The sequence below is a fragment of the Lygodium microphyllum genome, chromosome 8 (genome assembly GCF_053477565.2).
Source record: "Lygodium microphyllum isolate KBCC chromosome 8, Lygodium_microphyllum_v1.1.10, whole genome shotgun sequence".
Taxonomy (NCBI): domain Eukaryota; kingdom Viridiplantae; phylum Streptophyta; class Polypodiopsida; order Schizaeales; family Lygodiaceae; genus Lygodium; species Lygodium microphyllum.
In genome coordinates, this window is record NC_141142.1 from 101,718,410 (window position 1) to 101,790,498 (window position 72,089).

At 43.0% G+C, this 72,089-nt stretch overlaps 1 protein-coding gene across 1 annotated transcript; it reads right to left on the reverse strand.

The window, feature by feature from the left end:
- Nucleotides 1–3,163: 3,163 nt before the first annotated feature.
- Nucleotides 3,164–46,679, reverse strand: LOC148032672 (protein kinase family protein / C-type lectin domain-containing protein). The gene is made up of 4 exons (XM_087683292.1): nt 46,435–46,679; nt 39,622–40,038; nt 38,849–39,458; nt 3,164–3,978 (listed from the first exon to the last, which is right to left on the reverse strand). Exons 1-4 carry the CDS (start codon nt 46,514–46,516, stop codon nt 3,411–3,413), a joined length of 1,677 nt encoding a protein of 558 aa, XP_087539418.1. The 5' UTR covers nt 46,517–46,679; the 3' UTR covers nt 3,164–3,410.
- Between the last annotated feature and the right edge of the window lie 25,410 nt (nt 46,680–72,089).

The following is a 72,089-nucleotide window of genomic DNA, read 5'->3' on the forward strand; positions in this document are numbered from 1 at the left end:
AGAACTTATGAGAATTTATACCTATGAAAGATGCATCATAATGTTTAATAATGAACCATAAGTAACATGGATGTAATTTGGGCAAGCTTTTTCACCCTTGATATGGTAACTTCACCAATAAAATTAATTGGTGACACCTCAAAAACTACCCATAACTCCAAAATGGTAGCTTGGATATTGAGGAGCGTCTATCTATCATAGAGGTCTCTTAAAGGCATCTAAATGGGGATGTGCAACTATGTCGAAGAAAGAAATTTGTGCTTTCTATTTCATCTACATATGCAACATCACTTTTTTCTAGCCATTCCTCCCCAAAGTGCAATGAACTTCCTCAGTATCCCTATGAAAGTTTTTCTTAAAAGTAATGCTCCTTATGAAATATATCTAGCTAGATAGACATGGAAAGAGGGAAGGAATCTCCTACAATGACTACATGTACCACCACTATTGGCAAGGTTTGTGCTCTTTGGATTCTTACCTTGAGGAGAGGACTCAAAAAGGGATGATAATAGGGTTCAACAAGGAATTGATTTCCTTATAGAAGAAAGCGATTTGCTACCTCCTACCTGCATTCTGCTTACCATATCACGTTCTTTTGCAATGATATAGAACACAAGAAAAGATCTCTCTTTATACCGCTCATAACTATAGCCCAAGTTCCAATTGTTAGGCAATCAATCACCTTTGGGAATTTAGTCAACTTGACTTCACTAGATTGTGATACTTGAAGTGTGTTCTACTAATAAGTAAGCCAATATTTCTTACTTGAACCATCAAATGGCAAATATTCAAGAACATATTTATGTCTTTATTTCAAAGGTAAATAGCAATGAGGAGTTGGCAATGTAAGGTCAAGAATCATGAGAATGAAGTGACCTCAAAGTGAAGGCACGAATGATATGCATATAAACAATAATGGAGTGGGCATTTTTGTTTCTTGGTCTACTTTTGGACACAAAGATTGGGGAGATGGACATATCCAAAATCAAACTTCATTTTAGATCTATAAGCATATTTTACACTTGAAACTCTTAGTAGCTCATCATATATGCATTAGGTTTTCTTCAAATATTGAAGGGCAAAGCTCTCAACATGTATTTGCACCTTTTATAATGAACAAATGCACATTGACATGTACTAGAAAATTGCCCTTTTATTCCAAGAAGAGCTCCTAGCACAATTTTCATTCCCAAAGCAAAGCCTAGCTTTTCTTTCTCAAGATTTTTCTTTGTAAATAAGAAAGAGTTAGCAAGTCTTACCTTGAACGCAATCAATTCCAATTCAATTTGTTCTTTATGAAGTCCCCAATATGAGTTGGACTTGATTCTATTGGCATAAGAGTTGGAGACCAATATAAGGGGTTGTGCTTGCTTGTTAAGGATGCAATAATCATATAAATCTAGCTATCATCATCGTGTCAAGCAATGCAATTTTTAAACCAAGAAGAGAACTATTGTTGCTCCTCTACCTAGGAGAAATAAATATATTGATGCTCCTCTACCAAAGCCATGGAAACAATTGTATCAACAATATTATTGGTACACACATGTAACTACTCCTAACTAGCCCCTATCTTTCAATCAATGTGAAGCTCTTTGCAAATAAAGTGGTGTCACGAGCATTTGGTGTGCAACTTATCTCCACATGCTAATTTTACACTATTGCCATTTATATCATTGAGATGGATAGCATTTCTTTATTTGCAAGAATTTTCTTTTCAATTTCATTTAGTTACTTATGTGCATGTTATTCAAATGCTTCACTAGCTAACTCTAAGGTCTAGCCTTTTCAAGGACATCGAAAATGCATTCCCATTACTAGAGCATAGCTCTTATAGGGCAATACCAACAAAGACAAGCCCGTAGGTCAAGTAGCATTGATTACACAAATGTTTCCACATGGAACTTTATATATTAGCAGTGCCAACAATTAGGATAAAAACTACTAAGGCAGCACTACTAAGCATTTTGTAAGCAGAAAAGTTACTAAGTCATTGGCAACCCTAATAGTGATAATATTTAAAGATTTCATTTTCCGAACATTCTAACATGGAGCTTTCCTTGTAAGCATCACTTGTAAAGGGCATATACTTTCCTGTGGCATGGTAAAAGTTATTTTAAAAGATTACTACTAGTAAACTCGAATGTGAAAGTAGAGCATGAAGTGATCCTCCTAAGTTAAGAAGCTCCATCTAGTATGTGTTCCTTGACTACCAATCATGCAGGAATGGTCCTGTCGTACATCGTGTGTTGGCGCATTACCCTATGCTGGTTTTTCAAAATATGCACGAGTGCGTATCGTATCCACTAAGCTAATCACTGAAAAAGTGGGAAAGAAAGTTAAATCAAACTGGTATTAAATAATGATCATAGTGAGCAGTTATCAGTGTTTAAGTAAGAGTCTGGAAGCTCACAGCTGGATGACACAAGCAAATGCCTGTGGCTGATCAAACCTTTGGCAGAAGCTGGGTTCTCACACCACATTCGAAAGGTCCACATTCAGGGGCTGGAGGTCACTTTGGGAAATGACTATCAGCATCAAATTACATCAATCTTATCCTCCCAAGGAGGATAAGATTGCTGGAGGTCACTTTGGGAAATGACTATCAGCATCAAATTACATCAATCTTATCCTCCCAAGGAGGATAAGATTGAAGTAATTTGATGCTCGTAGTCCTATCTATGCACAAATTTGAATTAGGTAATAAAATCAACCTAGGTGATTATCAGGGTTGAAATATCAATTGTAAGGACATGCTGTTTACACGTCTGCTATTTGATGATATGACATTTTCCTATTAAGTGATTCACGATAGCATATGTATAAAGGAAAATGACTCAAAGAAGCTGGTACATCATACTGTAATGTATATTACTGGGAGGTGCATGAACAAGAGTAGCTGTCATTCTATGACATAACATACGCAGGATAGTTTTTAACATTGCTATCTAAGGGCTATGTTTGTAGTGATGGTGGCTGGTCCCCCAACCATGCAGGAATAATAAGAGTCATGTTGTGCCAACTTTAGTTAACTTGGATAATATTAAAAACTGTGAACAGCTAGAAAACCAGTGTTCAGTACGAGACTTGTTAGCAAACCAAGAAACAAACCAACCCATAAGGCAATGCTCCAGCAGACGCTCATGCGCACTTGCACCCAAAGTTGAAAAAGAACAACAATATATAATCCATAGCAGATAGATTCTATGCTTCTCAAAAACATCAGGTTAAACAGAATATACAAATTGCAGCACCAAAATGTGATAAATTTCAGGGCTCCTCAAGAAAATAATGTAGAATGAAAGATACAAAACATGGAACCAGAGTGCGACTACTTGTCAGCTGTTAGTTGACCACCATTTTGGACCATAGCAGGCAAGGTCATATTTATATAACTTGGCAGAAGCATATCAAACTGCAGTGTCAGAGGCTTCAGAGGAGACACTGTTTGCAGAGCTGGTTCCCCCATGTTGCTCTGCCAAGGAATGGTGCAGCTGCTGTAGCTGATGCACAACATATGACATGCGGGGCCTCATGGAAGGGACATGTTGAGTGCAGGCATAAACCAAGTCCACAACTTTTTGGATTTCACCTGCCTCTGGGATGGTGGTGATTGCTGGGTCCAAGATCTGAGTATAGTTGTGGGACTGCACTAATGGTGTGGCCCATTCAAAGATGCTCTGCCAGTCAGCAGACTCCACAGCCTGTGCGGGCATGCGACCACTGATAAGCTCCAGGAGCAGCACCCCAAATGAATACACATCGCTCTTTGTCGTCAGCTCATTGTGGTACACAAACTCAGGGGCTAGATAGCCATATGCACCAGCCATCACCGTTCTCTCATGCATCGCTTCCCATGGCACAAACTTTGCTAGACCTACCCCAAGAATGTGTGCCCTGAACTCTTCATCTAACAGGACATTGCTGGCTCGGATATCTCGATGCACCACATGTGGCTTTACTTTGTCATGAAGAAACCTGGAAATAGGACAAGATTAATATATATATACTCTCTCTCTCTCTCTCTCTCTCTCTCTCTCTCTCTCTCTCTCAAAGGAAGTTTGAATTAAGGTATAGAAATATATACATCGGGCCTTCTGGCCAACCAAGCACAATCATAGGCTTTTCGAAATTCAAGCCAACCAGACATAAATGGCAAGAGCTGTCGCAAAGCAAAGGGCTAACAAAAGAGCACAATGCATGAACAAAAACCCTCTAAAAAGCTATCAAGCAACAACCCACAAGAACAAAGGAGACCATCAAGAAGGTACAACAAGGGTGGAGCAAACAATGTCCATGCTCGGAGCAACTACCTCTTCAATAATGAGACTAGCTGAAATCATAGAAGAAATCTGCCATAATAGCAAGCATTGCACTCATCCTACATGGCCACAGATACCTCCGGCCAAATCAAATATAAAGGCATTTCAAGTCCACTAGATGTGCCAAAGAACAGTCAATCACATGAAGTGAAAGAGGCAAGGATGATGAGATTGCAACCTGGCTGAGGAAGGTATCTTGCCAAGGACCCAATTGGTAATAACGGACCGGCATTCTTTGACATGTCAGCTCTCTCTCTCTCTCTCTCTCTCTCTCTCTCTCTCTCTCTCTCTCTCTCTCATGAAGATAATTGAATTAGATAGTGAATATTTACATCAGACCATCAGGTCGACATTCTCTCCGTATCTCTTACTTTCTATTACATCAGACCATCAGTTCAGCATACTGTCTCTCTCACTCTCTGTGTAACTAATATTTACATGAGGCCTGCAGGCTCTCAGAACAACCAGAACAACCTATTACATGAACAATACTAATAGATCACACAGAAGGAACAGCTGGAGTAGAGCGAACAATCGCCAGAGCCAGGGAGCAGCAATATCTGGCGGAACTAGGTCCACTGACATCATAGAGGAGATTTGCCATAACACTATTCCACGCACACGGGCCACATGCCCATGGATGCCCGATGTTGAATCGAAAATAAAGGCATTGCGAGTATGCCATATATGCCACAGGGCTGCCCATATAAGGAAATGAAATATGCAGGAACAATCTGAACTCAAAGAGGGCATAGAGTACATATTTCCCATAATCCACGAACGAACTAATAGGTGGTGCTAAGTCACCGAGGACCACACACGGGAAATGAAATTCCAGATCTGTCACGCAACAGGGCAAGAGACAAAGAGGTGAAGCAATGTCTCATCGCACATAGTGCAAAAAACAACACGCTCAACAGAGATCTTTCGAACACGAAGCACTTCTCCCGTTGAAAGACCCCCAATGAGCAACCGCCACATGAACACTTTTCCCTGATATGGAACCTTAGACTTCCAAAGCTGGATAAATCTTTCCCGCAACTTCTTTTTACTATCCTTACAATGCCATAACCTAATCACTTTCCCTATGACCCATCTCTTGGCTTCCACCATCTAATGATATATCTAATTAGCTGACCTTTTCCCAAAATCGTCAAGAAAAACATACAGTCACGCCAAGGATCCAATGGCTGTAACGCAAGCAAAGGAAAGAACCTCTAAAGATTGTCATGTATGAATGACCAAATTTCCCTGTATCCACGAGGCACCCTAAAGTACTGACAAATACACCTAAAGGAATAAAGACGGGGCTGCCCAGGAATAACACCATCACAAACTGTCTTCAACCCCAACCTAGCCATCCGATTGAACTTGTCTCGCTGCAAATCTTTTTGTGGTCAATCCAACAACCTTGAGGAAGCCAGTATTTCTCCTTGCAGTGAATTTTCCTCTTTACCAATATCCGAGGGACGCCAAACTGCAAAACAAAGCATCTCTTGATAGGAAGCTATCAAATGAGAAAGGAGAAAAGACTGGGAGACCTTTAAAGGTCTTGTAGAATTAAACTCATGCCACCGGGAAGCATGAATAATCGTGCTACCATGAGAGATGCCAGTCTTTTCTATGAAGAATTTGGCAATGTCTGACCAAGGATGACACTGAATACATAGACTCTGCAACAAGGATAGCCTCAAAGCGACCATATGTAAATTGACACCTAGCAAAGTTGCATCCCCCATCCTTTTCGAAGTGGTCACATGCTGCCAGAAGATCCATACCTGCCCCAAACGATTGCCTTTCTATTTCCAGAGCATAAATCTCATAGGCTGAACCAAATCCAAAATGAACTTATTAGTCCAAGGAAGCAATGGCAGAAAGAATGAAATCATACTAATCATAATGCATTGAGCCACTTTTAGTCTAACATGTAGTGGCCAACTCTGAAATTTCTAGTATATGAACCTATCATGAATTCGGGAGGCCATCCAATCCAACAAGGCTTGAGGAGCAACCTTCAAACCAATAGGATATCCCAAGCGTCTGGTTATATTACCCCTTGTGATCACAATTCCATTCCAACCCAAGGCCTACAGATCATTCTCCATACAGGAGAGAAGGGTGGATTTCTAAGTATTAATGTGAAGACCCGATGCCAAAGCAAAAAGATTCCAAGCCACCATTGCCCGATTAACATTAATACGATCCGCCTTAAGAAACATAAAAAAATCATCTGCCAAAGATTGACCCACAAGCTGGTCACCGTCGAGAAGAGTTAAGCCAACTATCTCACCTTGAGCTACCAACTTATCCAATAATGAGAGCATGGGGTGAGTTACCAAAGCAAACAGCAAAGGGCTGAGAGGACAACCTTGCTGAAGGAACCAAGATAAGGCAATTTCCTCCGTAATCCCTCCATTAAGAGCAATGCACGCCTCAGCACCCTGATTGATGGTATCAACCAATGAAATCGTACGGGGCCCAAAACCCATTGTAGACATTAATTGCCACAAGAAAGACTAGCTAACATGATCAAATGCCTTCTCAATATCCAGTTGAAGCATAACAACCTACTGGCTAGAAGCTTTGGCATAGTCAATTCCGAGCTGAACATTCAAAATATTGTACATTATATTCCGACCTTTAACAAAACCATATTGACGTGGACGAATGAGGTGCAAAAAAACTTTCTGCAATCTGTTGGCAATAAATTTGGATAAGATTTTATATAACAATCCCATAACAAAAATGGATCTTCATTGTTTCAAAGAGGTCGAAGAGGGGACCTTAGGCAACAACCTAATGACAACAATCTTGCAATCCGAAGGCATCATACCAAAGTTCCACACCTGCTGACACAAGCGAGTTAATGGGTCCTTAAGCAATTGCACATGGGCTGAAAACAGCTCATTAGGAAGCCCATCCCAGCCTGGACTTTTCCTTCGAGGCAAGTGAGACAACACTTCTTCCACTTCATCTTTAGAAATATCAGCCTCCATTAGATTCACCCATTCTGGTTTGACCTGATTACTAACCAGGTCACAAATATATGTTCGAGCAGAGAGAACAACATCAAAAAGTGGGAGTGGGATCAAAAACTCAAATCAAGGAGCACGATAAATCAAGGTCTACATGAAATTGAAAGCTTGTTGTCCACCATTAAATCAAGTACTAATCTTCAACTAATCCACCCAAAATAGGTACATCAAATTGTAGAGCCATTAGAGCTCAGATTTTGGGAATTTATGCTCGTTTTGAATGTATTTTGGAAGCCAAAGGAAGCTGGAATTGATGTATAACAACAAGGTTTTTTTGGTCTTTGGATTTGGATCAGACTATGTATCGGTTGTCGAAAGCTCGCGGGCTACTTAAGCTCAACTAGGGGCCTGCTTGTGAAGGAGAAGCTCATGTATAGCTTATGTAAAAGTACATGGCCTACTTCATCGATAACCAAGGGGTTTATGTCTGATAGTCTCAGAGAAGAGAGAGAAGAGTTCTTCAATGCAATTGGTTATGAGCAATGAAGATTAAGCTCCATACTTTATCGACTAGTAAACGAGTATGCTAGAGCCACAATCGATCCTATCAATCCACATAGAAGGGCTATGAAGATTGAAGATGTTCAAAATGGCTGATTGTTGTAGAATGTCCATGACTAAACTTTTTATTTAAAAAACTTAGTTAAAGTCTTTAATTAACTCTCCACAATAATCATGTTCACACTGCAAACTAGTGAACTAGTTATATTGAAGAAAACTACTTTCACATTGCAAAGAGGATTGAACTAGATATTCTGAAACTAGTTCATTGTTGGTCTGTTCACATTACAAAGGTTGAACTAGTTTGATTTTAAGGCTACATGGCAAGTTTTATGCCATTTTCAAGTACCGATTCAGAAGGGATAAAGTGTTAGAAATATTCCAAAAATTTTCTATGGGTTGAACTTATTTGAAACTTTATTTTTGGCATGAAAATTTATACAAAAATAGTACGAAAATTAACCAATTTTAGATCTGTGTTTTGAGGCTTTTTGTATCATACATGCATCATTTGAGGCTCATTTTCATTATTTCTTACTAGACAACCAATGTTTAACATACAAGTATGATGTATGGATATATGTGATAGTAGCTAGACACATGTATGATAGTCATAGCAATGGAATTCAATTTATATGCATTTTCTTGGTGCCAACGCTCTTGCGAGCACACCGTCAAGACCCACAAACCGCTCATGCTTCAAGTGTTTCAAGCCAAGAGCTATGGCTACCTCTCACATAGTTGTGGGCACTCTCACACACAAGTGTAGTGAGTTTACCTTTGAATCCAATAGAGTTGCCTCCTCCCACAAATCTGCTAGTAACTCCATGATCCAAGTTGCACTTTCAAGAAAACTCCATCTCCAATCTCCAAGCTTCAAGCTCCATAGACAAGCGTGTGAGAAAAGAGAAGAGAAGAAGATGAAGATGAAGAGAGAAGAAAAAAGAGCTTCTCCACAGTCCCTCACTCTCTCACGCACACACACACACTCTCTCTCTCTCCCTTTCTCCCTTTCTTATCCACAAGAATGAAGCTAGAAGCAAGAAACAAGAAGAGAGCAAGTTTGGTCACACACCAAGAATGAGCTTCTTCATTTACTTTTTGACTTTTATACATGTCCTATCTCCTCCTTGGGCGGCCATTCCCTTTTTGATCCCAATCTTTGTCAATTCCTCCACTCTTTTTTCTTCTCCTTTCCTATTAGCATGGCCTTAACCCATGCCTCTTATTCTTTACAACTTGCATTGCCCATTCTTTAAGCGCACAATATTTTCCCGAGCATATTTCTAATGCAAACGAGTAAAAAATTAATGAATTTGACAATTGTTATCATGTAAAGCTTCAGCTCTGGCCAACAGTTTATATTTTGCATATTCCTCTTCCTGAAGAGATTGGACCCTGCCTTTCAGCCATTCAATCATGTGAGCAAGTCATCATTGGAATCCCCAGTCTGACACAAAGACAAGGAATAAGCTAATAAGGATTCATCATGCTGCAATTCAGCTCGAAACGAGGAAGCATGCTGAATACCATATTGTTGGGATAACACTCACGCATTATCCCTAAAAACCGCCCATGCTTCCATCCCTATAGATAGGACCCTCCAGCTAAAAGAGGCTATCACCTTCCAAAATTTGATTTTGCTGCAAAAATTTTGATTAAACCGAAGAGGCAAACAGGCAAGGAGATCCTTAAATGAATGAACAGGTTTGTGACTCATTTCCAAGACCAAATGGTAATGATTTGACAAAACATGCTGTTTTTCCACGTGCATATCAATAACTGCAAAAAGAAAAGAGTCACTTTGGCAGATGTAAATCCTATTCACTCTGGCCCAAGTGTTTGGATGTCGAAAAGAACGATAAGTGTATCCGACTTGTGACGGATACATCCAAGACCACATGTCCTGTTTCAAAGATGCCGTTGCAAGAGAGTCCCAAGCCTATCTCTTAGGACCATCCATAACTGAATGCACAGAGGTCGCCTGATCTGCAATAACACAGGTATTAAAATCACCCATAACAAAGCCTTGACGAGCCATGGCAAGGCAATGCAAGTTTTCCCAAAGCTGACAATGTTCCCTTGCATTAGAAGGAGCATACACGCCTACAATCCACAAAACCTCACCCTCGTAAATTATTTCAAGAATCAAAAATTGGCCACGAGGGTCTTGAGAGACCAACGATGGTTGTAGGGAGGATTTGACAGCCAACATAACCCTCAATCTGTGCGGGAGACGCTGACTAAAGAAAAATGCATAATCCTTATATACATATGAAGATCCAGTCAAAGTGTTCTGTTTATGCTCCACAGCACAAAAAACATCCCATTTTCCAACTAGCACCACTTTCCACAACAGATACTGCTTTTTGCCCGAAGAAATACCTTTCACATTTCACAAAGCAATTTTCATAATGAAGCACAAATGAGAAGAACTATTGAACTGCCACTTTTCCTTTCCCTTTTACATCAATAGCCTTGGCAGCTTGGAATCTCTCCATTTCACCTCGAATAACATCAACAAGATCGTCCCTCTGCAAGCCTACAATGGAAGCACGGAAAGGGAAGTGTTGTTGTTGGGAGCGGAAAACATCCCAAGGAGGCACAAGCCTCCCACGCGCATCGAAGCGCAAAGCAAAATCAGAAGGCCTTTTATCTTCTACTACCGGAGCAACGCGCGAAGATTGGGGTTTCATATAAAACCCCCTTCCTCTACGTTGAAAGGTTTGAGTGATAGGGGGCGGCGGAGGATAGGCAAGAGTGGAGCGAGAATCTTGTCTTGCATTAAGACGAACCACTGTAACCTAGGACTCCTCCTGAAGAGGCAAATTCTGCCCACCCACAAGCGAAGCACGCTCCCCATCACCATGGGAAACATCCTTTATTGCCTTCATTACGAGCATGTTGGGAAAGCTGCTCAAGATCAGCCATGGCTTTTGAATCGTCTGCTAAGGGAGGTGGTCTTGTATTTCCATATCTGGATCCATAGGGCATTGCCCTACTTCCATATTTTTGTCACATTCCGAAATGAAATGACCCAACTGGCCACATCTGAAACAGTGTCCTGCAAAAGTACCCCATTTCAACTCATACACCAACGTTTGTAACCCTAGAACCTCAAAACGAATCTTTGTCGTGCGAGATTTCCCTGTATTCCAAAGCATACATGCCCTATTCCGATTGCGGGAAGCTAGTCAAGGTTACACCAAAACCTCCCCAATGGTTCTCAAAACCAGAGGGAGGAGTCTCCAGAGATGCGCAAGGAAATTCACCACCTCTACCCAAATTGGGCATGCCTGTCTCAGCACCTCCTAAAACTCAGCCATGGGTCTCCAAGGGACCACATGAACTAGTTGCCCATCCATAAACAAAGGAATGTGTTGAATAATAAGAGCCCGTACTTCTGCAGAACGAAAAAGAACCTCAAAGAACCCGTTTGAGCCATCATAAATCTCTTCCACCAGGGGGACCTGCATACACCTTGAAACATCTTCAGAGCATTGTTCAAAATTGGCAAGCATAGACTACAGCCAATCACAAATTCTAGTGATCAAAGGAGTCATTCCAGTAAAATAAAATATGGCTGTCCTCTCATGGAAAGCAACTATCTGTTGTAAAACCAAGACAGTTCCCATGACTGCAACTTGATCCCCATCTGGTAGTGATAGCTTTATCCTCATTACAATGGGCATAATCTAACATAAGATGATTGGCAGTGGCTAGCATGAACTGTAAAGATCCATCAGGCTGTGAACACAAAACATGAACCTCTGGCTAAGACAAATTCGGGCCCAAGAACGTTTGCCCATCTCTTTACTATATTGCAACGACCCGAGTTCATCAGCCGAGGAATCACCATCTAGATTAGCGAAGTCTTTGTCATTCCCTTGCCCAATCTGCTGATCGAGAAAGGCCATATCAATGCCATTAGATTGCAGAGCTAGAGTGTTGCTTTCCATTTCGTCACTGGTAGGAGAGGTCATCCTTACAGAATCAAATCAAGGGTGCAGGCAATGTCAGGGCGATGTAGGCAGTGTCAGAAATGGTGCAGCCCGGATTAGGGCCGGACGTCACACCACCGCTGTCAGACACAAAACAAAGAATGCCAAAATAGGTCAAGTCGATGTTGATTACCAGGCAGACGTTAGAAGGGACAGGAGACGAATCGGCAGGCTGGACGAAACGAGCAGGGCGAAACAAATCCTACACTAGAGACCTCGCTCTCTGTCTCAGTCGTCGCAGAGCAAGGCGACGCAAGCAAGAAGGTCGCATGCTAGATAGCACAGCAGGTCGGCAAGGGCAAGGCGTGATGTCATGGGCAAGGCAGAACGGACCCTATGTGAGAGAACTCAAGCAACGCACGGAGGTTGTAAGCACGTCTGCATGTCAAGGGGGATCAAATCCGCCATTGCCCTCTCTCTTTTTTTTCGTTTAAAAAAAATATTTTTTTTTTAAAAGAGAGAGGGCATATATATATATATATACCACTAGAGGTGTGATTCAACTATAAATGTATAAACTACAAGAGTGAGAACCCCAAGAATAGGATGCAAGCACAAGCACATAGGTACTTCATGAAGTCTCATGGTTTGTTAAGTTTCCCACAAGCATTGCTCTCACCACTCTCGCCTAGATAGGAAGAGAAGAGAGAAGAAACACTCAACCTGAAAACGGAGATTCTGATTTTGAGAGTGTAGCAGACTGAATTGATGCCCTGCAATGCTAAAAGTTAGAGCCAGCCAGAAAAGACCATAGGTGGAGCACGAGGGACTCCAATGAAGAAATTCAAACCTGTATGGAAACACAAACAAGGAATTCTATAATTTCCCACATGCTTGGAACCCACCATTACAGTTTCAACAATGTGGCCAAAAAGGACACAATCAGATACGAAGGCAATAATGACTTCTGGTGCCAATTTTCTCACAATTTGGAGAGAGATTCTAGAAGACCCACTTTCACAAGTCAATCATGATTGGATCATGTCCATGTTACTTGTTCAAGCATAGATGCTTGTAATATATGCATGAATAAAGCAATTGGTGCTAGTTTCCTTACTTTGTCTTCCAATTTGGGAGAATTGTCAGCCAAATTAGTTCCAATCCCTCTAAAATTGAACACAATATGTTGTAGTCCCTATCAAAATCAAGTTCATCAATAGATAGTGAGAGGTGAAAATGCAGCAGGTACCCAAGAATAAGAATACAAGGTACAACACTAAGTTTATATAGACCTACACACTAAAGTGTGTTCACACAAGGTAAAAACCCTTCCTACACGAGGGTAAAAAGTGTCCATGGATAGGATGCATCCACACTAGAATGACTGAACAGGAAAATACAAGGCATACTTAACAAACTCCCCTGGAGAGTGATGTGGAAGAAATAGGGATGTCACAAATCAATCCCCATATGGAAGTAAGCCTAAAGCTTTGCGAAAAGCTTAAAAGTTTTCTCTAAATAGATCCTTGGTGAATATGTCCACTATGTTGTCCTTGTAGATACATATGCAGAATCAATCTCCCTTGCATGGAGCCTCTCTCTAACATAGTGATAATGTACCTCAATGTGCTTTGTTGGTGCATGAAATATGGATTTCATGCAACTACCAATGCGCTTTGACTATCAGTGTAGATACATATAGCTCATGGAAGTGCAATATGTAGATCTAATAAAAGGCATCTAAGCCAAGCACACTCAAGTGTAGTTGTAAAAGTTGCCCTATTTTCAGCTTCACAACTCGAAGTGGCCACTGTAGGTTGCTTCTTGCTAAGCCAAGAGATACAAGCATCATCAAGTAAGAAATAGTTTCCACTAGTGGACACTTGTATCAAAACATCTTGCCTAGTCACTATTTGTAAAAGCATGTCACGAAATAGAGGTGTTGCAAGGGTATAATAGCCCCAAAGCTTGTGTAGCTTTCCAAGTATCAAAAGACACACTTAATTGCTTGCTAATGCCATGAGCCTCAACTATGCATAAATCTACTCAATTGGAATACAACATACTTAATTTCTGGCCACGTATTGCACAAATAGTTAAGACATCCAACTGCTTGCTGATAAAGAGAAGTGTCATAAGGATCACCAACATCCTCAAGAGGAAAACATAAAACTAACTTGACTAGAGAGAGACAAGTTTGCAGTCCTCAAACTAAAAACACTACAATAATTGTCCAATGTACTTGGATTGCCTCAAAACAATACCCCTCTCAACAATACTAAACTAGATACCAAGACAGTAGTGCAAGTGACCAAGATCTATCATAAAAAATGCTTGTTGTAAATCAACCTTCAACACTGTATTTTCTGCTCATCACCCCTAATCAAGAGCATATCATCAACATACAAAATGAAAATGAGGAGAGCATGCCCCTCTTGTCTATTGTAAGGGATGCTCTCAATTGGGCTGTTCTAAAAGCCTAGGCCAATCAAGTAAGAATGAATCTTCTCGTACCATGCCCACGGTGCCTACTTCAACCCATACAAGGCTTTCTGCAAACAGTAGACTTTCTTTTCCATACAAACACTGATGGCTGGTTAACATAGACGTCCTCATTCAAGTGACCATGTAAGGAAGCAATCCTAATGTCAAATTGATGTACATTCCAACCATGATGTACAACCAAAGCAATGATTGTATGGCTGGTCATCATACGTAACATGGGTGCCAAGGTCTCTTCATAATCAATGCCCCATCTGTAAGCATAACCCATAACCACAAGTCTAGCTTTATAGCGATCAATGCTACTATTTGCATGGCGTTTAAGCTTAAAGACCCACTTAGTGCCAATGGCATGCTTGCCTTTAGGCAAGTCACATAACCCCAAAGTACTATTATCTTCAATGCTCTACAACTCTGATCACATAGCGCCCAATCAATGTATATCCTCCAAAGCATCCTCAATACAAAGAAGCTCTCCACCACAAGCAGTAGCCAATAAAGCACAATTTGTAAAGTTTACAAATGCCTGATAAGAAACTGCTCCAGTATGTCCGGGAAGAGGGGCAGCCTATTTGCTGTGTTGTAAGGTATTCAACAGCCATCTAGGAATTGTCTTTGCTTCCTAAACAGCAGCCCTTTCTACAGTCTCAGCATCATCGTGATCTGCTACCTCAATGGAGGGAACATTAGGTTGAAAATCATCATGGGTAGGTTGCTCAATTTGCTATGATGGTGCATGAGACTGAGCAGGTGCATGCTCAACAATCTCTAGCAATGATCTGAATAACGACGTACGCAAATCAAGCATATCTTCAAGGCCAACAATTAGCTGGTTTTTGCAATCATACGAAGGCATTTCTGAATTTTCAGCAAAGACACCATTTCTATTGAGAAGTGCTTTGAGTGTAACCAATTGATAGCCTTTCTACCATCCATGCCTCATAAGGTGTGATAGTATTTAATGCCTAAATAGGTAAATGATTCAGCACATAGCAAGCTGTATGAATCATTTCCAACCAAAACTTATCTGGCAAAGACTTTCCTTTAAGCATATATGTAGCCATCTCCATAAGAGATCTATTCTTGTGCTCAGCAAGACCATTCTGTTGCAATGTACAAGGTGTAGTGCACTAATGAATAATGCCCCTAGAAGAAAGAAATGCTACAAATTCCTTGACATGTACTTCCCTTCTCTGTCAATGCGGAGAGTAACCAATTTGCAGCCACTAGAGTTTTCAGCCATGGCAATAAAATGCTAAAAGCATGAGAATACCTCTGACTTGGCCTTCAAGCCAACCACCCAAGTGTGACTTGCGCGGTCATCAATAAAGATAACAAAGTAGATATATCCACTAAGAGAGAGAGTACGCATAGGACCACATACATCACTATGCACAAGCTACAATTTCCATGTGGCATCCACACTCCCATCTTTGGGAAAGCTGAATATATGCATTTTTCCTAGCAAACAACCCTTGCGTATGTGCTTACGAGGCACATGCATTTTGGGCAAATCATCCACTATATCATCTCCATACAAGCATAAAAAGCTATTAAAATCCAAGTACCCAAACCAGACATGCCATAACTTACAACAAATAAGGCAAAAGCATCCATAACCATAGTATCTGAACAAGGATACCTATCATAAACATCATGTATGTACAAGCCACAACATAAAGTACCAATGGTGACAATCACATCATCATCATGTGTGTCCTTAACCACACATCATGGCCCAACAAAACGAACTTCAAAGCTGCTCATGGCAATGACTGAAACTGATAAACATGTTCTTCTAAATGCCAAGTACATACAAAACATCCTTTAAGGTGATAACATCTTCATTCATTGCAGTGATAAGGGCTTTTCCAATGCCTTTGACTATATAAGTCCATTGTTGGCACATGTGACAACGCCCCCCTGTGTAGCATCAACCAAAGAAATAAAAAGATGCCTATGTGAGGTAATGTGCTTGCTAGCACCACTATCAAAATACCAATACTACTTGTTATTTGCTCAAAGGCCTACATCATGTATGGTGGGGTCATAAGAACAAGACATTACAAAAGCATATGAACTAAGAGTTTCCACAAGATGAGTTGTCTCATCCTTCCAACCACTAGAAGCACTAGACCTAGTAGTTCTAAGAGCCAATGATGCTTGTTTCTTCTCCTCCTCCCAACCCTTGCACTTGCGACACTCAAAGATCTCATGCCTTGGCTTACAGCACTAGTCACATCTCTTCTTTTTTTGGTTTTCTTTGTGCGAAGAAGAATACAATGAGTTCTTCTTGCCCTTCTGTTGGTTGGATGAAAAACCCGATGATTTTCTGTTGTCTATATTATGAGAGGAGGCAAAGGCCTAATCACGCAAGGCACTAGCACAGCAGTTGAGACAACTCTACTCCTCCTACAATAGAAGTGCAATCAACTCATCAAGAGAGTATTGGTGACCATTGGCTTAAGAAACTTGTCGCAAGATGGTAGCAAACATCAAATAGAACTATGGAAGCCTACTAAGCACAGTAGAGACAAGATAGCTCTAACATATCTCCTTGTCAATGTTCGCCAACTACTCATGTCAATTTGTAATCCATGTGAGATTTATTTTTTTTGCAAGTAAAATGTGGCTGATTATATTACTCAAAAAAGCTGATTACAATGGAATGTTCATGCTCAACAGACAAGCTGGAGCTGATGCAAGGTCACAAATACATCATGTATACAAGCCTCTCAAGGCGGCCTAGGGGGGATGGGGGCAAGAAGCCATGGGGGGGGGGGGGGGGTATATCGCCAACCGGGGCTGCCTGCCTGCATCACGAAAAACAGGTCCTGGCAGCCCCAAGTGCACATGAAATGACCACGGAGCTCCTGATGAGCCCTGGACTCGCCCTGCACCTGATCCCATCAGCCGTGGAGGGAGTGGATGATGGAGGTCCAAAGCTCTGCTAAGGTCACCTGTACTGATAATCTCTCTCCGCCGAAAGCCTCCTAACACCGGGCCTTCCAGATATGCCATCCAGTAAGTCCCTATGATCTCCCATACCTCCAAGCGGTCTGCGAGGGCTCCAGTATCTATCAGATGGGTAGAGCCTCCAAACCGACCACTGTGCACGACCCTGCCTCGATAATGAATATCGTGTCTTGCATCTCGGCCTCGTGCAGAAGGTGACGGCCCTGGCTGACTGCCTGCCAACAGAAGGCTCCCCATGAGCCACATCCAAGGCTCGGTGCTGTACAACGAAGGATTTCGGCAAGCTCCTCTCCACACGAGCTGCCCCTCCTAACATGACCAAAGGCAGTGCTTTGGGGTTTCCAGAGGCTGCTGTGTGCAGCACTTACAACCTCCCTCCTGCATCTGGGCAAGCCAACTTCCCACCACCAAGCCTCCATGTGCCATCAACCATAAGAAATACGACACCCTCCTCGGCCTCCGACTATCCCATAGGCGGCGTCAGAAGGACCGTCGAAAAGGCTCCACTCCGTGCTATGAGTGATGTTCCTGGAAGAAACTGCTAGAGTCCGGGTCTATGAGAAAACCAACCGACTTTCGCCAGTTGATTTTCGCTCCTGCTATTGAACAAAACACGTCAAGAGCCAGTCTCACTCTCTCCAGCATCAACTCATCGTCCTCTATGTAGAGTGATGTGTCATTTGCATACTCTGAGTCTAACAACTCAGTCTTCTCTCTCACTGGAAATCGAAGGCCACGTAGTCCGCTCACACGTGACCTGAGGAAGTGAGACATCGCCTCTGCAAAGAGTAGAAACAGGTATAGGGCCAGGGGGCAGCCCTGTTGAACCGATGTCTCCAGCCAAAACTCCTCCCCTCGCCTTCCGCCTATGAGAACCCTACTAGTGGCAAATCTGTAAAGGGCGGAGATCCCATGGATCCAAACCTGAGGGAATCCTAACCTCACCATGGTGCCCTCTAGGAAGTCCCAATCCACCTTGTCATAAGCTTTCTCGAAATCCAAGAATAGTACGGTCAATCTCTGCCCACTATGCTGAGCCCACTCAGTCGCCTCAAAGAAGGTAAATACATTGTCTAGGATGCTCCTATCCTAGACGAAGCCTGTCTGTGTGTCGTGGATGATGTCTGGAAGCACGGGGCGTAGTCGTCTACCAATCATCTTTACCAGTGCCTTATAGGCCACTGACAACAAGGTGATCGGTCTCCACTAGGAAAGCTCCAGCCGGTCTTCCCCTTTGGAAAGAAGGCTAATAAGGCCTGCCGAGAGACTCTCAAGCATCTATCCTGAAGTGAAAATCTCCTGGAAAGCCAACAATAGGGGGTCCTTCACCACTTCCCAGTAGGTAGTGAAGAAGGCCTTAGATAGGCCATCCTCCCCCGGGCATTTCTGCCCATCCTGTGTGTGGAAAGCCTCCTCTAGTTCCTTCTCTGTGAAGGGGGCTAGGAGGAAGCATCCCATCTCCTATGTGGCAAGGGACGGGATGTGATCCCAGACCTGCTGTCTACACCTCTGTCCTCTAGCTGAGGCTCTCTCCTGCTGAAGAGGCACGTGTAGTAGTCGATGGCAATCTCCATCGCCTCGTCTCGGCTAGAACGAGTCCTCCCATGCTGATCCCGAAGGCTACGTATCTGCTCTCCTGTGGTGCGAAACTGGTGCACCTGGAAGAACTCCCTGCACATCAAGTCCCCCTTCCGCGCCCAGAAAGCTGCTGAGGTTCGGAAAGAGAACTCTGAGCTCCTGTCCTCTAGGCCAACAATGGCTGCTCGCGCGCGCACCTCTTGCACATGGAGGATGGGATCCCCTCGTGCCTCCTGTAACAGTCTCTGTGTGGCTGCAAGGTCTCGCTGAAGTGCTCTCTCTTCCTCCCAGCTCTGCTGCCTAGCCTGTATGGCTGCCTCTTGGCAGATTCTACTTGACTCGGCTGGGACCTCTGCTATCCAGTCCCTCCCGCCCCACTCTCTAGTCCAAATCTGCTCTATCTGTCTCGTCACCTTCTCCCTCCTATAGATCGAGTCAAGGATCCAACAGGAGCGTGCGTCTAAGGTGGATGCTGGGGGATCAAGTGTCAGGAGTACCGACAACGTGGTGTCTGCCAACTGCTCAAACTGGCCTCCACGAGAGCCTCCCTACTCTCCCACATAGAACCTATCCAACCGCTCCAGCAAGACTCCTCCAAGCCTGCTGTATCCCCAAGAGAAATCCAACGACCTCTCCCTCCTGTGGAAAGCAGGATCTCTCCAGGCCTCACGTGCTCCTACTGCCAACAGAAAAACCTCCCATGCCTCCTGCTCCTCCCCAGCCATGCCGTGGTAGTTTCTGCCTCTGCCTCTGCCCTACTGCTCCTCCAAAGCCTCCAGGTTGTTGAAGTCTCCTCCAACAATCCAGAAGTCCACCTCTGGAAGTCCATCCGCGATCTCCACCCAAAACCTGCTGCATGCCCTAACCTCCGTAGGGGCATAGACATTGAGGACTCCAAGGCATGAGTCCCCATTATCCAGTCTGATCCAAAGAACCCTCCCTACCACTATCGTCCCGTGGTCTCGTACACAGGCAGTGAGACTCGGGCCAATAGAGGTGCATACGCCTCCACTCCAGCCGTGGGCACCTATAGCGTGCTCCCAGTAAGTGTGTGAGCTACCAGGAAGTACCTTCCCTACCCACTAGGTCTGGGTGGGGGTGAGCTTGTGCTCCTGTAGAAGTAAGATGTCAATCCGTCCGGCAAGGGCAAGCTGCAGCTCCTACCGAACAATCAACTTCCTGGAACCACGTGCCCCACTGTAGTAAAGACTATTCACATTCCAAGATGCAAGGTGTAGGCTCATGGAAAAACCTGTGACTGACCGAATAAGCATCTATTCGGTGTGGAAGCAGCTGATGAGGAGGAGAAACTATGAGGCATGCAAGTACGCTTTGCCACCGGTCTGGACGGTGAGCTCCAATCCCCCCATGGTGACCCTCGGCCGGACCGTAGGGATGATAGATGCTCCAAGTGGTACTATCAATGCATCTATCAGCCATGCTGAGAGTCATGACTCTGTACACTAGTAGAATCGGGCCGCCTATGCCAGGGGCCACTCAATCACATCCTTCGGAGCTCTCCACTGAGAAGGAGCTCGAAAGATGATGCTCAAGTAAGGGACCTCGACACCAGCCCACCAGTTAATGTCCATCATGCAACTAGGTCACTGTTGTGCAAACAATGCTAGTCCTTCTCCCATCCACTGGGAGATGTGGTCCACCGCCTGACTCTTTAACTCCTCCTCTACCTGTGTAGTCGTCCACTCCCTTGAATGAGAGGACTACAGAAAAAAGGCATAGTTTGGTCCATCCGGTGGTGCTAGTAGATGGACCTTGCCCTTCCTTGACTTACGAACCACGAAGATCCCCACCTCTAGCGGCAGTGAGAACTCTCCGCGCTCCGCAACTCTCAAGTAGGACCATGGCCCATTGCGGAAGAACTCCTGTGGCAACAACTGTGCCTGTCTCGGGAAAGTGTGATGGGCGGCAGGGGCGGATGAGCTGGTAGCTGTATGGGAGGGGGAAAACTACTAGTGCGAGGAGGATGTAGGCGTGTGTGGCTCATCACCACCTGTGGGAGGAAGGAGAGTGGGTCTGGGAAAGGTCACCTGAACTGGGTGTCGGTCAGGGGGAGTGCTCGGTAGGGCAAACTTCACATCAAGCTAATAAACCAGCCATCTCCTATGGTTGGCTAAGGCAAGAACGGCTCTAATGGTAGCCATCCAAGCTATGGGTGCCAAGGTGTCATGAAAATCCGCACTTCGCCACTATGCGAAGCCCTTTGCAACAAGCTGTGTCGTGTGCTTATCCAAAGCACCATCATTGTGATATTTGGTCTTGAATACCCATTTTACACCAATCGCCTTCCTATGAACGGGCCGTGACACAAGATCCCAAGTGTCATTCCGCTCAATAGCATCCAACTTCTACTCTATAGTTTTCTTCCAATTCAATGGTTGCAAAGCCTCCTTCACGAAGGTGGGCTCTCTATCTTGTATGGCACTAGTTATTAAACAATAGTTAGTACAAACAAGTTGAGTAGTATGTGTCTGGTTCCTTCGAGACCTCCGCAGTCCATCATGTGGTTGCAACTCCGCAAGGACTCCCTCAATCCCTAAATCACGAAGTGTGTCTCATGTCCAATGAGGAGACGGCCAAATCTCTTCTCTACGTGCACCATCTACTGAAGTTTGGTACATCCATCTGCAATGATACAAGTGGGAAAGCCAATGGAAAAGTAGTATCCTCATCCAAAGATGAAGCATCTCCACAAGGCACGGTCTCCAAAGGTACAGTCATTGACACCCAACTATCTCTTGAATCTACAAGCACGGGGTGTATCTCAAACCCCCCCCCCCCCCAAGGCTGAAACTTCCACGAATCGAACATCTCGACTCGTGTAGACATCTCACTTAACAAGATCATACAAACGGTAACCCTAGGACTACTAGTTGTAGCCCACAAACACCTAACTTCGAGAAGTTGCTTCAAATTTATCATGCTCTATCTTTGAAATATAAACATGGGCATCGAGCCCAAAAACCCTAAAATAAGAAACATCAAACTTAGACCCAAAATACGCCTCATAGGGTGTCATACTAACAACAGCCGAAGTGGGGGAGCAATTAAGGATGTAAACTGCAGTAGCCACAGCCTTGGCCCAAAGACACTAAGGCTTCTAGTGATGCTCCATCATGGTGCGAGCACTCTCAATCACACTTCGGATCTTCCGCTCCAATATGCCATTCTCTTGAGGTGTGTTTGTATTTGCAAACTCTTGGTAGATACCATGATCTCCACAAAATCTAGCAAGCTCATTAGAAAGAAATTCTCCACCCTTATCCAATCGTAATGTCTTCATTTTCCAGCCTAATCGGTTCTCCTCAAAAAGTAACCAATCCTTGAAGTGGGAGAGTGCCTCTGACTTTAACTGCAAAAAAAAGCCCATGTCATCCTACTAAAATCGTCCACAATCAGCATGAAATACAAGCTCCGCTTAAGGGACTCCGTTCTCATAGATCAACACAGATGTGTAGATACAAGCTCTTAGGGTGCTAAAGACCGCCTTGAAGCCTTGCTGGAAATGACTTCATTCTCCGTATAATCAAAAGTAAACACTTGTCTCGATCCACGATCAAAAATGCAAAAGGAATCCTCGTCAAACTCAACCAAGAGACCGAGGATACAAATCTTGTGTATTGAAAGCAAATGATAACCTAAGCTTGGCACATAAAGCACCTCTAAAGTATGAGCACCACCCTGCCCATTTGGAATAAGCTACATATTATCCATCCATTGAATAGGGACAAAAGAGCTATCACAGATGAGAATCTATACATGCAAAGACTGCAAATGTATAACATCTATTGCAAAAGGATTCATGTACCGAGAGACACCATTGTCAACAATCCACTCACAAGGTCCTTCCCCTTCTTCTAAGAGGAATGACCTCTCAATGCCTCCAATGTGAAAGCATTCTATACTTTTAGTTGCTCCTCCTAGTCCAAAACCATAGGAACCAACTCTTCCCAACAAAGAGTCTCTGTCCACCCTGAAGCAATCAAGGGGATGTAAAACGCACTAAAACAAAGTAATAACTGAGAAAGAAGAGTTATAACGATGTCCTCCGAGGTAATCGCCTTCCCTACGTTTTGGGCCTGCATCTGCAATTGTTGAAGCTTATAACATACTCCCGCATAGAAGAAGACTTGTTTGGACTCAAAGTCCTCATTTGAACCTCTAGGGGTACCCGCTTCATTACGATCATCCAATTGTATATCTGATCACACTCCAACCAAATGTCCCGAGCCATAGTCAAGTGCTCGATGTGCATAATGACAGCTAGAGTATAGGAGAGAAAGAGAAAAGAGCAAATGCAGACGTTCAATTTGTCCCAATGCGCGCCTGTACCTTCAACAACTCAACTTTCTCATCTAAAGAAAGCTTGGAGGTATCACAAGCTGTAAGACGATCTATAGCCTCGATCATAAGCTCCGTCATCCAAGATGGCAAGCATCATTACACACCAACAGCGGTAATTCTCCCCATCAAGCTTTTGATCTGAAAGAAGAGCTAGCAACATAGGAACCTTACGGTCCATAATATCCTAAAACTCCCCATCAATTTTGGTCGACATTGTAAATAGAATAGCCCGCACAAAAACAAAGGTAGTCCCCCTCTAAATCCGTGCATTGTGTTGCTTCTTGCTAGGGCTTCCTCTGCTTGTCCTCAAAGAGTTTTGCCTGCCAGAGGCAATGAAAACTCCGAATTTGCAACAAAAGATTGAAGATGCAGACTTTCCTCCTTCACGAACAACAAGGACCTGCAAAAAACAACACTCCTTCTCCACGCACAACCTGTTCACCATGGCCTCCTAAGATTCAAAACTCAAACTTTTGTCACAAAGAATCCTCCCGATCAAGTTTGCCCACGATCAATCAGCCCTTCTATGCTACTTTGATACCATGTTAGAGTGCAGCAAATGTGGAAGCATATTGACAAGACTAAAAGAAAATGAACTCAAGAGAAAGGGAGAGAGAAAAGAGACAGAAGAGCGCAAAAATCTGCGGTCAATGAATGCAAAAATAAAGAGGACAGATATACAAGGGCTGTACTTGTATCTCCTCAAACCGAATCTCTCTCACATGGGACAAGCTGCCGAGTGTGCCTAAATAGGAGAAAATAATGCAATAAATAATGTAGTTGGCTAGCAAAAACTAGCCAACCTGATCAAAAAGCTGCCAACTACAACATAAATGAATAAAATAATCAGTGATCAGTCCTCTAACTACCACGTGGCATCATCGCCTACCTAACAAACTGCATGTACACAGAAAAAAAATGCCCACTAATTGATAGGTGTAATGAATAATGCCCTCCCAAAGTACCTTCGAGAGAACTGGCTGCACCAATGGTAACCTAAGAAATGCTAGTCCAAGGGATGAATAATCTTTGGCAGTGTCATCATTGGGCATGCTAAAGACACAAATACAATTGAGGCCATTGCTCAAATTTGTCCAAAAATGGACAAGAAATTGTTGTCCCAACACCTGTGTGAAAAAATGGCCAAAAAGTAAAATGAGATGAGAAAGAACTTACAAAAAAAGCAAATGTCAAGTAGATGTTATTCGGGGATTTACACACAAAAATAGTGGGGCAACAAGCCATTGGAAAAAAATCCCTAAGTTTTGTGCGCGAATGTTCAAATAAATGCTGAATTTATTAAAATTCAATGAAGGTCCACACAATGGAAGATGAAACCAACAAAAGCCCTAAATTTTTTATAAAAATTTTAAGAAAGTATATAAATTGAGCGGATCAGTCAAAACCCCCAAACTTCTAAAGACCCCCAAATTCGAAAATTAGGGTTTTTACACTTTTAGGGTTTCTCAAATTTTGTGCATGACTGAAAATGACAATGATGGGCAAAGACAAGCAAGACAAATGAGAAATTGCACAAATTTCAAAAAAAAAAAAAAAAACAAATTCAAAAGCACAATTGAGAGAGGTAGTGGATCGGGCTATGAGAGGCTGTGTGCAAGGCTAGACATGGGACTATGCATAGAACTACATGCAAGCTACATAGAGGGAGGTTGTGTGCAGCTTGCGCAATGAGAGAGGGCATAGCAAAAAGTGGGCTGAGATGACTAGAGTCACAACAACTGCAAGCAGCAATGTCCGGAGTGACACCACGTATCGGAGCTAGCGATAGAACCAATGCAACAGTGCCAACAAGGCCAGCAACACAATGACTGTAATACCACTACTAGATCAAATGAACAGCTCGGTAGGCAAGAAATGGAGTAAAAATGAGAGCAAGAGTAAACACAAGGAAGCGTGCAAGGGTACCTTCACTAAAATGAATCGCAAGAATGAGAATACAAGGCATGACCCTAAGATTATATAAACCTACACACACAAGTGTGTTTGTTGGAAATGGAGAAAGAGAGAGACAGACAGAGACAGAGAGTGAACACAAGCCAGTGAGCAAGAGTGGGTAACAATTCCACACCCAAAAATGCAAGTGCTAGAATGATAGAATGAAAGTATTATACATCTTAAGTTAGAACCATCCCTAACACAATAGAGTTAATTTAACTCTAGAACTAACTCTAAAAGTGGTAACACAACTTATTAATGTAATTGTGTTCACATTACAAACCAACTAACTAAAACATTGGGCATTGCCCATATAATTGACAAATTCTAACACCCCCCTGCAATGCCAATGTGATAGTAGAAGTACAAGAAGATCAATCACCAAAGGGTAGAAAGTTTAAGAACTTTCAAAAAGCCTCAAACTTGTCACGAGGAAGTGCTTTAGTGAAAATGTCTACAACATTCTCCTGTGTAGGGACATACATCAAACTGAACTCTCTTGCATAGCATCTCTCTCTAACATAATGGTAATGTACCTCAATGTGTTTCGTGTAATCATGAAACACAAGATTCCATGCCACTGCAATAGCACTCTGACTATCAAAAAGAATGGGTGTAGGACCCTCCAAAGAAATCTACACATCAACAAACAATCTATGCAGCCATACACATTCAACTATTGCAATGAAGGCTGCCTTGTACTCAACCTCACAAGAAAAGGTAGCCATTGTAAGTTGCTTCTTACTTAGCCATGAAATGCTTGAACGGCCCAAAAAGAAACAATATCCACTACTAGACTACCTACTATCTACACTAGCCCAATCTGAATCGTTGTAAGCCTGTAAGTGCAAGTCTCCCCCCTTGGAAAATAAAGCATATGACTGAGTACCTTGCAAATATCTAAAGATCTGCTTAACAACTTACCAATGTATGGTCCGTGGATTGTGCATATATCAACTCATCTAAGATATTGTATACTAAATGTCAAAGCGTGTGTTGCAAAGATAAATAAGACAACCAACAGCTTGGCTGTAAATTGCAACATCAAATATCTCTTCACCATCATGTTGAACAGCCTTAAGCACGGCTCCATGAGAGTGTACATAAGTTTGCAATCTTGCATGTTAAACCTATATAAAAGCTTGTCCACATGCTATAACTACAACATGATGATGCCATGCTGATTTTGGGTAAATTGAATCCCCAAACAGTAGTCTAGACAACCCATATCTGACCAATGACATAGCAAATGCATGTTTCAATTCAACCTTGAAATCTACAATTTTATCCTCTTTAGGTCCAAAGAGTAGCATATCATCCACATAAAGAATGATAATCAACAAGTCTCCCCCTTCATTCTTAATGTAGAGAGTCTAAGCAATTGTGCTATTTTTGAGCCCTTTGCTTGCCAAATATGCATCAATTTTAGAGTGTCATGCACAAGGAGCCGATTTAAGACCATAAAGAGCCTTATGCAACTTGCAAACCATGTGCTTATTTTCCTTAATCACAAACCTTAAACCTTGGAGGTTGTGACACAAAATCAAGTGGATCCTCTTCTACTCCACACCCTCCTCGCACAAGATTGTTGGGCCTTCAAACACTCGCCAAGATCTAAGAGGGGATGTTAGCATTCCATGCATTTCATGCCAATCATCTCCTAGTTGTGGGCTCTGTTAGAGTTTTACAGAGATATTAAAGCTCTAAAAACCAATGCATTTCAGTTTCCAGCATTGCATTTCTTTTTCCATGTCTGAGTGTTCATACTGCCAAACAGTGATCCTGTTCCACTGCATTTCATTTTTGTGGCTGACAGGTTGCATTCACACTGCCATGGACTGTTTGATCAAGTGGCAACAGTTTTGACCAGTCAGCAGCATTAAAGACTGGGCAGGTTGGCCTGTTTTAGGCTGGCTGCAATTTAGAGCAGACCCCCTTCTTGCAGCAGCACACATTCTATCAGCTGCCACACTTGCACTATCTATTGTAGTCTCTCTCTCTCTCTCTCATCAGCCTAATCCAGTGCCCTCATTGACACCTTGGGCTGCATGCCAGGACTGATCAGTCCATCTTGTATTCAGCATTCATTTTCAGATCAGTGTGTTTTATTTGTTCTTTCTCTACATTCATTCGAGTCTCTATCTTCCCTTAACTCTCCATATCCATGTTTCTCTTCTGTTGCACACTCTCATGGCATCTCCCTTGTTACCAAGGAAGGACACGGTTGGATGCTATTCTCATGGTTACTACTGCATACACACTCACAATTTCTTTCACATACACACGTAAAAGAATGCTAGGACAAACACAAAGACACGCAGATGTGCGACAACATGATAAACACAACCTAATGCATGCTCAATGAAAATAAGAGCATATAGACATGAAGATGGTAAGGATGGATGCCCACAACATGTCCTTTTGTAGGGGACTTTTGGGCATTTGCCCTACTCTCCCAAATAAATGCCTTTTCTCACAAAAAATCCTTTTGGCTATTTGGTGAGGTAAATTACGCCAAAATGCATAATGCCTTGTGTGGCACTTAAGGCCTTTAATTTTGCTTGCTCAGCCCCCTCTCAAGTGCAAAACTCCACCCTCTTTTATCCAAAAGGTCCCACCCCAAAGAAACCAAAGCATTGAACCAAGGATGTCTCATTGGACTGGCCAAGGGCTTATCATAGTCACATAGACAATGGACATCTTCGTTTGGGTACCCTAGGTAATTGGGTCTTTTAGTGACAAAGATTAGACAAGGTATAGAAGAGGGAAATCTACCAATGCTACAAGTATGACCATTGTGCATGTGAATCCAAGGCAACCACTTTTTAGCCAAGTAAAACAGGAGTGCTTACACAATGCAAGGGTATTCATTTGGAGGAAGTCTATCATAGGTTTTCATCCCTTCCAAACACCCTATTTCACATAAACACCATGCAATGCATGGGTAATGTAAAGTGTAATGCATAATGGCATACACAAATGCAATAGGTGTCACTTGAGCAGTGCCCTTGCAAGGGAATTTTTTGTACACCAAAGCACCCTTTTACATCCTAATATAAAGGGAAGATAATACAAATACATGATAAAACAAGTAAATGATCAAATCCCTGTAAGTACCAAGACAAGATACCACCCCCCTCTCACAGCTAAAATATGGAAGGAAAAGTGAGACTGCATAACAAAAGATATACAAGAACATAGAGAGAAGGCAAGAAAGAGACTGAAGTCAACACAAAGAATGGAATGAATAGATGGCACTAATCTGAAAATGAACGTTGAATACAAGGAGGACTGATTGTCCCTATACATAGCTCAAGGCATCAGTGTGAGGACACCAAATTAAGCTGGTGGGTAGCAAAGAATGCAAGTTGTGTGGGGGGTAAGCCTTAAGGGCTTTGTAGGTATACCATGAGGTTGCCTACATATGCACCTATATAGGAAGTAGTAGTCACTCAAGCTCTTGGGTTGTGCTTTTAATGTTATATCTTTCTATAACAGGAATACAAAGGATTCCTTATTGATATATCTTGTGTGCCTTTCTGTTGTGCCATTTCTATGCCTCATGACAAGTTATGACGTGAAGTCCCGTGAAGGTCTATAACACTTGGTATCGGAGCAACTCTAACGTGCAGCATACTGGCTTGAGAGGAAGCAAGCTCACAGACACAAAGAAAATCCTACAGCGACACAACACGACAACCCCGATGCAACACAACACAACGTAACACGACACAACACAATGAGACAACCCCCCCCCCCCCCCCCAAAAGCATAATACCTATTGAAAGCTAGAAGAGAAGTTGTTGTGCCAACAAAGTTGAGAGGGAGTTGTGGCATGATAGGGATGTGCGGCATACCATTCAAAAATGTCTTGGAGAGAGCTGAAGCTATTGTAGGATGCTTTCTTTGAATAGGAGAATGAGCTATATGTTGGGATAAAGACCCAATTTAACCTCCGTGTATAGTACACACATTATTTAGCTATACATGTGAATGCACCCTCACATGCCCTAAGTATAAATACATTTTATTCTTTGTGTACCAACACATTGTTGGTACACTCATATCGCATCGTACTTTCACTTTGCTCTCTCTCTGACTCTCACCAGCCATCACACTCTCACGCTCACTCCTCGAACTTCTATTGCATCCAACTGAGCTCCAACAACTGGTATCAGAGCTGAAGGTACAAGTCGACAATCACTCGTCATTGAAACTGACATGCGTGACCTGCGACCGCACACTCGACAGAGGTCCAACAGGTGACCGACATGGAAGGGCTGAGTGCTGGCGACAGGAAACACGAGCGACCAACAGGAACATGACAGCAGTAGGCGTGACCTGCGACCAGCAGCAGCCAGACAACGGGGACGTCCAGCAGGCGACATGTCCAATAGGGCAGCCGGGCACAACACTCAACATCAACAAGTGTAGGCAACCAAGCCACCGCTATGACCACCAGGTGTGTGTTGTGCGTGACGAGACACCAAGCGCACATAGGTGTACATGGAGGGGACCAGGCAGCAAGCGCACACAGCAACGGGCAGTGATGGCCGGGTCGCCGGAAAATAGGTCACACGACCTACCTGATAGGCCAACGAATCCCCCACGTCAAGTTTTTTTTATCAAAATTTTTTATTTTAATCTTTTCAATTACCACTTACGCTTGGCAGGAGTTCACGCACTGGAGGCACACATCTCAAATTTGTGCAAAATCGAGCCCGAAATTTGGGGCTTTTCCTAGACTTGACCTTGTCTATGCCCGGCAATGATATTCAAGTTAGAAATTGCAGACATTGCGTGTGGTGACCTCAATTAAATTGGGGATTTTGCCAAATTTGTAAGAATTTTGCTCTTTTGAGTAAAATTTCTTAAGATTGGATCTCAAAAATTTGGGGCTTTTCATGTATTGGCAAAATTTTGCTCAACTGGGTCAGTTTGGCTGACATTTTTTTGGACCTGAAATTTTGGGAGTTTGTGCAGAATTTGGTAAATTCTCGCATTTTTGCCCTTGTGGTGGCTGATTCATGTACAAACAGCAGACTTATATCTGATTGAGGAAGAACGGCAAGGTGTTTGCTGGTTCAGCTTGTGCATTTGCATTTCAGGGGCATTTACTCTTGTGTTTGTGATAAAATGGCTGCAACTTCTTCCAGTTCAAACATCAAGAGTTTGATGGAAATCAAATGGTTTGATGGTCATGGCTTTGACCTTTGGAGAGACCGTATGCAGGGCGTTTTGTTCCTAAAGGATTGTGAGGATGCTTTCGGGAATATAAACCCGCACTAATGTCGAATGAAAATTGGGCCAGAGTATAAAAAGGCTATGGCTTACATAAAGATGGGTATCACTAATGACATATTCACAAACATTAAGGGTTTAGATATAGGTTATGCAATATGGGAGAAGCTGAAAACTACCTATGAGATCACCACACCTGTTAATCAGGTGCATCTAATACGCAAGTTGGTAAATATGCGACTAGATGAGTCAAAGCCTGTAGCTGAGCACTTGAGTGTATTCACAAAGATTTTAAATCAGCTCAAAGATGCGAATTTGAACTTTGATGATAAGTTGAGGCGATCTTTTTGATCATGACACTGCCTGACTCTTGGGAGACCTTGGTGGTTTCACTCAACAATAATCCCAATCTCTCATATGATGGGGTGAGGGATTCTATCTTGAATGAAGAAATTAGACGTATGTCTAGTGGGGAAGGCAGCAACTCAGCTTATAATGTAAGAGGCATGGCTGAAAAGAAAAATGCAAATGCAGAACAAAGAAACAAGGGCAAGAGCAAAGGAAAAAAAAAGAGTGACATCACTTGCTATCACTGTGGTCGAAAGGACCACAAGAAACATGATTACAGGTATTATAAAAAGGAACAAGAGAGAAAGAAAATGCAGGAGATAAAAAGAAGAAGAAAGATAAGACAGATGCATCTGAGGCAACTAAAGGCAAAGAAAAGGCCAATGTGGCCTCTAGTATGGTCATAGAGAAGCTTTCAGATACAGAGACTGATGTATTATGTGCAATTGATTATGATGCCCTTGTATGTCTACAGGATATGCAAATTACCAAGGCTCATGTGATTGATGCACTTTTGTCAGTTGATGATGGTGTCACTCAAACTTGGATTGTAGACTCTGGTGCCTCTTTCCATGTAACTCCTTCCTTGGAGTGTTTTGCTATGTTCAGTGCAAGCAATTATGAAAAGGTGTATCTTGGAAATAACTAAGCTTACAGCAAAGATGGGATTGGCACTGTACACTTGTCTTTAGACAATGGGCAAAATCTTGTGTTGAAATATGTCAAATATGTGCCTGGCATTAAAAAGACTTTACACTATTTGTTGATCAACTTGACTTGCATGGTTATACTACATTGTTTGGTGGTGGTTTGTGGAAAGTGAAAAAGGGTTCCATGCTGATTGCAAAAGGAACCAAGAAAAACACTTTGTATTGTTTGCATTGTAAAGCCTTGAATGGCAAGTTTCTTGCAGTTGCTGAAATTTGCAGTCACTTGGAGTTATGGCATAAGAGATTAGGCCATAGGAGCCAAACAGGACTTGATGTCCTTACCTCTCTAAAGAGGGTTAATGGAAAAGGCTCTAAACTTGACTTTTGTAATGAGTGTTAGTTTGGAAAGCAAATAAAATTTTCCTTTTACTCTGGTGTCTCTCGTAAGTCCAATGTCTCGGACTTAGTGCATTCTGATGTATGTAGTATGCCTGTGAAATCGTTGGGTGGTGGTACATATTTTGTCTTCTTTATTGATGATTGTTCCAAGAATATTTAGGTATACCTGTTGAAAAAGAGGAGTGAATTATTTGCTGTTTTTAAAACTTTTCATGCATTTTTGACCACTCAAACAAGTAGAAAGATGAAATGCTTGAGAACTAATAATGGGGGTGAGTTCACATCAACTGAATTCAAGTCCTTTTGTGACTTGCATGGAATTAAGAGAGAGCTTACAGCTCCTTACAACCCTTCTTCAAATGGGGTGGCTGAAAGATATAATAGGACTTTATGTGAAAGAGTACGGTGCATACTGTCCACTACTAATCTCCCTCATGAATTTTGGGGAGAGACACTCAAAACCGCAGTTCACATTTGCAACCGCTCTCCAAACAGGTCCTTAAATAATGGCATCCCTGAGAAGGTTTGGTCTGTCAAATCGGCCTCGTATGACCATTTACGCATATTTGGTTGTGATGCTTTTGTACATGTTAGAGATGAGCTGAGAAACAAACTTGACCCACAATCCACCAAAGGCATTTTCATGGGCTATGGTGATGAGGGTGAATTTGGCTACAGAGTGCGGTTACCTCAATCCAAGAAAATTATTCGCAACCGTAATGTTGTGTTTAATGAGGCAAATTTGCTGAAAGGTACTTTAGCATCTAATAAAGATATGAAAAATGTCAAATTTCAGAGTTTACAGCCACCTATTACTTCTCAAGATGTAGACCCAATTCTTGAAAATGTTGATCATTGGGTACGCAAGTCTACACGCGTAAGAAGGCAACCACATAGGCTTGACCCCTCCTTGCATTATGTGATGCTTACAGATGAGGGTGAGCCTCTTACATACAAAGAGGCCAAATCATGTGAGTTCAGTAGTAAGTGGGAGCTAGCTATGCAGGAAGAGATTAAATCTCTATATGCAAATGATACTTGGGATCTTGTGTCGTTGCCCAAAGGAAGGAAGCCTCTTTCAAACAAATGGATGTACAAAGTAAAGACAGTTGATGGAAAACCCAAGTACAAGGTGAGACTCGTTGCCAAAGGATATGCACAAAAGGAAGGGATTAACTTCCAAGAGGTCTTCTCACCTGTTGTGAAGATGACCACTCTACGTGTGCTTTTTGCTCTCACTGGTATATTGGACTTAGAGCTATATCAAATGCATGTAAAAACAACTTTCTTACATGGTGACATTGATGAGGAAATCTACATGAAACAACCCAAGGGATTTGTAGTTCCTGGAAAAGAGCGTATGTTGTGTAAGCTAAAACGCAGCATGTATGGGCTAAAGCAAGCACCACGGCAATGGTGCAAAAATTTTAACACTTTTATGCTATCTCATGGGTTTACACACAGCCATGCAGATCATTGCTTGTACATGAAAAAGGATATAGATGGCAGTCCCATCATACTTGTTTTGAATGCGGATGATATGTTGCTAGCTAGGAAAAGAAAGATTAGCTTGGATGCTCTCAAAAATCAGTTGAAATCAGCCTTCTCCATGAAAGATTTGGGGAATGCATAGCATATTTTGGGCATGAGGATTCGTAGAGATAGAATGCAGAAATTGTTGTTTTTATCTAAAGAAAAGTACATTAAAAAGACACTGGACAGATTTAACATGGCTGAAGCTATGCCTTTTGGGGTACCCTTACCTCCTTATCTTAAGCTTAGCAAAGCCAACAGCCCAAAAGATGACGTGGAAGTAAATGCTATGAAGGGAGTCCCTTATGCATCACCTTGTGGCTCTCTTATGTATGCTATGGTTACTACTCGTCCAGACATTGCTCATGCAGTGGGAGTTGTTAGCAAGTTTATGTCAAATCCTGGCAAAACACATTGGGAGGCTGTCAAGTGTATTCTTCAATACCTCAAGGGTATACAAAGAAAGTGTATTTGCGATGGGGAGGGTGCACTTAGTTTGCAAGTTTATTGTGATGCAAACATAGCATGACTTGGACACTTGTAGGTCCACCAACGGGTATATCTTTACAGTTGTTGCTGGTGGGGTTGTTTCTTGGTGTTCCAGGTTGCAGAACATCGTTGCACAGGGTACCACTGAAGCTGAATACATATCAGCTATTGAAGCTTCTAAGGAAGCTATATGGTTGAGCAGACTTGCAAAGGATCTCGGCATGTCTATGGGTACTGCAGTTTTGGGATGTGATAGCTAGAGTGTTGTATATCTGCCTAAGAATGCCATGTATCATTCACACACAAAGCATATAGATGTGCGATATCACTTCATTAGACAGATTCTGGAAGATGGTCAAATCACATTGACCAAGATCAAAACACAAGACAACCCTACAGATATTCTCACTAAAAGTCTAAGCAAAGCTCAACATGAGCATTGCATACGACTAGTGGGAGTTGGTTAAAGGTTCACTTCAAACCTTTAAGTGGGAGGTTGTTGGAATAAAGGCCCGGTTTAACCTCCGTGTACAGTACACGCACATTATTTAGCTGTACATGTGAATGCACCCTTACATACCCTAAGTATAAATATATTTTATTCTTTGTGTACCAACACATTGTTGATACACTCATATCACATTGTACTTTCACTCTGCTCTCTCTCTCTGACTCTCTCACCAGTCGTCACACTCTCACACTCACTCCTCGAACTTCTGTTGCATCCAGCTGAGCTCCAACACTATATCACTAACTCAAGATCACATACAAGAAAAAGAAGTTGCAGCTCAAACCGATCGAGCAAACTAGGAAGACCATCAAAGCATTGGCAAAGACCCACAAAGAAACAGAAGTGATATGCAACTTGGAAGAGAAGGTTGAAGAGCTAGAAAAAGACCTGAAGGAGATCGACTACCAACTGCTCATGGTGAGAAAGAGAGAGACACGTTGTGGCAAGTGAATATGGCTCGAGACCTCGCCACGAAGCTAGGAGGAGGAATTGTGCTAAGGTGGGACTAGGAGACTGCCTCTCGATCTAAAGAAACCAAAGAGTGGACCGAACCACACTTCAAGTTGATGAGAACTGAAATAGTCTAAGAGTTAGAGAATGGAGTGAAGCTAGCAAAAAAAAAAACAAAAGAGCCAAGAAAAAAAGAAGCTGACAATAGAAGAAGAAAAGTTCTGGTCAAATGACAAAGAAGAATAAGACAAGGGAGAAGATGAGCTTTGCCTCAATCTTGGAACACCTCGTTCCCAATAAGAAAAAAAAAATACAGACAACCAAGACCCAACTACTACTACTATCCCGAAGACTACTGCCAAGAGGCTACTAAAAAGGAGGCTATCCTGAAGATTAATATTCTAAAGTAGGTGGATACTACTACCCTGAAGATTTTCCCATCCACTACCACCCAGAAGGAGATTACCTCTATACCAACTACCCCTACCTGAAGAAAAAGGAGCTCAAGAAAAACTTAAAAAAATAGAGTATTATGTGAAAGGAGAAGGATGGAGAATTGATGTGAGTTCAAAGGTAGAAAATATTACAATGTAGTTAAGATACAAAAAAAGGAGATGAAGATAGAAGAACGTGTCAGAAGAATAAGCCCTTATACCCACAAATTGCAACCCAGTTGAAAGAAGAACCAACCTTCGAAAAAATAGAGTTTGAGAAGGGAAAGGATGAGCTCAATCCTGATCTTGGAACACCTCCGTCTATTGAGATTAAGGTGAGGCCAAGTTGGCACCCTCCTTTGAGGCACGAGATACCTTTGATGAAGATAAGGATGAGAAAGTAGATGAGGAGTTAGAAGATAAGAATGCAAGGTTGAAAGCACCTTAGGCAAGGCATCCATTGCATGGAGCAAGAGCAAACACTTCAACCTTAGAAAAGGAGTTAGGAAAAAAGAAGAGAAAAAGGAAGAGATAGAAGAAAAAGAAGAAAAAAAGAAAGAGGATGAGCTCAACCCAAATCTTGAAACACCTCTATCCCAACAACCCGAAGAAGAAGAGAAGGGCAATAGAGAAGATCAAGGAGAAGATGAGACAAGAAGAGAGAAAAAAAGAGATAGAAGAGCAAGTAGAGTTAGCTAGGAAGAAGCTAAAAAAGAAAGTAAAGATAGAGCAAGATGAGAAAAAACAAGAAGAATGAGCAAATAGAAAGAGACACAAGAGTCAACTTAGAAGAAAGAATGTGAAGAGCTAGAAAGCCCAAAAAAAAAAAGTTGAGTTAGAAGCTGAGCAAGAAAAGATAGATCTAGGCATCAAGGCGAAAGAAGAAAATATGGAAGTTGAGTTAGACTTGTGCAATAAAGAGAAGGAAGAAGAGGAGCAAAAGATAGACCTAGACGAAGAAGCTTGAAAAGAAGAAAAGATAGAGAAATAAAAGAATGATAAGAAAAAGAAGAAGGCAAAACCAAACACCAAGAAACGAAGGTAGACTACTAGAGCCAAGATAAGAGATGAGAATGAGGATGCCTCCAAAATCCCCCAAGCTAAACTTGTGACTAAGGATGAAGCAACCCTTGCTCTTGATCCAAGGCCACATCCCATCCCATCCCATCCAAATCAGATCAAAGTAGAAACCAAGTGCAATTCAACAATGATGCAAGGTTGGAAACTGAAATATAAGGGCTGTTAAAGCTCCAATGTCTCAACCTAACTCTTAACAAATCTCACAACCAAGAGAAACAGCATAAAATACATGAAATGCTAAAACCCTCTCTCAAATCGTAGAGAGTGGTTGAAGGCCCGACAATCTCATGTGATGGCGCACAAAACATTGAGACAAAGGCTTCATGAAAAGATCCACTGTCTTGTCCTCAATGGGATAGTAGACCCATTATAGAGATATATGTCACGTAGCTCGTGTAAAATGAAATTTGGAGGGCTAGGTGTGGGCGGTGGCTAGAACTTATGAAAATGAGGAGGTGGATATGGTGAGGGATAAGTAGGTGTGGTCCACTCCAATTGGGTAGGCAAGATAGTGATCGATCTGATTAGCTCCAGTACCTCGATGGAGCCTAGGATGTAGTCCACTATGCTACTTTGTTCCTAGGAGCCTTGTTAGTAAAATGTATTTCTCTTCTCTCTTTAAAAAAAGAACTGGTGGGATGGAAGCAAGTCGATGCTATGGATTCAAGCCACTTTCTTATCTCATTGTAGATAAGGAGATCATGCTGCAACCCTAGTTCTAAAGAGAGAGAGAGATTCTGAAATTTAATTTAATAATTATTTCGATGCCCAAAAAATAATCTGACCAACCAATAATTAAATTGGCTAAGCTACTTCAACTCCCGCGTGTCACTATGCCATTTTTGGCCATCAAATCAAGCAATTGAAGACTAGAGATGTGGTGTTTAATGGTACTTAACACTGATTTGATGGCCAATAAATGACTTAAGCCAACAACTAGCACCACCTAGTATTTGTGTGACATAACTAACTGCAACTTTATCCTTTGACATCCACTAACTTCCTGGAGTCTCGGGCTTAATTTGCATTGACCTCAATTGCACCTCACATGTGCAACAATTACTTAAACATGTGATTAAAAATTAATCCACATGTTGAGTGAGGCTTGCAAAAAAAGGGCCTTTCTTTTTTTTTTTAAGATTGAGTTAGAAAAAGACATCAAACTCAAAATAAGGAACTGCCACTTTTCTTTACCAGCAATGATCATTTTTTCGGAGCCTGAAAATATGGAACAGATCATACAGGATGGCTTCATTAGCGAATGGAATGCAACCATGCACAAGAAGCCAGTCCTGAGAGTGTCACCTGCACAGGGGGTCTCGTGGATTCTTTTCAGCACATTGTATAAGAGGTTGCATGGATTCCCTTTGATGATTTTAGCACTTGTAGACAGACCAGCCATCCAACTTGGATGGTTCAGCCAGCCCTGAGAGGACTTACAGCAGTAGAGATGAGAAGGGGTTGCAGGTTTACAGGGACTGGGAAGGAGCTGAAATGGCAGGAGTATCAGGGTGAACATTGGCAGGAATTGCGAATGGGAAACATAGAGATATGGCATGGAGGGGCTGAGCTTTACACAGCAGGGTTTTTGAGAAAGCAGCTTCCATCTGCATCTGGTTTGTGAGTAAGACTTTTTATCAGCAAAGAAGAACATCGCCCTTGACAAGGTATAAGACCTTGAAATTGCACATAAGCTAATAAGGGGAGTATTGCAATCATATTGGACACAAGAAAGAACTAAAGCTAACAAGGGGTTATTGTAATCATCTTGAACACAGAAGAAAGAACATACTCTATATATTGCAACCAAGTCAACTAGGAAGTGTGGTCTTCAATGCAGAAATATCAAAGCAGAATAAAACATATCCTAAGAATCATGGGGCACGATTTCTAAATTTCACAATAAAGGATCTCATGGATTGCATAGAGGTATTCATTTGTTAAGCATCGTAATGTCTGGCATCTGTAAATGGAAATGGTTGAGTCAAATAGAGATACTAGTCAACCAGAACAACTCTCTAATCTACAGAGTCATGAACTGCCCGAGGTTTTTGGGTTAGAGACAGCTGAAATCTGAATCATCTGATCCCCACACTGTAATGACTGAACTTTTTCACTGAAAATACATATCTTGTTCCATTAATCCCAATTAAGGTCAGCTTACAGATTCCAGCCCGATGAAACTAAATGATAGCAAGACTAGTTTGTACTGCATTCACGCGGTTGAGCAGCAAGCCAAATGAGGTTGCACCTTAAAGGAGACTCTGTACCATACACAAACTCATGCAGTTAGCATTTAGATTCTACCTCAAAATGAAATCAATCGAGGTTAAGGACTAATTTATTAAAGGCATTGGAGTTCCGATAGTTAGAAAATGACATAAAGTGAGTAGTAAGGCAAATGAATTTGCACGTTTACACGAACTCCATATTGTAGAAAAACTCATACAATGAGAGCCATGTGAAAACAAAAGAGCCAACCATAAAATCTGTTGCACCTAAATGTAGTCAGCACAGATAATAATTAAAGGTGAACTTACGCAATGCCTTGAGCAAGGGTCGTTGCAATCCTCATGCGTGTTGTCCAATCCAGACTCTTAGCACCCCTTGGAAGATGATGCAGCCACCTATCCAATGGCCCATTTGGCATGAAGTCATAAATGATATACTTTTGCCCATGTTTGAAGCAGCAACCTCGAATAACTACCAGATTTGGATGTCTATAACGGGCAATCCTTCCTATCTCTGAAAGAAACTCTTGTTCATTAAGAGACCGATAATCAGCCTTATTTTGTGATAAAAAATCCTTTTTCCAGTGAAAGTTCCCAGTATTTAGCCTTTTAATGGCAACTATTGAGCCATCTGCAAGAACTCCTCTGTACGTACGACCTGATCTGTTATCCCCTCCAAGTTTATTTCCATCACTGAAGTTCTTTGTAGCAGCCCGCAATTCATCGAATGTAAAGACCCTCCAAGAGGGTGGAACCAATGCAACACTTGCAGAACCAGACGACCGTCTTCGTCGTTTGGTCTGCCTAAAAAGCAGCAGCCAGACAACAATACCACAGGTGGTTGTAAAAATAAAAACGCTCACAACAGCCAGGATGATATTGTACTCCTTATGGCAAGATCTATATTGGCATTTGGAACCTGTTAACCAAATTCATAGAGACTCTATGAACCCACTCCAGTGGCCTCTTAACCATAATTATCTATACAATCTATAGATTAAAATATGAACCTCATATGATATTTAAAACCTCAAAAAAGTGTATGTTAAGCACAAGCAATATTGTGAAAAAGATCCTACTACCTTCACTCAAGCTGCACACAAATGCATGTGACATGTTGCAGCTGTCCACCTCCAAAACCATTGCCTTGTGAGTTATAAGGGTGCAAAGCTCAGTTCCCACACAAATAACAGTAGAGCAATTAGGAGAAGCCACAGGTAACGATTCGTTCCACTGAGCTTGCATGTCACTCCACCTCCAATCAATACCCATGTTTGACTTGGTACCTTGACCTCCAACCCAACAACCAGATGTCACATTGCCACATACATTTTGGACATAATGAAGCTCCTCTTCAGTAGTTATTGCTGCCAGATGACCAGTTAGGTTTTTGCAAATATTTTCTGCATTGTTCCAAGTCCTGCTCTCATTGATTAAAATAAAGCACTTCCCTTCACCTGGCCCAGTTTGCCAGCCTGTTGGGCACATGCCCATACCATCTAAACCAAAAGATCACACTCAATTAACAAGAATAATCTCTCTTTTTTTTCGTAAAAACAAGAATAATCTCTCTCTCTCTCTCTCTCTCTCTCTCTCTCTCTCTCTCTCTCTCTCTCTACACACACACACATTGCACTGTATTGCACATCACACTTTATACACCTGACACTACATGCTATGATATACAGTAACTACTACTCATAGTACATGTTTTGTCTCATAGGCCATTCTTGGCCTCAATAGGCATTAATGTGTGTGTGTGTGTGTGTGTGTGTGTGTGTGTGTGTGTGTGTGTGTAGAGGGTAATTTCATTAATGACTAAAACATAATCTCAAAAGCACAGCATGAACAAGAGTACAACAATACAACATGATCACAATTACAAAGGAACTAGATGGCCTGCAGGGGAACCGCAAAAATTGTTGTGTGCCAAGAAATTAAATCTTGTTGAGGGAGAATATCTTCCAACTCAATCATATCAAGCTCCCAATGAAGGTGGCCTCTCAAGCAGACTATGTAACTCTACACTCCTAAAGAAGAATCAAAGATGAGTGCATTCCTCATGGTCCATATGTGCATGCTTTGGGAGACCTCTCGCAAGAGTAGGACAGCAAAAGGTATTGAAGATTGAAGGAGATCAAGTTGGATCTCAATGTACTTCAACTTTTACCAATAAAAATTAAGGAAATTCCACAAGGGATGCCAATTTTTGGGACCATCCAAGTATCCCATGTCCAAGATTTAGTAGTAAAGTGTGTATCGTCAATTCTACATATTTTATCCTTGCTATAATTTGATTTAAATCAGGTAAATCACCATCTTTACCGAGAAGGAAGGTGGTTTCAAATGTGAAGTCTACCTTCTTGAATGGCATTTTAGAGGAGGAGATTTATATTGATCAACCTCCTACCTTTGGTGTGCGAGAGGAGCAGGATCATGTCTACAGGTTACAAAAAGCTTTGTATGCCCTGAAGCAAGCTCCTAGGGCTTGGTATTGTTGAGCTAAAATATGCATTACTTGCTGATTAGCCTCTTAAACAGCCCCAAAACACACTAAAAATGCTCTTTTAGAGTAAAACCCTAAAACGGGGAGCAGTTCGAGAGAGTTCAGTGGAAACCCTAAAACGGGGAGCGGTTCGAGAAAGTTTAGTGGAAACCCTAATTTTCGGGTGCCCTTCCACATCTATAAATAGACAGCTGCCCCCATTCAGCCATTATCCTTGTTTTGCAGGTTATACCAGCCCACACACCCTCTGCTACTATTGGCGCCCAGTTTCCAACCTGCAGCCCGCCTCCATCTGTTGTCCAGCCATCATCAACTGCAACCACATTATCTTCAGCCTGTCCATTGCTGTAGGCGACAGCTCTCAGCTGCTGGCAACTGCTCCAAACTGTCCCAGACTGTTGTTCAGCCTGCTGTTTATCATCTCCAGGGTCAGCCAGCCTGCGTTTTCAGCATTGCAGGCCCTGACACTCTCCGACACTATTTCAGCCTGCTGTTTACAGCAGACTGTGCACAGTTTCCAGCCCCCAATCGGTGGTACACTGCTACGTTTACCAGTTTCCAGCCTCCAGACTGCAGCGTTTTGGTGACCAGCCTGCTGCCATTCACTATTCAGCACTCCTACACTCCAACTGGTGGTCACAAACTTGGGATCCATCATCGGTGGACGTCACACTCCGACATTGCTCTACCCTTGAGCACACTGTACACTCTTAATTTCATTTACAGCATTCATTCCCTTCAGAGTTGTGTTCTCTCTCTCCCTTCTTCTGTTTGTGTTTGAGCTAAAATATGAATTACTTGCTGATTAGCCTCTTAAACAGCCCCAAAACACACTAAAAATGCTCTTTTAGAGTAAACCTAAAACGGGGAGCGGTTCGAGAGAGTTCTGTGAAAACCCTAAAACGGGGAGCGGTTCGAGAAAGTTTAGTGGAAACCCTAATTTTTGGGGTACCCTTCCACATCTATAAATAGACAGCTGCCCCCATTCAGCCATTATCCTTGTTTTGCAGGTTACACCAGCCCACACACCCTCTGCTGCTATTGGCGCCCAGTTTCCAGCCTGCAGCCCGCCTCCATCTGTTGTCCAGCCATCATCGACTGCAGCCACATCATCTTCAGCCTGTCCATTGCTGTAGGCGACAACTCTCAGCTGCTGGCGACTGCTCCAAACTATCCCAAACTGTTGTTCAGCCTGCTGTCCAACATCTCAAGGGTCAACCAGCCTGCGTTTTCAGCATTGCAGGCCCTGACACTCTCAGACACTGTTTCAGCCTGCTGTTTATAGCAGACTCTGCACAGTTTCCAGCCCCCGATCGGTGGTACACTGCTGCATTTACCAGTTTCCAGCCTCCAGACTGTTGCGTTTGGTGGCCAGCCTGCTGCCATTCACTATTCAACACTCCTACACTCCGACTGGTGGTCACAAACCTGGGATCCGTCTTCGATGGACGTCACACTCCGACATTGCTCTACCCTTGAGCACACTATACACTCTTACATTCATTTACAGCATTCATTCACTTCAAAGTTGTGTTCTCTCCCTCCCTTCTTTTGTTTGTGTTTGAGTTTTGAGTTTTGCCCTTTGTGTCTGTGTCTATGTCTTTGTGTTTCTATCGTGGTCGTACACTCTGTGTGTCCTCAGTGCAAACCCTAGCAGTCTTCTTAACAAGTACCAATGGATAGATCAATTCTTTCTACAAAGTGGCTTCCATCGATCAGGCCATGACCCCGACCTTTACTATGAAGGTTGCGAGCAACATATATGTTTTAGTCATCTCGTCTATGGATGACCTAATTGTTAGAGGAAGTGACTCACAATAGGTGGATTGGGCTAGATAAATCTTGTGATAGGATTTTGACATGACTAACCTTGGTATTCTTCACTTCTTCCTCAATCTTGAGATCTATCAATTCACAAGGGCATTCTTATCTCCAACATAGGTACATTTCCAAGCTTCTCTCAGAGTTTGGGATGTCTGAGTGTCAACCAATATTTCTTGCCCCATGGACCCCAAGTCCAAGTTGGTTTCTACCAAAGATCCCCTTCCAAATGCCATCCAATACAGGTGCCTTATTGGCTCCTTGATTTGGTTTATCCATACTAGGCTAGACATTTCTTTTGTGGTGCCATTGTTATAGTAGTCTTTTGGCTTTGACTTGTGCTTGATAGGATTTTCATGGCTGGCCATAAAGGCCTAATGGGAGACGTGTCATCTTTTATGAAGACTCCTACTCAAGCTCAATAGAGAGCCACTTTGCACATGCTACACTATTTACAAGGGACAAGATCTTACGAGATTATATATGGAGAGAAAGCCACTCCCACTAGATGAAGTGGCTGAGATTGGGCAAGTCATGTGGAGTCTAAACACTTCACTATAGGTTTCGTTTTCTCCCTAATCAAGACGCCAACCTATGTAGTTATTGCCATCACCTACATAGTTGCATTTTTATCTCAACTTGCATCCACCTGTGAAAATATATTAGGGTTTGCACTGAGGAAACACAGCATGTACAACCGAGACTCAAACACAAAGACTCGGAGAGACCAGCAAAACTCAAACCCTAAACACAAAACGCAAAATGTAAAACGCAAAAACTCAAAACCCAAACACAAAGATAAACATTGAAAAAAGAAACTCTAAAGTGAATGAATGTTGTAAATGAATGTAAAAGTGTCCACAATGCTCAAGGGTAGAGCAATGCAGTGTTTGAGGGAAAGTTCTGCAATGTTTACCCCAAGGTGTTTCACCTCAAAGCAGCCAAGGCATTGGACAAAGGGTGCACATGGATGGCCCATTGGCCTACCAAGACTGCAAAGGCAATGGTTACCTTACCAAGGAAGTCCAAGTAGTCGCCCCAAAGAAGACAGACCATTAGACAAAGGGTGCTCATCGACTACCCAGTGGCCCACTAAGCCCTACAAATGCAGATGGAACCACATTGAACTTTTGTTTTGTTTTGCTTTTGAGGAAAGTTAATTTCAAGAGTGGCAGCCGATTAAGTAACAGTGACCCAAAAGACTAGAGTAGAGATGGTACACCCAACATATCACAAAACAGTACAAGCATACCCAACCACTCGGGTATGTCAATGACAAGGAAAAGGTAAACAAGTATCATGGGAAGAAGGATGGTGGTGTAATCTACCAGTGGAAACAGCTTAGGATCCGTCCAATAGTACTATCCACAATGGGATGCATAGTATGCTACATGCTAAAGAATGTTCGTGTAGTAGGTGTCACTTGGACAATGTCCCTCGTGGGAAAATTGTTCGCTTGCCCAAGTACCCTAGTACAAAGATTATGAAATCATGCAATGCATAGAAGAAGGTACAGCAAAGGGAGAATAGAGTGGGAAAGTGGAGTACACTTGGGAAGTAATCCTAGAGTGCCCACCATGCATACGAGAAGGGTACATAGTGGATCCAAATGTGGGTATGACAATGGTAACCGCCTGTGGAGCCCAAGGTGGAGGGATATGGACATGGGGAGCACAAGATGGAAATCCTTGCGTAGAAGTAACCCAAGGAATGTGTGATGACAATCCATAAGCAAAGGATGTATATCCCTGCGTCTGAAAGGTCATGTGGGGGGTTTGTGAGTGTCTGGAGGTAGTGAGGGGGATACCCATCACAACCATCCCTGAGTGAAAGGATATAGTAAAGTGGGGTTAAGTGAAAGATACCACGTTAAAGGGTGGCATTCCCCGTAACTATGCACCAAGAGATGGAGTGAACAGAGGGTAGCAAGATGGGGGGATGGAGAAAGAGAAAGTGTTAGGAGCAAATATAGAAGATCCAACCCCTAGTGTGCTTTGAGCGGAAGTTGAATGTAATCCAAGATTTTGGAATGAAAATGTGAGTAGATCAAACTATGAAGAAGATTGTGGTGGGATGGTACAAAGTGAACTGTGCGTGATACACAAATACTCCTCAAACTCTTCATTTATAAGGTGACCAAAACGAAAAGAAGAAAATGGTAAAAGTCAAGGTGTATCTACCTCCTCAAATGCTGAGTCCCCGTTTATAAAACATATAGGAACCAAAAAGGTTATGTGTCTTGTTCAAAAAGCAAAAAATGCCTTTTTGAGGTTGTTTAATGAGCCAAAACAATGAGATAATTTAAAAGCCAAATTTAGGTAGCTTAGCACCCCCTAGCAAGCCCAAGATCAAAGAGAGTGAAGAGTCAGCTCAGCCTTAACCTGAAAGGTCCCATGACAAAGAGACCAAGGCATCAGCCAAGGGTGTCCCTCTAAACTACCCAAGGACCCTAGTTATATCAAGACATTGGACAAAAGGTGTCATGATGGGCTACCACTAGGCCTGCAATGATCACAAAGGTGATCATCACTCAGAAAGGTTGTCAGGGCCAGAAAGGTCAAAATTGTTGCAAGAAAACTTGTATTTTGATGTCACCCCCTGATGTGTATACACAGCAAATGAGATGTTAGAACAGAAATTTGGTGTTGTTTTCTCCTCGGGGGCTGCTCTAGTTCCTAGTTTGGCAATGATACCACGTGAGAGTGTCCAACAAGAAAGAATCACCAACATGGAGGGAGAAGGGAAGTGAAAGACAAGATGAACAAAGAAGATGAAGGAATGGAACTGCACCAATCCAAGAAACAGAGCTGAATACAAGGCTGCACTGACCAACACTTGCATGCTGCTGATATGCAGTAGTGAGGGTGCCAGAATGGGCAGAAAGATGTTGGAACACCAGGCTGAAGATGGTGAGTGGAGGCAACAGATGCTGAATAAGAAGGCAAACTATGGCAAGCAGTTATTTCTAGCTGACCACACATAAAACTCACCGACCAGCTGCTGGGTAAATCGAAAATGCTGTCTGACCTGATGCTGGTGCCATAAATGCCTGGCCAACCTGCATAAAACCAGCCGACCATCCTGCCACATGGCTCAAAACAAAATGCACTCCACCTCAGACAGTATGAACATAGCTAGGAACTAGCTGATCAAGTTGGAAACTGAAATGTGATGCATGACATGCTGCCAGAGCTTCTTTGTCTTCATCAAACTCTAATGTTCACATCCTGGAGATGAACAGCATGAATACAAGAACTGCTAACAATGGCACATTCTGATGCTATCCAAGGAATAAAAAATCGACATTGCTTTATGCTCTCTCACTTGTTGGTTCGTGGCAGGTTAATAAACACAAAGCATGCAAGCTGATGCGATCAGGAGACTGAATTCGCGTGGGTGCATGTGGTAAACGTCTGCAAATCTTAGATGTAACGTGCATTTCTGACTGCCGAATGGAATGCAACCCTGCTCAAAAGGCTCAAGCGCTCTCTCTCTCTCTCTCTCTCTCTCTCTCTCTCTCTCTCTCTCTCTCTCTCTCTCTCTCTCTCTCTCATATTCATATACATACCACATTGTGTCACATTCAGCGTCGTAGCAAGAGACAATGCGAGGAGCAGGAGCTTGTTAATAAGCCAAGGATGCTCCTTCATGCCCAGGTTCTAGCACGCCAGAAGGAATTTGACTGGTGGAAGGAGCTCAGATGCGATGGTGCTTGAAAGCCTCCGTTCGATCTTCGACCGGTGCTTTTACTACCTGCAGTAGTAGCCTCTTGCGGCCCAGTTGGTCTTCAAGTTTGAACGATAAGCGCGCGTGTACCCGCATTTGGGAAAATCCCCTCTTATTTAGTAGAGAATGTATTTTGATATAGTACAATCCCCTCTTACTGCTTCATGGGAGGTTACATTTTCTTAATAGTCTATTTATATGTCTTTTGATATAGTAAAATCCCCTCTTATTGCTTCATGGGAGGTTACATTTTCTTAACAGTCTATTTATATACATCACATTGCATTCAAACAAAAAGCTTTGGGGAATCGTTATTCTTTATATTGGCCGGTCTCGCTACCACGCATTGTACGGTTTGTTTCCTAGCCAATCTCACGAGGGTTTACCTCGTTTGCTTTGCATTTTTGTGAGCAAACAAAAGCATGAAAAATAGTGCACTTCGTGCACAATGCAATAAGCACTCCATGCCAAATCTATAAAATTCCAGGAGTTCGAAAAGGTTATTTGTTGAAATCACTCAAAAAAAATTTCAATAAATGTTATATACTTACTCTTTACAAAGAACAATCAACACGTGTTTGTTTACATGCTACAAACCATTCATTTATGAGAAGATGATTTTGTGAATATAATAAGCAATATATGACTCTTATTGCCATTCCTGTTTATGCAAATTTCATAGCATGTAAGGAATATATGAAATGTTCAATTGATTGAACTTATCAAAAATGAGTGTGCTAATGACGAGAAGGGAGTTTTAAGACTCAAATAGGTTGGTAAATTTGTTCACACCATGACACTGCAAGAAAAGCAATAGACCCAAAGCATCCTTCAAGTGATAGCCATGGTGCAATTCCAAACGATATTGGATGCACAATTGATAAGCACACACACCATGAACCCCATCATCATGTTAGTTATATGTTATTTCATGTCTTCTTTACAATGAGCATTATGTGTATTTGCCAATCTTGAGCTCATAGTGTCCCTCCACTTTTGCCCTCCTCTAAGAACAACCCATGGGTCAACATAGTGTGCATCTAATAATGCAACACGTGATCCCTCCCCTCTAATGACAATGCCCAAACCATCCTTTGTTTTATTCAGCCATGCCATCAACAAATTGTAGCCACCATGTAAACTTGGAAGGAAATATGGCAAGTTGTCACCATTTGTGAAGGAAAGCTTACCACTGTTGTGGCATGTATATTGGGAGACATTACGCTTTTTATGAGTGTATACTCACATTCACACAATATAAGCTTTGTTATGGTAATTAGATTGCCTTATAAATGGATTCTATTACTATCTTAGATGTTTTGGAACAAAACATGAGCAGATACAACAATCATTAGCATGATTTACATATACAAATGTGCTTACTTAATGCTCCACACACACGAGCACACATGTACACAAACACACACACACACACACACACACACACACACACACACACACATCTACAAAAAATTGCATGTAAAAGTGCAAAAGATAGAAATAGGACCTAATACATCATATACTACCACATATGATCTTTTGCCTTCCTTTGACATTTGGATTACATATTGACAACAACTTAAAATGTGCCCCACTCTGGAGATGACATAGTTAGCTTTCTTTCTAGGTTTTTAAGTATTACATGTATCGAAACATCTCAGTACTAAATATCTTCAAATTAGATAATTAGATGAATGCAAAACCATCATGGTTGTAATCTTTAATGTACATCATACAGACACACGTGCAAACTCTTGCATAAACACACACAAAAACACACATTCAACATGCTCTCATAAACTTATTAGCTTGACATAAATGAATTATATTACTACCTTAGATGTTGAGCCATGGCCAATGTCTTAAATAAGGAAAAAGATCAAAAGTTAAAACTTCACAATAACGTTGGGTTTTAACTATGGTGGGTAAAATAAAACCTACAACCATACTAAAGTTAAGAGTCAAGGAGAGTTGAAACCCTAATTCACCCCATATGGCATACCTACCTAGAAGTCTACCTATTTGAGGGATCTCTCTCTCTCTCTCTCTCTCTCTCTCTCTCTCTCTCTCTCTCTCTCTCTCTCTCTCTCTCTCTCTCTCTCTCTCTCTCTCTCTCTCTCTCTCTCTCTCTCTCTCTCTCTCTCTCTCTCTCTCTCTCTCTCTCTCTCTCTCTCTCTCTCTCTCTCTCTCTCTCTCTCTCTCTCTCTCTCTCAATAACACAAACATATACAAATGCAGTACCTTGTGTGGCTTTATAATCAAATAATATGGTTGCTCCATTCAAGACTTGGCACATCAATCTCATTTTTAAGCTTTCCCTAAGTTATTCCATGCATTAGTATAGCTCCATTTCTTTCTTGTTGTTCATATCTACAATGATAAAGATGTTAGTTTTCCTTATTTTAGTAAAGATGAAACGGATTGAGTAAATAACCCCAAATCCTTTCTAGTGGTGTCCATAATGATATGTTTAGAGCAAACCTTATTCACTTCAATAGTGGAATGGGAGTCAAGAGAGACAAATCAAATGCCCAATTGGCATACCATAGAAGGAACTCTTTAACACAAACCCAATACCCATTTGACATACTTGTAACTCTTTAACACATACTTTCTTTGGTATTTTTGTCAGGAGGAGTGTTGAACTCTTATCAATGAATGTGAAATAAATATCAATGAGATAGGGTAGAGATAGAGGCCATGTAGTTTGGGCTTTTCAAACAAAACCCAATGGGACAGGGTATATTAGCTTCAAGCTTTGGACTATGGACCATGATCTCCAACATGACCTATCATCCTCTTCATCCATTCTCATGAGTCGATAGCTACGATCAGGCTATTGATATATTTTACTTAATAAAAATATAAATGTGACAATGATCACCCTCTGTACCTAGGCCCATTCTCTAGTAGCCTATCATCCTAGTTTATTGGAGAGTTCTCGAGAGACTATGAATGGGATATGGCAAGTGTAAGTCTATAGGTGAACCTTGAGGTATATGGCAAGAATAAGGAGTTGGAGGTCATCCATACATGGGGAGATGTCCCAAGCACTCCAAGTTGACTCATTCCCCAAATGCTGGCCAAGAATGGAGTCAAGTACAAGGAGGCCGTTTGGTTCAAGGACATGTGCCTATAATTTTCTTGAAGGGGACCTTGGACTATCCAAGCAACCCCAACCTCATCCATAGCCAATCCATTGAGTACAAGATCCTGCAACATTTCACATAATGTGATTGATGGGCGTGCCCTCACCTTGTTGATGAAAAAGGCCAATGCAATGATGTGGTAGTGGTGCTCTTAGGTGAGGCCATGTAGGATGATGAGGCTATTTCCCAAGAGATCTCGGAGCTCTAGACAACAAGTGATGGTGGCAAGCATCTGGAAGTTAACGCACAACATGCAAACCTCTTCATGGTTTATTTTTCCTACTACAATTACAACGCTAAAGTTCAATGTGATCGAGAGAGAGAGAGAGAGAGAGAGAGAGAGAGAGAGAGAGCTTCCATTGGTGATTTGATTCGATATTGCCATCAGGGAGTTCTTCGCATGTGTCAGGTATATCAAACCTTTCCTCCTATATCCTTGTTGTGATCTAGAAGTTTGTGTGCCTTGTGATTGCTTGGATCGCTAGATTTAACAAAATCATCCTCAGCACTGCTGTCGTCACACGCAACTCAGCCTGTCCTAGTAGCTTGGAGGGCCAAGTCCCAGAATCGGCCCTTGGCCCTCTTGCATTTGACCAATTCGGCCCGTCTGAACGGACAACTTGGCCAACACATTTAAATTCGACCCTCGGCCCTCGCGCCTAGGCCCGTCCAAATGTACCATTCGACCATGTTTGGATTTGGCCCTCGGCCAACTTGATTCGACCCAAACCAACTCGGCCATTTTGACTCAGCCCTTTTTGACTCGGCCCTTTTTGACTCGGCCACATCCATTCGGCCGTCCAAGTCACAATTTCGGCCCCACTGTTCCTATTCAATCCGCGGTCTGCATCCGAATCCACCACTTGGCCCCTACAATTCGGACGAGTTGGGATGAGTCAGATTTTTGCAAATTTTTTGGAAAATTGCACCAGACCCAGCTAGATTTCAACCACTCAAACCTTTGTGACCCATCCCGACACCCAGAACTCAATTTTGGCACAAGGAATAGGCAAATTTGCAAGACGCAGCCGCTTGGTATCTTGAGTAGGTTATTGAGAGAGTCATCGCCTTAACGGCAGCCAGTGAAAGTCATAGACCCCAAAATGAACCTAAAACAAGTAAGATGTCGCAACAAGAAACCCTAAAACCTATCAAGACGGGCCAGAAATTGATCAAACAAGCCTATTAGGCCTAGTCTCGACTTGCCTAGGTTAGACTTGTCTCCTTGAGTCACCTACACATTTCATCCCTTCATTTGATTTATCCAGTGTCATCAATCCTCACTTCCCAGCAAGGTGGAAAAGGTTCTTCAACATAAAGCCAACCATTGCATCGGCTACTACCATGTGTGGTTGATCTTGCAACGACCCATGTTCTTCAAGAGTTTATTGGATTGGACACCCACTAAATCCTTTTCCCTCAACCAAGACAATTTTTCCCATCATCATTTATTCAAGTTCCTTTGCTTCATCAAGCATCATCATCAATAGAAGCACCCATAGAGAAGTCTTCTAACTATGTATTAGACTATGTAAGCACTTGCAGTCACTTAGTATTTTCACCATAACCTATTCATGGTTTTGGGTCCTCAAGTGTGGGACAACACTTCAGGCTTTGACCCATCTCCCAAACCAACATCATTATTTGCCTTGTGCATGAAAAACAGACTAGCACTTTCCCCTAGGGAGTGATTGCACGAGAGGTTTTACTTCCCAGGTTCAAAAATTGTGGAGTATCATGTGTCATCACTACTATATCAATATCAAATCTCCCATCTTCTACAATATCCCAATCATTTCCCGTGACCATTCAAGTTTTCTCCAACATCAACATGCTCAACCCTCAAGTGAATCTTCAGAATTACCAACTTCTATAGGATTGTCACCAACAACAACCTTAGTCACCATCTACCCCAATAACAACACTATCATCAGTACCAAACCATGACAAAAATAATATAATATTCATCAGCAACATTCATTTCTCCACCATTAGGACCACTGCTCCTTCATCGATTGTTCCAGCATTTTGCAACTTCGGTGCAAGCTATTGCATGCTACCTATGATGTGAGTGCCATGGGACTGGCACTCATCTAGGGGGAAAATAATGTTAACGGTATTTTGAGAATGCAAATTGAAAGTGCAAGTGCCAGATCTATTTTTTGGTGGATATTTATTTTGTGGAGCTTCAGTGTATTATTCTAGGCACTTGTGTATCGTGAACATCATCAGAATATCATGGATGTATTAGTTTGTGAGAGCTCATTCCCGTGCAGATTGTATTTATCACCCGTAGTTGTATTTGTTGCACCCACAAGTGTTGCATGGGTTGGGCACATGTATTGTGGTTAGATTAGCGTAGGCTTGGCCTATTTAGGCTAAGGTACAAGCATGCTTCAAGGATTGATCACGACCTAGAGCCCACTAAGTGGGTAGGACGCCCAAGAGAGGGTGCAAACCCTAATTCACTGTTGTGGAAACCCTAAACGCAAAATGCAAAAGGGATGCAAACCCTAAATGCAAAAGGGGCACAAACCCTAAACACACAATGCAAACCCTAACCCTAACTCTAATTCTTGGTCTATATAAGGGTGGGAGGTTTCAATTGTATTTACCCTAGTGGCACATCCATGCTATGGAAGCTCTATCAGTGTGACTACTCAAGCTTTCTATTCTATCTTTCCATTCTATCATCTTGCTTCCATTGTGTCGAGAGTGACTGAGGGGGAGAGAGTGAGAGGTATGTTGAGTGAGGGACTGAGGGAAGGTGAAGCTCTTCATCATCTTCTTGCTTTTCTCTACTTCTCTACTAGCTTCTCAACTTGTTGGTGTGCTCAGTGGTGGATGCGAAGGAGCGATGACATTGGATCGTGTTGCCATCTTTGAGCCTTCGAAAGGTAAGTTAGGTGAGTTCACTACAACTCAAACTAGTCTTGTGTTCTTGCTTTCTTGGGTTGGAGAGAAGGATGCTTGGTTTGTTAGAGCAGAGTGTTGAGAGACAAGAGATATTGTCACCAAAGTGAGTTGCGGCTTTTGAAATAATAGAAGTTTGTCCAAAGTCCTGACTGTTGGTGCATTTGGCTCAACACGCCCAAATCTAGTACTAGCTTAGGTGTGGAGGTACAAAGAGCTTATTTGATCACGATTGGATTATCCATGGCGGAACTTGAATTGCTAGGGTTTGGAAAGAAAGTGCAGCAAGCACAGCCTCCCCCTAAGGGGCCGAGAGAGCCAATACATGGAGAGACTAGACTTTGAGCAAGACCACCATAAGGAAGAGTAGCTTCATGAGCCAAGCCTCCCACTGCAAACACAAGCACAAACAGAAGAGCAAGGTGAGGAAACAATACCCCTCAAGGAAATGGTGGAAATGAGGCACAAGCGGAGAGAATATGTAGATTTGACATGAAAAAAACTCCAAGTTGTTAACCCCGATGCAAAGAAAATGAAAGACAATCAAAAGATGTAGAGCAAAGGAGAAAAAAGCGGCTCAACTAAAAAATAGAAGAAAAAATGCCAAAAGTGTAGGAGCAACTTTAAAAGTCCAAGGCGTTGCTCTTCCTCATCTTGGCCTTGCTCAAAATCAAGCCCATCTTCCTGCACTGGCTCTCTTGGCTTTTTAGTAGGGCGCTGCCATCTGTTGTTCCTATTCGCCAAATCCTAACTCCTCCAGCTCCTTTATCGAGAGCCCAATCTATCTCAAATACTGTCATTGTTGCTCTATGCTTAGACTAGTCCAGTCGACTACAATGGTGCACTCCTGGAGACCATACCTTATGGCTCTCCTTGTAATTTCTAGCTTCCTTTTTAGCCCTTCTACTGTATCTTCACCTTCAGCCTAGATCACAACCTAGATCACATGCAACATGATATTAAGAAAGGCATGTTGCTAGACTTCTATACTTGCCTCCACTACTTCCATCCTTGCTAGTGCCATGATTCATTCACTTTCTACCAAGTCAAGGTGTTTAGCAAGGTCCCTGAGCCTTCCAGCACTCTTTTCTTCCCAAGCTCTAGCCTTCTTCTCCATTTATATGCCCTAAGTCTAGCATTGAGACAACATCATTATCAAATGTTCCTGCTCCTTCCAGATCTTAAGCATCTTCTCCTTATATTGTCTATGGCGGTTCAGCTGCTCTTCTAGTCGTTCTTGCTCTTGGAGGGAGTTGGTTTTGTACCTCTGCCAACTTTTAGCATGCCTCATCTTTTTGTGCCCTGGCATTGTGCATTTCTTTGAGTAGCCATTCCTTTTTTTGTTTCTCCTTAAAGAATTATGCATAGGCCTGAGTCTTTACCCTTTCCATCTCCTCGATGAGCTCATCTTTGATTTTCTTTAATTGCTTGAGGTGCTCCTCCATGTTTTTATTTTGTTGTAAGAGGACTGAGAAATTCATCTCCAACCATATCTCCTCCCTTGCCTTCACATCATGGCGCTCTTTTGTGCTCTCTTCTCCCTTCTTTACATTATTTATTTGTCTCTGTTGGGTGGCCATTCGCTGTGTCTTTTCAAGCTAATAAGCTGAGAATGCATCTCTTTCTGCTCCAACTCTGCCAACACTACCTTCCTCTCTTCCTTCACCTTTTCCAATTGAGCTAGCAGCTCTTCTACGTAATCATCATAATTTGTTGGCATTGGCATTGCCGAGGATATGGACTTCATTGAGGCTTCTACTATGGTCTTCTTTGGGTCTTTTCTTGACTCTACATCTATAGCATCCAACCTCTTCATCCTTGGCGTTGGGGCTCCTCCACTTGGCACCGGGCCAAGTTGCTACACTGTGCTGATGACTAGGTACTACACCCAAGCCATCACATTACTTTGGTTCACTATGGCTTCTGTGGTTTCCTATGTGGTGGTAGGCATGGAAACCATGAAATGCAATGGTGGGTGTAATGGGGCCTTTCCCTTGCATGCCACCAATGTAGGTCATTGCTACTTCTATTGTTGCAGCACTGGTGCTTGGTGTATCTTCTAGGCTCATCCTTTCCCACTCTTCTAATCAGGAGGTTTGCTTGACTGACAATCTAAGGGCAAGAGCTATCTGATCATCATCTTCTCTTTTTAGCCTTTCCTCCTCCTCTTTTTTCTTTCTCCTTCATTCTTCTTCAGCCCCTTTTTAGACTCTTCTTTAGCCTTTCGCAGGCATTCATCCTCTTCTTTTGTTTCTCTTCTACCTTCCTTGATTCTTTCTACATGGCTTCCAAGTCTTTGTTCCCTTCTGCTATATTTCCCTTCTTTTTTCCTAGAATTCTCAACATAATCTTCTCCTTGTCTCCTTGGCTTAATGGGATAGAGCCCTCCTCACCTCACTCACTACAATTCTTTTGGTTGAACCCTCATGTTGTCACTGAGCTTGGAGGTGAGCTCCCTTTGTCTTTACAGCTCGATGTGCTTCTTCTTTCTACACTCTTGCGATTTCTTCATCCTCCAAGTTTCTGGTAGAGAATGAAACTAGGGTGCTCATCTTAATAGTTGAATGCAATGGCGACCCATGGGCTGGTGAGCGCTTAGGTGTTTCTTCCACCACTTTCTCCCTCTCTACATCCCCCACAGCTTTCTAGATTATGGCGATTAGCATGCCCCCGAATCCTATGTTGGCCGCTTTGGTCTCGCTGGTTTCTTTCTTGTTGTCTCCATTGTGGAAGCCAGAGACTCCCCACCTACTGTTCTAAGGCCCTATTAACCATCAAACAAACAAGGTGGAAAATCTAGAAAAGCTAAAGTAGAAGACAAAGGCCAAGGCAAAGTGCAACGGAAGACGAAGGTGCGCCAAGAAAAATCTAGAAACACAAGAAGTGCATAAAAGTCCTAAATAAGGGAAAAGAAGCACAAGGAAAAGCACAAGTCAATACTTTTGTAAAAGTGCGCAAGCGCATCATGATTTAATTTAAGGAGCATCGGGCTCTCACCTGTGCAATTTGTAAATATAAACGGGAGGTGGAAAGGAAGCTAGGAAGATAGAAGGACAATGGGAAAAAGGGCCTAGGCCACGTTCGGCCATGTTAAAAATTGGATAAGTGGATGACTGCCCAAAAGGGATTTAGGGTTTTGTACATAAAGTTGAAAAGTGAATGAGAAGCTCATTCTTGTTTGTGGCCAAAGCTTCTTCTTCTTCTTCTCTCGTTTCTTGCCTTCTTGCTTGTGCTTGAGTGAGGGATTGAGGGAGTGTGAGGGAGTGAGTGTGTGAGAGTGAGGGATCGTGGAGAAGAAGCTCCCTATCTTCTCTCTTCATCTTCCCTTCTTCTGTTCTGTTCTCTTCTCTCGCGCGGCTATGGAGAATGGAGCTTGACAAAGAGGGCTTGAGGTTGCTTGAGCTTTCCGCAAGGATCGTGGAGCTACCGGAGTGCAAGAGAGAGGAGGGAACTCGATCGAGCATCAAGGTAAGCTCACTACACCCATAAGGTAGGCATTGCGCATCGACTATGTGAGAGGTAGCCATGGCCGCTTGGCTTGAAACGCTTGATCAATAAGCAGTCCGTAGGTCTTGGGGTAGAGCTTCATAGCTCCCCTTCATTTTGGTTCCGTTGCTGGGACCGACGGAATCGAGCCTCAAGTGTCGCACGCATCGAATCGAGCATAGAAGTAGGGTTTGCATCCCGAACCAGTGCTCGAGATAGTTAGGAGATTTAGGAGGTTTTAATCCTTGGAGCAAGTAAGTATTTTGATTTGTTGTTAAATATTAGAGTAGGACCATCCATCTCCATCTCTATTTTTTATTTTTGTTGCATTAGGTTAAGATTAGGAGAGGAAAAAGAAGGAAAACAGAAAGGGTTCTGCTGCTGCTGGAAACATGGAAATAGGGGCACAAATTCAAATTTCTAGTTGGAAGAGTGTGAGGGATTAGCTTCTGAGGTTACAGCAGGCTGGGATGGGGCAATAAGAGGTCCAAGGAACCAGGAAAGACCACATTTGACATTTTTCTTTGTGAGAGAGAGTGAGCTTGAGAGCCAGGGAGAGAGAGAGAGAGAGAGAGAGAGAGAGAGAGAGAGAGAGAGAGAGAGCTGTAGGGAGATCCTTGGACTGCCGTTTGATTCGAGCACCACAGTGATTCCAGATATGTCTGGCATTTCCTTGTAGTGTTTTGCACCTATCTCGAAGGCATTTCCTTGTAGTGTTTTGCACATATCTCGAAGGCACTAGATGATTCCATGGAGTAGGCAATGAGCCAAAGTCATCGCGCATAACTGGCGGGCTGTCGTCTAAACAATCGGACCACCCAATTTCTAGAGTCGAACCGTCCGACTGTGAGAATCGGGCCACCCCGTTCGACTACGAGAATCGGACCACCCCATCCGATCCAATTCTAGCAATCGGACCCAATGCCAAAATCGGACCTAGTGCCAAAATCGGACCACATGTCCTAGTCTCAAAATCGGACCAACTGCAAGGATCGGACCACTTTTCCTAGGGAAATCAGACCAAAGTAGAAATCGAACTGTCCGATTTTCACAATCGGACCACCCTATCCGATTTTCACAATCGGACCACTTCACCAAAACTTAAAATAGAGGGTTTTGAACCTGCCTGACAGTCCTAGCCACCCTGTTCACATCTCTGATCCGATTTTCACAATCGGACCACTTCACCAAAACTTAAAATAGAGGGTTTTGAACCTGCCTGACAGTCCTAGCCACCCTGTTCACATCTCTGACCCCCCTTGGAAACCCAATTTAGCCCTTAGAAACCAGAGACCAGACAAGAACCGAGGATTCACCCCAAACATCTAGACACTAAGCGGACCAAATTTAGAACTTGACTTGACTTTCGGTAACCAACCAACCAACCTTGAAGCAGAATAGAGAACGCAACATGGACTTTCAGTACTACCTTAGATCAGCCAAAACCTGCGCTTAGAGCCATATCAGGCTACGAACGTGAGGGGAAGAGTGAAATTTGCATTGAGCATTTCCTGCATCCGCACCTCACTTTTGATTTTATCACCAAAGGTGCACTACAAGAAAAAAAAAGGCATGCTTTTGCACTGAGCACTAGAAAGAACGAAGCACAACTTGTGAATAAGATTGACAACTGCTTTCAATAACAAGAAACTCATCAAGAGATATAATAACATCAAGGAACCCACTATTAGGAGAAGATCCCAAAACATAGTTGGGTGCCTAAGAGCCCCATCAGTAGGGCCTTAAGAGGACACGAAGATCCAGAAGGCGATAACATAGAGGATCGGATGCTGCCGGAGCTACTCAAATTGATCGACGACCTTGTGGAGCTGGAAGCAGGAGCAAATGTCAGGATCATGAGGCAGACAAGGAGAGGACCGATTGGACTTGGGAGAATTCCTAGTCTTAGTGCAAGAGTTAGTCAATTAGTACGACTTGTTGACTAGGACGATAGTTCAGGGCAGACCAGTAGAGGAAGTGGTAGCAAGCCTAGAAGAGAAAAGAAAGGCGATTAGAAAGGCGCTAGAGAGAATAATTGCCTATAACCACAAGCAGAAGGCTAGGAAACTCCAACAAGATGTAGACATGTACGAGGCCCGGCGTGTGCTAGCCTTGGCTGGTGCAGCCAAAGCAAGGCCAAATGCAGAGAGAGAACGAGCAGCAGAGGCTGACTTATCATTGAGTGAACTCCTAGCCAAGCGGCTCATGGACAATACGTCTGCTGAGCAGAGTGCAATAGCCTTAGCCACCACATTACTCTCGGGATTAGGGGTCACACAAGGGGCAAAGGGGCAATCTAGGATACCTATTGTAGCAAAGCAGCTAGACAAGTATAAACCTAGAAATGACCCATATAGCTTTATGGAGCAATTTGAACAAGTTTGTAAAGCAAACGGTCTCACGGACCTTGCACAACGCTCTCAAGCTTTCGGTCTGTGCTTAGGTGATAAGGGGAGAATTTGGTACACTAGTCTAGATGCAGCTGAGCACACGAACTTTTCCCGTCTTATAAGGACCTCTTTATCAAGAGATTCTCTGAGGCAGGGTACTCTAAAAATCTCATCGTCCGGTTGATGAATGTCAATCAGAGGGAAAAGGAAGACATAAGGGACTATGTCACTCATGTGCGTAGCCTCTTCAAGAGGATCCCTGCAAATGAGCAATCTAACGAGAAGGCTGTGTCTACCGTATTTATAAATGGAATTCGAAGCGAGGAACTCTACAAGGCTTTGGCTAGTAACTCCACTCTACACCGAGATGTGTTAGCTAGAGTCTTTGAAGAGGCAATAAGGGTGGACGATCATCTTAGGGAGCAAAGCATGAGCAACACCAGTCAGGATAGTACAAGTTAGAGAGCTCCAGAGCGGTCAACAGTTTCACGAGAGAGAGAACTCTAGCATACAGGATAAGGGAAAGAGTGTTGACCAAGGCCAGGAGCTGGCTGAGGTGAGAATGGAGCTTGCACGATTGCGAGACCAAATGAGGAAACCTGTGCGGTCGCATGTGCAGTGTCTACACTATGGCGGTAACCACCTCCCAGCCGAGTGCCAAGATCCTAGATCTAGGCCATGCCCGAACTACGATAGGTTCGATCATGACGCATTATATTGCAAACTGCCAAGGAGATTCCCATATGCGCAGCAATACAACCCTCCATACTTAGGCAATAGGCCACCTAACCTCTTTGGCAAGGGAGCCCAATTGGCGCTTCCAGCACCAAATGACGCAAGACCGGCCATTCCTAGACTAGAGATGAACCCAACAGGCATACCCAGAGCACCAGGGCCCTATGTAACCCATTCACCGAGTGACGCTCTGATGCCAGGAGGCATATTTCATGGTGGATTTTTTGAGGTTTGATGGTGGATTCCGTAAACTTTGTTGACCGGGGCTCATACACAAAGTGGATTCTTTGTGCAAGAAGTTGATGGGGACGCCTATCCTTTTCGGGCGTTTCATTAATTTAGTGTGTACATGGGTGATTCCATAGCGGGTGATTCCGCAAAATACATATTAAATTAATAAACATTTATGATTTTAGAGTGTGCACTCGTGATAAATTAAGGTTAGGATTGATTTCTAACCAGTTGATTTATTTATGTAGCTGAAGATTGTTAGGTATTCACTTTTGTCGGTTTAATTGTAGTATTTTACTAACGATTGTGAATGCTTCAGTTGATGTGTAGGGATAGCAGTAGTGGCAGAGGAAAGCATTGGAGGATAGCGTGTATTCGAGTTGTCACTTATATTTTGATGGGCGCATACCTTAGGCATGACGCTTATATTTTGTCGTGCCTATTTATTGAGGCGTTGGATATTTATTTATTATTTTGTATGCACATGGGCACACGATTATGATATTTGTATTTGGACATTGTATTGGGTATGCTTGACTCTTTGGGCGCCCACCTATTAGCTTTATTTCTATTTTGTGCTAAAGCAAACTCAAAAGCCAAAAGCATGCTATTTTGTAATTTGGGCTATTATTTGAGCTTGAAGATGATTAATACATAAAATACATGCTTTGTGGAGCGCTCACACAAGGCATGGGGGGAGATTGCACCCAATTGGTCTCTTGTTCATGTCGTGCATGCTTTCTACCTTGAGTTTTGTGCAAAAAGTAGAGTTCGTTTGTTCTTGGGGACCTTTCGGCGTTCACTACGCGAGCATACAGCATCCGATCTGCGCAGCAGTGGTATCAGAGCGAAGCTGAGATCGAGAGCTTCCAATCACTACCCATCTTGTGTGAAGGCAGAGCTCCTAGAACGATCGAGCTCTACGGTCAATCGTATTGCGAACGGTCGACACGGGTGGATTTGTGGTGGTCAAGAACCTCTCTTTACAGCCTTTGATCTCGCGAAGGACCGGCCTGTAAACGGCGGAGGACCACTCCAACATCTTCTTCTTCAAGTCGTCTTCTCACAGTCAACAGAGATAAGCCATATCTTTCAAAAAGTTTAAGCTTGAGTTTAAAGCTTATAAAGCTTAATAAGAAGCTTATTAAGCTTTAAAATTTTAATGCAGCGGCGGCGGCAGGGCGGTAGCATCTCGAAAAAAAAACGGCGTCAGAAAACCCCCCCTAAAAATTTGACAACTCGGATCACTAAGCTTTAAGCTTAGTTACCCAAGTCATAAGTCACAACAAACTTCAAGTTTCTCAAGTTTCATAAGTTTTGGAACTCTGCAAGTCCAGCAAGTCACCAGAAGTCACAACTGACTTGTGCCCAAAACTCCCACAAGGACTGTTCCTGCGCAGAAGCACCGAACTACAAAGTTGTTCCCTGGAAGACTCTGTTTGCATACGCAGACTTACTGAACCAGTTTCGGCACATGTAGAAGGTCAAAACGCAGATTTTACAAAGATTTCAAATCCCGCAATTGCCAAAGACGAAGACCGTGAAAGCCAAATAAAAATCTATAAGCCTTGTACACCCGATCTTGAGCTACGCTCATCCCGCTAATTGGATTTTGAGAGTGTGAGGTCTTTTGAAGTTTTGCAGGATGACGGAATAAAATATGGATGATTTAATGGTTGAAGGCGATCTTCCTGAACCTACGGTGGAACAAAAGTTGGACTTAATTATGATGCAGTTGGACGAAGAACGAAGAGCCCGGCAAGCATTGCAAGTTCAATTGGCCAATTTACAAAGATTGACTACCGACAAAGAGGAACCACAATCTGAAGATCTTATCCGACGTACCATCGATGCGACTCTCGAAGCTCAATCCATCCGCAAAGAAACAAAGATAAGTAAAGGAAATTTCAAATTCCGTACTTTTAATGGCACTCGAGATGGAAAAACTGTTCTTGCATTCATCAGTCAGTTTGATGATTACTTTCATGAGGAAACATATGCTGAAAAAGATAAAATCAAGTGTGTCACTAATCATTTAGTGGATAGAGCATCTCTTTGGTGGACCGTGGTTCGTAAGAGCATAGATTGTCCCCTACCTGGGAGAGTTTCAAGAAGAAGTTTATGCAGAATTTCCTTCCTCCACAATTCCATGAAAAAGCCATAAAGCAATGGGACCTTCTTTAGCAAAGAGATCATGAGCCTATTTCTCAGTACACCGAACACTTTTGGAATGCCTTACTCCAATTACGCATGCTTGAAGACGTACCTAGAGCGACTCACAAGCGCAAGTATATGTCTAGATTACTTGGGCATTACTACTCTGAGGTCAATATGTTCAAGCCTGCAACTCTTAAAGATGCAATTTCTTTAGCTCATGACACTGAAGATAAGATCCGAGGCAGAGACAAGCGTCCACAACAATTTCAAGCAAATGGTAACTATGGTTCTAAGCAATTCAATTCAAATTTTAGAAGATTCAACCAAAGTCGATTTCCTTCATCATCGTTCCGTAAGTCTTGGACAAAACCACCTGCTTTGCCATCAAATACCAATCAAAACCCTAAGCCATCTTCCCAGCCAAATCCTAATATTCCTAGACTTCCTGTCATTGCAAACAATGTATCTAAAGCCAAACCTATAGTGTGTTACAGATGCCATCAACCTAGACATCTAGCAGCCAATTGCCAATCGAAAAAGCCACCTGTCCATATCAACTCTCTTGGAGCAATGGAAGATGAACATGAGGAAATGCCTGACTTTACGGAAGATGAGGACGACATTACTACTCCTTCGGATACTTTACCAGGTATGCCAACTCCACATTCTTTGTTGACAATGAAATGTTTAGTGCATGGAAAAGAAAAGATTATTTTGCATGATGATGGTAGTACACATGATTTTATTTCTGCAAAGTTAGTGAAAGAATTGAAATTACAAACTGTTCTTACGCATTATCGCATTAAAGCAGCATTCTTAGGCACAAGGTATAATGGAACGCAAGAGGTGCATGATTTAGAAATTCAAATTGGTGAATACACTGAAAGAATGAATTTTCTAGTTGTACCATTACAGTCCAGTGATATTATTTTAGGTATGCCTTGGCGTCATCAGCATAATCCTGATCTAGATTATTCCACGCATTCAATTAAAATTCATTTTCAAGGAAAACACATTACATTGTATGGTATGCATGCATCTAATGCTTTTCCACTGCTTACTCATACTCAAGCTAAACGTGCATTACGTAAAAGTAGTAAATCTTATCTAATTTGGGTGAATGAACTGCAAGCTAAAGAAAAACGTATGCACCCTAGGCATAAAGAATTCCTTGCACAATTTAAAGATTGTTTTGCTGAAGATCTACCACCTGGATTACCTCTTTCACGTCCTGAAGACCACAAAATAGATTTAATTCTTGGTACACAGCCACCCTGTAAAGCACCATATAGGCATAACCAGATAGAGCAGAAAGAAATCCAAAATCAAGTTGAGGAATTATTAAACAGAGGATTGATTAGACCTAATAGTTCTCCATTTGGTGCACCTGTTTTGTTGGTAAAGAAGAATAATAATACTTATCGTATGTGCATTGATTATCGTGTCCTAAATAAGATTACTGTAAAGAATAGATATCCAATTCCTAGGGTCGATGATCTTATGGATAAACTACAAGGTTCTTCCATTTTTAGTAAAATAGATCTTAAATCTGGTTATCATCAGGTGAGATTAGATAAATCTGACATATTCAAAGATTTCTATGGATTTTATTATTGGTTTACCTAATATTAAAGCTAACCATGATATGATTTGGACTGTAGTAGACAGGTTTAGTAAACAAGCATATTTCATTCCATGTAAGAAAACTTTAACAGTATCTCAGGCAGCACAATTATTTTTGAAAACTATTTTCACTAATCACGGATTACCAAAAGTTATTATTTTTGATCGAGATTCTAGATTTTGTAACAAATTTTGGATTACTTTGTTTGCTAACCTAGGAACAAAGATTGATTTCTCATCTGCATTTCATCCTGAAACTAATGGACAAACAGAAGCCACTAACAATACTATTTTAGATCTTTTACGTGCTTATACTATTTCTAAACCACAGACATGGGACACACATTTACATTTACTGCAGTTTGCATATGACAATACACCACACACATCTACAAAGAAAGCACCGTTTGAAGTGATTTATGGTTATAGATTGTCTACACATGTTGCATCTTTATCAAATAGAATTCAAAGTGCTGATGATATTGCTAATATGCACGCTACTATTTTTGATGAGGTTAAAGACATGATTGCCAAAGCCCAGCAATCATATACAAAACAAGCCAATAAGAAAAGATAGGCCATGAATTTCAAAGTTGATGACTATGTTTGGTTGAGAATAGAAAAACATAGATTACAAAGTGTAGATAAACACCCAGTTGTGAAATTAGCACCTAGATTCTATGGACCATTTAAGATCATTCACAAAATCAATGACGATGCATTCAAGTTAGAATTACCACCTCACTGGAAAATTCACAACACCTTTCACATTAGTTTATTATGACCCTTTAGAGACCAATTACCTGTACACCTTGTTTATGAAAACCCACCTTTGTTAGCTGAAGAGACTGAAATACTTGAACCTGAAGCTATCATAGATACTGACTTTATGACCACTAGAACTAGCCGTAGATATTCTAGATATTTGGTTAAGTTTAAAAACCATCCTGTTGAGGAAGCCCAATGGATGTACGCTAGAGACTTAAATGCTTTCCCCACTCTGTTAGCTCCACATTAAGCTAATAGCAATTGAGGACAATTGCTATCCCACCCTGGGGGTATGATGCCAGGAGGCATATTTCACGGTGGATTTCGTGCCACGGTGGATTCCGTGAGGTTTGACGGTGGATTCCGTAAACTTTGTTGACCGGGGCTCATACACAAAGTGGATTCTTTGTGCGAGAAGTTGATGGGGACGCCTATCCTTTTTGGGCGTTTCATTTAATTTAGTGTGTACATGGGTGATTCCATAGTGGGTGATTCTGCAAAATACATATTAAATTAATAAATGTTTATGAGTTTAGAGTGCGCACTCGTGATAGATTAAGGTTAGGATTGATTTCTAACCAGTTGATTTATTTATGTAGCTGAAGACTGTTAGGTATTCACTTTTGTCGGTTTAATTGTATTATTTTACTAACGATTGTGAATGCTTCAGTTGATGTGTAGAGATAGCAGCAGTGGCGGAGGAAAGCATTGGAGGATAGCGTGTATTCGAGTTGTCACTTATATTTTGATGGGCGCATACCTTAGGCATGGCGCTTATATTTTGTCGTGCCTATTTATTAAGGCGTTTGATATTTATTTATTATTTTATATACGCATGGGCACACGATTATGATATTTGTATTTGGACATTGTATTGGGTATGCTTGACTCTTTGGGCGCCCACCTATTAGCTTTATTTCTATTTTGTACTAAAGAAAACTCAAAAGCCAAAAGCATGCTATTTTGTAATTTGGGCTATTATTTAAGCTTGAAGATGATTAATACATAAAATACATGCTTTGTGGAGCGCTCACACAAGGCATGGGGGGAGATTGCACCCAATTAGTCTCTTGTTCATATCGTGCATGCTTTCTACCTTGAGTTTTGTGCAAAAAGTAGAGTTCTTTTGTTCTTGGGGACCTTTCGGCGTTCACTACGCGAGCATATAGCATCCGATCTACGCACCAGGCTCTTGTTCACTATGTGGAAGAACCTATGAAGAGGAGACCTACGTGAACCCATACATATCCTATGATGAGGAAGGCAATCCAGTCCTGATGGACTACCAACCAGTACCGGTGATGGTGCTAGGTAGAGGAAGAGGCAAAGGCTTTGGAGGACCAAGCCAAGATCCAATCTCATGCTAGACTTGCGGTCATCCATGCCATATTTCATCACGCTGCCCGGAAAGGGAACAAGCAAACAATGACAAAGCTGACCTTTGATGCACCGAGTGTGGAATCACACACCTATTTCCTGACTGTCCTAGATGGAAGCCATCAACTAGTTCTACCAACGTGGCCTCAGTACCCTTGGGGTTTTTCAGTGTGGAGACCTTTGATAGTGAGGATACGCCCATCCCACTACATGTCATGATGCAAGCACAGACAAAACAGGCAAGCATCTCATTGCCTGGGCCAAGTAACTTGGATGCAGCCTTGTTGGGAAGCCAGAGGAGAAGGAGAAAGAGAATAGATGCAAATATTACCCTTAAGACTGAGGAAGCTACAACGCTAGTGACAGGAAAGAGAGTCACTGATGCAGAGGCAGAGACCTCAGCTCCTAAGACAACAGAACTAGGGAGTGCCAAGGTAGGGGAATACCCCCACCCAAACAGCAACTCCAGGCTATAGCCAAAGTCAAGGAGTGGGTCAAGGACGCCCAAGAACACCTTAAGGACGTAGAGTTCATACTGGAAGACCAAATTGAAGACCTCTCTAGTGTGAGTACACCCGTTTCAGCGTCACGACCTCAATCGGGGAACGCACCCACACCACATGAGATGCCACAAAGGCAAGACCAGGAAGAGGCATGTCAACAAGCTAACCAAGACATATGGCCAAAAGTACTGACCGAGGAAGGCAACCACCCAGCAACCTCCGCACCACTTTAGTAACCATGCTAGTAACCTTGAGCCTAGGAGATCTGCTTCGGCAGCACCCTTCCTTATGGCAAGAATTAAAGCATTGGGTGGAGGGAAAAGAGGAGCACACTGCCACTGACTTGCAAGAGCAGGACGCAGTCACGCAGATTCCAAGCCTAACGCTACACTGAGTTCCAAGGTCACTACACGTCAATGCTTTCTGGGAAGGCACTGAGATGCATGTAGTCTTACCTATCTTAGCCTTGGGGGGTGTAACACAAAAAGGAATCGTAGACACAGGCGTCGGTGTCAGTGTCTTGAGTCACGCAGTTCTACAGGCCTGGGGAAACCCACCCCTGGAAATGGCTAGGTTCAATGTCACATTGGCCAACGGAATGAAGGTCAGACCATTCGGGGTCCTAAAGAGCTGGCCAGTGAATGTCGCAGGGGTGCAGTTTTCCGTGAACTTCATTGTCATGAAGGGAGTGGATTACGACATACTACTAGGCTGACTCTAAATGAGAAACGCATGAGTTATTGAAGATTGGGGTAACAATCTCATCTTCTTGGGGAATAGAACAAAAGCGATAAGGGTTGAGATGGATACCTGGAAGACTACCCCATCGGACCTTGATGCTATCTCGAAGGGAAGAAAGGCTTGGACCAACCGCTTAGTGGAGTTAGAGCATCTCACGGAGACTCGACTCTTAGCCACCCATGCTCTGATTTGTGAAAAGGCACGAAGAAAGATGTGGTTTGATAAGCATGTCAAACAGCGCAACTTTGATTAGGGGGACCTCGTTTTACTATACTCTGTGAAGGGTCACAAACAGAAAATGAAATTTCGAGGACTAGGGCCTTTCCGAGTACATACAATTAGTAGAACATGCAATGTTGTATTGGAGATGCTCGAAGGAGAAGGAATAGACTTTTTCAATGGCAGTCGCACGAAAAAGTACTATCCTCCTTCCCATCCATTGCACGAGCCACCTATGCTTGAAGCCCCTGTCAATGTCTGTGTGGCCACTGTTAACCCCAAGTCAAGATGGCGAAAGATGGAGGAAAAGAAAAGGAAGATGAAAAAAGAGTGAAGACACGCAAGTGGCCCCTAAAGATGGACTGGGGCAAAAAGCACAACCATAAAAGAAAAGGTGCCTCAAAAAACTTAAAAAATCCTTATAAAAGAGCGCTAGGCTCCCTCCTGTGCCCTTTGTAAAATATTAGATGGGTGTAGGCTAGAGGCACGGGCCTAAAAGAGGAAAATGGAAAAAGGACCTTGCCACAATGGCCGGTCATGTAAAAAAGGGATGGGTGCCCATGGGATTTTAGGGTTTGTATTATATAAAGTTCAAAAAGTGAATAAGAGATCATTCTTTGGTGTGTGGAAAAAGGAGTCTTCTTCTTCTTCTCTCCTTCTCACCTTCTTGCTTGTGTGTGCTCTTGAGAGAGGGAGTGTGAGAGTGTGAGAGAGTGAGTGTGTGTGAGAGTGAGGGATCAAGAGGGTGAAGCTCTTCACCATCTCCTCTTCTTCTTCTTCTCTTCCCTTCTCTCTTCTTGCGCGCATGGCTATGGAGGATGGAGCTTGGAGGTGGAGGAGGCTTGAGATGCTTGAGCTAGCATCTAGGATCGTGGAGCTACCGATGTGTGGAAGAGAGGAGGCAACTCATATCGGCACTAAGGTAAGCTCACTACACCCGTAGGATCGACGGTGTGTCGACTAGGTGAGAGATAGCCATTAGAGCTCGCGTGAATGCTTGAAACAATAAGCGGTCTGTGGGTCTTGGCGGATGAGCGAAAGCTCCCACATTTTGGTTCTGTTGTCGGGACCAACAGATTCAAGCTTGAGCACTAGCGCGCCTCATATCGAGCATCGAAGTAAGGGATTCATCCCCGAAACGGAGCTTGAGATAGGTAGGAAGTTTGGGTGTTTTTTATCTTCAAAACAAGTAAGTATTTTGGGTTATTTTGGTCGTTTAATGATTAGGAAACATGGAGAAATCAGTTCAGTATTTTGCTTTCGATTCGTGTTGCATTTAGAGTAGGATAGGATTAGGAAATCTCACCAGAGAAGGATAGGGTTTATTGTTGCAAAACACGGCAAACAGGGCAAATAGGGCAAACAGGGCAAAAAATCGTGCAAAAATGGCAAAAAGCTCGCTTGCGATGCTTAAGATTGGTAAGTGAGTGATTGGGGGTGTCAACACCATACTCGGGAAGGGGTATAAGAGCCAAAAGGCCAAGGAAACACTCATTTGCAACAGTTCAATGTGAAAGAGAAAGAGAGAGAGAGAGAGAGAGCTACCGGCCGATTCGATTCGATCGCACCAACAACGAGCCCGTCACTCCATCCAGGTATATGAATCCCTTCTCTTACTCCCTTAGGTTGGATCTGGAAGGTTATGCCTGGTATGATTCAGTGAAGCACGAGAAACGATTGAAATCGAGTTTCCGTTGTTTACGTGTGCCATGCTCGGCCTGTCCGAGTAGCCACTCTTGGGCCGAGTCCCAGAATAGGCCCTTGGCCACGTATCGACTTCGGCCCATCTAACCAAAACCCTAATCGGCCCGTCCGAGTCTATAATTCAGACCGTGGGCAAATTCGGCCCTCAGCCCACTTGCCTCGGCATGTCTAAATAACCTTGTCCGAGTCAACCTCTCGGCCCGTCCGAGTGACCCCGTCCGAGTCCACCCTGTCCAAGTCCCCGAAGTCAGCCCTCGGTCCATGCGCCTTGGCCCGTCCGAGTAACCCACTCGGACCCTACAATTCGGACCAGTTGGGCCGAGTGTAGATTTTTACCAAATTTTTAGAAAATTGACCTGACCCGACTAGGACTCAGCAGCTTAGACTGTCGAAAGCCCGTAGGGCACTCAGAACTTAATTCTGGCACGCGGAGTAGGCAAAATCGTAGGGCGCCGCTGCTTAGCAGCTAGAAGTGGGCAGTTGCGAGACCTAGAGTCTTAGGCGCAACCCGCTGAGCTGTAAGGCCTGATCGGACTAGAAACTAATGGGGCAACAACTTAGGGAAACCCTAAACCCTGACAAGACGGCCAAGAAGTTGACTAACAAGCCTATTCAGCCCAAAACAACGCGAGAGTGTGTAAGACGACTAGGAAGTGGTTGTTGCACTCACCCTGAATTTTTGCACTTGAAGTACACTTAAGGAAACTGAAAGCCTGATTGAGCACAAGTGCACGAGGAAAGACACATTGAGTGGCCATAAATTGAGAATTGTATTAAACAACTGAAGGAACTCACCTAGATAAACCACTCAAGGAACCCACCAGTAGGAGAGAACCCAATACAGAGACAAACCATCAATGCTCAGAGGTAGGACCAAGCAAGGGACTCCAACAAAGTGGATCTGACAAGCCTACTGAACCTAATCGATAGCTTGGTGGAGCACGACAACTTGACAATGGCAGAAGAAAGTCCAGACCGCAGATACAATGAGGAATTCGACTTAGGAGCCTTTTCAGATGCAGTTCAGCAGGCTGGTCAGTAGTTACGACGCTCATGCTTGGTACAAGCACCGCGGTAGGACGACGGATGCTATCATTGCAGATCTCGAAGAGGAGAGAAAGCTGGCCCGCAAGGCATTGCAAAGCATGGCTGAGTACAATAGGGATCAGCAGGCTAGGAACCAAAGGCAAGGCATGGAGTTGCGAGAGGTGCAACGGGTACTGAACTTGGCTGGCAGGAATCGAACGGACCATGAGAGGGCACTAGAAGGAGACTTAACGCTGAGTGAGCTTCTTATGAAGCGACTGCTCGATAACACGGCTAGAGAACAAAGTGCCACAGCTGTAGCGACATCGTTGCTCGCAGGATTAGGAGCAAACCAAGGCTCAAAGAGCCAGGCTAAAATCCCTATTGTTGCCAAGCAACTCGATAAGTACTAGCCCCATGACAATCCCTATAGCTTTGTCGAGCAGTTCGAGCAAGTCTACGAAGCCAACGGCCTCAACGACCTGACCCAACACTCGCAAGTGTTCGGGCTTTGCTTGGGCGACAAGGGTAGAACATGGTATACGAGCTTAGATAACGCGGAGCGAGCCAACTTCGATGGCCTCACAGATCTCTTCATTAAGAGATTTGCCGAGCCCGGATACTCCGATAATCTACTAGTACGCTTGATGAACGTCAAGCAGAAAGAGAAGGAGAACATTCGCGATTACGTGACCCATGTATGAAGTCTCTTCAAGAGAATCCCTACTAGAGAGCGACCGACTGAAAGAGCAGTGTCAATTGTATTCATCAGCCCGATTTAGAACGAGGAACTATACAAGGCTTTGGCAGGCAACTTGAGCTTGCAGGGGGACACGCTAGCCAGGGTCTTTGAGGAGGCCATCCGAGTTGACGATCAGTTGAAGGAGCAGAGCTCCAAGAGCGCGAACCTAGAGGAGACCAACTCTCGAAGCTCAGAGAGAGCGTCAACCTCGAGTGAGTGATCAGCACCATCATCCTAGGATAAGGGAAAAACCACCGAAACAAATCGGCGAAAACCACTTGCCATAGCCGAGTGTCAAGTCCCTAGGTCACGACCTTGCACTAACTGCGGTAGGTTCGGTCATGATGTCGTGCATTGTAGACTGCCAAGGAGACTTCCATACTCACAACCATACGGCCAGCCTTACCTAGTGAATAGGCCGCAGCCATTTTTCGGAAGGGGAGCCCCACTGGCCCTCCCCACGCCCAACGACATTAAGCCGGCCATTCCTAGGATGGAAATAAATCCTACAGGCATTCCTAGGCCACCTAGTCCTTACGTAACCCACCCACCGAGTGACGCTCCTGTCCACTATGTGGAAGAACCAAACGAAGAGGAAGCTTACATATGCCCTTACGTTTCACATGACGATGAGGGCAATGCTGTCCTTATGGATTATCGCCCAATCCCGGTGCATTAGGAAGAGGACGAGGTAAGGGCCTAGGAGGGTAGGCACATGACCCAATCACCTGTTGGACCTGTGGCCACCCATGTCATGTCTCATCGCGCTGCCCTGAGAGGGAGCAGCAAAATAGAGATTGACCAAAGGTGTGCCGAGTGCGGAATCACCCATCTTTTCGTCGACTGCCCAAGGCGGAAACCGTCATCTAGCTCAGCCAACAAACCATCGGTCCCATTGGGGCTGTTTGGTGTCGAGAACCATGACGGGGAGGCCACACCTATCCCCTTGCGGGTCATGACCCGTGCCCAAATGAAGCAGGCTGGCATCTCTCTGCCAGGACCTAGCAATCTTGATGCAGCCTCGATCGGAAAGAAGAGCCGTAGACGGTTACAACTCTGCCCCACTGGAAAGAGGGTCTCCGACGCAGAAGCAGAGATGTCAGTCCCTAAAATGCCTGAAAAGGGAAGCGCTAAGGTAAGGGAATACCTGCAACTGAAGTGACAATTAGAGGCCATAGAGAAGGTGAGAGAATGGGTGAAGGAAGCCCAAGAACACCTAAAGGATGCTGAGCCCATCATAGAGGATGGGATCGATGACCTCTCCAGCATAAGTACACCAACCTCACTCCCACAACCAAAGTCAAGAGAAGCAACTGCACCACAAGCGGTACTGCTAAGGCCAAGCCTCGGCGGTGCTACAGGGCCGCGGTTCAGTCATGGCCACTGGCCAGGACAATCGAGGTTAGAAGAGAGACGAACACCCAACGATCTCCTAACCACACTAGTGACTACCCCTGTAACACTCAGCCTGGGAGATCTGCTTAGGCAGCACCCCACCCTATGGTAGGACCTTAAGCAGTGGGTTGAAGGGACACAAGAGCAGATCACGACAGACCCTCATGACCATGAGGCAGAAACACAAATACCGAGTTTGACGCTACATACTGCGCCTAAGTCCTTGCATGTCAATGCCTTTTGGGAAGGCTCCGAGATGCATGCAGTCTTACCGGTCTTAGCCCTAGGCGATACAACGAGGAAGGGAATCGTAGACACGGGGGCCGGGGTTAGTGTGC

Bases quoted from the DNA above. Each gene is read 5' to 3' on its own strand.
- LOC148032672 (XM_087683292.1), bottom strand. From the start codon at position 46,516: ATGAAGGAGCATCCTTGGCTTATTAACAAGCTCCTGCTCCTCGCATTG. The intron at 40,039-46,434 runs GTATGTATATGA...CTTTTGGTTTAG, and splicing joins GCTGAATGTGACACAATGTG to ATGGTATGGGCATGTGCCCA. The intron at 39,459-39,621 runs GTAGTAGGATCT...TTTGGTTAACAG, and splicing joins TGTGTGCAGCTTGAGTGAAG to GTTCCAAATGCCAATATAGA.